The sequence below is a fragment of the Haemaphysalis longicornis genome, unplaced genomic scaffold, assembly GCF_048455015.1.
Source record: "Haemaphysalis longicornis isolate Haplotype H1 unplaced genomic scaffold, Haemaphysalis longicornis Haplotype H1 scaffold_8, whole genome shotgun sequence".
Classification (NCBI taxonomy): Eukaryota; Metazoa; Arthropoda; class Arachnida; order Ixodida; family Ixodidae; genus Haemaphysalis; species Haemaphysalis longicornis.
Window position 1 is genome coordinate 174157970 of NW_027526445.1, and position 71923 is coordinate 174229892.

A 71923-nucleotide genomic window follows, 5' to 3' on the forward strand; every position below is an offset into this window, starting at 1 on the left:
GCCACTGCTATCGCTGGTTTCGATTGCCCGAAAGGACTGCTGAAGATACCTTTTCAACTTATGACATAGTTACCTAGCTCTAAGCTCCAATAAACCGTGTTGTAGGGCTAGTTGGTACATACTTAGTGGGAGGCTTTGCGCAAAGAAGACGAGAATGGTTGCAGACGAGACAGGTGCTACTAACTGAGTTTATGTCGAAAAGGACAAGCATATATATGACAGGCATACAGTAGAAAAGAAAGAACAGATCCTTTTTAAGTCATGCTATACTGACCTAGCTCTAAGCCTCCTATAAAACGTGTTGTAGGGCTAGTTGGTACATACTTAGTAGGAGGCTTTGCGCAAAGACGAGGATGGTTGCAGACGAGACAGGCGCTACTAACTGAGTTTATGTCGAAAAGGACTAGCATATATATGACAGGCATACAGTAGAAAAGAAAGAAAAGATACACCATGGTCGTCTGGCAGAGCGCGAACATCAGAAAAGAAAAGTTTTGCTCGTTACTTTGAAATATACTCAGTTGCTAGTAGCGCCTGTCGCGTCTGCAACCGTCGTCGTCTTCTTTGCGGTAAGCCTCCCACTGAGCTCTTACAAAGCGCTGATTAGGGCATTTTAGAATAGGGGCCCCAACGCTCTTTGGTGCCCAAGCGTGCTTACCTTGGGGCCCCGTAATGCGCATGCGCTGAACCCCAGCCGTCCTTGGTGTTCTGAGTTTGCGTTTACCGCGCACGCTATTTTGCCGAAATAGCGGGAGCCCCAAAGCTCGCACCAATAGGAGCTTTTATTTCTTGCGCCGCTGTCGCAGCCAGCGAGACTGCACGTGAGCATGGCTGAAGAGAAACCTACGGCTCGTTTCCCGATCCACCCGATCAACTACTACGATCGCTGAGCTGAATTTGTAAATTCCGTGCGTCGTTCGCAACAAATCAGGGTAGCAGGCAATCGCAAAGCGTTTCGTTCCCTCGGAAACGGTCCGCGCACACGCCGGTCTCGCCTGCCCCCTCGGCCCACTTAGCGGCTCGAACTGGCGCAGACCACGGTAGTAGCAACAGCTTGTCGCTATTCTTCCAATCAATATGATAGCGAAAAAAAACGTTCTACATGCGATAAAGTAGATGTTAGTGTGGTGAAAAAAAATGGCCGCGTATCTGCTCGTTTCGTTGCAAATGTCGTCAAAAGACGATAGTCTTTATCGACTTTTGCCAAGTAAATGCCCCCCTTCACTTTCCGGCTCACCTCAAATGTTGTTCCTCTTGCGTGGCGCTCCTCCCAAGGTAAAGACGCCAAAGGTTTGCTTAAATCATTTTAAATTTCCCGCGTTCCACTGCTCCAAACCGGGTGTCTCGATGCCAACGCTGCCGTACGGCGAAGACGCGCGTGAATCGAGGCGCACTACTTCAACGTTTATAGAACCGCGTTTCCCTACTCCACGTGCGTTGCAAGCAGAACGTGGAACCAATCTAGAGGAACCTTTCGTAACTGTTACCGGTTGATTCCTTAAAATGCCGCAAGAAGCTATAGTGGCGCGGGCGACAGCAGGCGACGGCGAAGTGATTTTTTTTTCCTGGAGTTGATGTAGTATTTGATTTCGCTAAAGTCAAGCATGTATGATTTTTTATTAAGGAACACTGCAAACATCACTTCTGTATTCATTTGTTGTCTTATATTTGCGTAATGTCTTGTTCTTCTTCAACAATGTTGACATGTATAAACTTTATACCGGACTTAGACGGGTAGATTTAGCTGTGACTATATAAGACTATTGCGCAGGCATTGATTTACTTTGGCCGGTTGGCTGAATCGAGTCACAGACAGACAGACGGACAGACAGACAGACATACAGACAGACCAAAATTTCTGGGTTTAAGTAGCCCAAGAAAGACTATCGTCTTTAAAAATGTTCTAGGAACAGGGCTGCTTTTAAAAGCAGAGATCAAATATCTGCCGCGATGCTAAGCCTACGCAGACCGGCCGCGAAGGTCCGATGGTCCGATACGGCACCACGGCGCACGGTGCGGTGGGTGGCCGAAGGATGGCGCCACCTTTGTGGTAGAATCAAAACAGGCCACGGCAGATGTCTTGGTCACCGATCGTTCAAACGGCAATTATCGCGAAAATGAAGTTACACATACAAAAAAGGGGATGGTAGAGTAATAAAAAGTTGTGTTATTGATGGTCATTCGTAGTTGTACAGATAGCGGCGATCAAATAAAATATTCGTTACCATGCTAAGCCTAAAGTTCCCAACACCCGAGCCGATCCGAGCAACACAAGCCGGTGGCGGGCTGGTGGGGACGCCCCTCTTCTAAAACTCGACGCGCGCTAGTGCGTTGCATTTGGGTTCCCATAACTTCTTAAAGGCCCCCAACGCCGGCGTCCTCAATTCTAAAACTGCCTAATAGGCAGTTTCAGAACGCGGGTTTGCGTCTACCGTGGTTGTCTCAAACGCGCACTCCGCACCTGCCTGAGTCATTTTTAACCTGGCAGCAATGTGCCATCGCGGTGTACCCAGTGTTCGAGCCGCCGGCCTATGAGTCAACCTTCACGTCGTACACTGCCATTATACGCGACGTTCTTCATAGATAGGCTTGCTAAATGTCGTACCTGCTTCGCGATGCGAATGCAGGTACGTGGCGAACAAGAGTGAGTCAGTATACGAATACAACACCGTCAGGAAAAGTATTAAGGCAGCAGTGAGAAGACACATTCGGCATTTTGAAATCGATCTCCATCGCACTTTTTCGCCTGGCCTTTGCATCTTTTACTCTCTTTTACATGCTGAGTTGATCAGATTTGCATTTGAAACGCTTCAGTTTCACGTTCTTGCGTCTTTCATTGTAAAAGAAGTTAACACAGCGGCGTTTCAAGACGCGCAACATCCATTCACCAGTGATGACGTGCCTTCCACCTTGTACGGACCGTGAATTTGTTTCCGCATTGTCAGGACTTCGAGGACACTGAACACTAATTCTTCTTTTTTGCTGCCCCCTCGCCCCACAGTGACATGTGATAAGGCGGAAAATTGCCAGGACAGTTGTTCGAAGGCGAAGACCGACAAAGTCCGCGTCTGGCCCGAATGTGTCGACAGTCATTGCCTGTGTAGGCTGATTGCAAGTAAGTTCGACTTTCATGCGCCCATACGTTTCTGCAGGTAGAAGATACGCCTGGCTTCCTGAAAGAATGCAGCGCAAATGACCTCGCAACCGGGCTGCTTACGTGCAACGTCGGCTTCGTGCACTTTCTCATTTATAACGCCATCTCGCGACTCCCGCTCTTTCAGAAAACCGTACAGAGGTCGCTGACCCACAAGCAACTGGTGGGCCAGTCGATACCCTACAGTAGTGACGACCAATAAGGGACCTACACACAGGTCACCCCTACGTGTTCACCAATAGTGACGGGCGGGTGATTACCCTACTACGATAACCAACCGGTAAAATGACCGGCCGGTGACGATCCGTAGGTGAAACGACCCACCAATGCAACACGCGTGTTTTTTTTTAGTGAAAGCAAGTCAGAATTGTGTTGACATCTCAAACATATGAGTACGAACACGAAAGTTCTTCAGTCCGCACACTTCAAAAGGACTTTCAGTAGGAAACGCTTAACGTAACTGTAAAAGCGAACAAGTAAAGCCAAAAGCGTTTTAACACCAATTAATAAAAAGAACGATATTCCGTGCTATAGTTTAGCATTTGAAAACTATCGTTTGTCATATATGCGTGATAGATACATAAGTGACAGTATGTCCGCCAAACTCACAACAGCTGCAATACTATTGCAGCGATAATAACACGTAAAGGCAAGGAGCAACGTATGAGGGTAAAGGAAACCAAAGAAAAAAAAACAATAATTGCGAATGAGAAGAACCTCACTACTGTAGCTTTTTACAACAAAAATGGTGACCTAGTTAAAGGTTTTTATTGCGAATGGCATTTTAGGGTGATAGGTAGTCTATATTCCGAAAGGAAAGTACGGTGAAGCAATAAGTTTTTTGCAGTAAACATTGTACGCTCTCGCGTGGAATTTAACAGCAAAACCAGCACGTAATACTTGTCTACCCACCTTGTCTTCCCTGTCTATCTACTTGCCTGCCTTAGTGGTTTCCCCGATGTACGGTTTCATACTATTATACAATAGACGGAAATTCGTCGCTGCAGTCGGGTCTCATCGTGGGCTCCGCCGTAACAGCTGGAATCGCTTCTCTCTTACTTGGCTTGGCTTGCGACATGTCATTTTACGCCACCGACGACCGGAGGCTAAGGAGTGTAGCTGAATCCCCCCCTCCCCCCCTTGTGATATCAAAATATCAATAAAGTTAGTCTGGAGCCCCTTGATGTGCCTAAGCGTTGCGCGGCGTCATCCTCACGAGTGCGAAGTATGACAAATCATTAAAAAAATTGGCGCAGCTGGGACTACTAATGCTAGGCTGGATAAACACCGTAGCCGGCGGCCCCTCTCCTTTCGTCGGAGACGCACCAGTTGTACCTCACATGCAATTCCGACCTTGACGCTGAAAATTCTCCTAGACTGGCAGGCCCGGGTAGTTTTTCCCGCAGGCTGTCACATCTCTCCCAAAGTTGACCGCGTTAGCTCGCGCTAGAACTCGCGGCAACCGGCTTCGCCAACTCGGCGTCTCTGCTCCCCACTCCAGGTGCGAACGCAGGTGAATTAGCCAGGAAAACAGCAAGCTAGAGATCCCGCCACGAACCCGGGGCAGCGTATTCTCGAAGGGTCGAGCTGGCCGAAGCCAGGCGCTCTTCACAAGGCGCACGCAACGTGCGGTCGGTATTTTTTCTTCGTATTTTCTTTTTGCGTGCTCCTCACGCGGCGCAAGCGCACGCGCAAGCCTGGACGACTCCGTGCGCTCAGCTGGGCTGAGTTTTCTGGTTCCGCACTGCCGCCCCTGCTATTCCACCTGGCCCTCCTCCCGCAGCCAAATGTACTCAAACAGATCGACGGCGTGGACCACGCGTTCTACGCCGATGACATCACGGTGTGGACGAGTTACACGGGGTCCGAAGTGTGGACGGAGGAGGTCCTGCAAAGGGCGGAAACGATGTTCCACGAATACGCCAAGACCTACGGGTTGTGACTCCACAAATCGGAGCTCCTCATCGTGCAGCTTAGAAGATGCAAGAATGACCCCGAGCCCAAAGTGGTCGTTGCCATCGACGGCGTAGACACCACGCAACAGCTGTGCATCCTCGGTATGTTGCTACAACGAGACGGCAAGGTGGCAGCGGCCGTCGCTAAGATCAAGACTGCCTCCGAACAGGCCACCGGAATGAACCGACGCGTCGCGAATCGGAACAGAGGAATTAGAGAAGACGACGCCACCCTCCTGGACAGGGCGTTCATCTTGTCTCCCATCACCTACCCGCGGCCCCGTAGCTAACGAAGGCGAATATGAACACGCTAGACACAATCGTAAGGAAAGCCACCAAGACGGCTATGGGTCTGCCCCAGTTCTCGTCTACGCAGAAGCTGCTGAACATGGCGGAGACGAGCAATACGGCAGACAAGCTCATAGAGGCTCATCGGTCTAACCAGAGAGTGCGACTGAGCCAGACGGAGCACGGCCGAGCCGTCATCGAAAGATCGGGTGTCCCATCAAACAACAGACACCTAAGAAACCTCGACCTCCGCCATGGACGGAAGCAATCAAAACCAGGCCCCTGCTGCGCAACATGCAGGCCGGCAGGAACGGCGAGAGGCGCCCCTCGCGGGCACAGGCGCTCGCCGGGCAGATGGAAGCAGAACACCAGGGTCCTCTACGCGGGCGACTCACTTCCCCAGCACAGTAACAAAGCAGTGGCCGCCGTCACGACCATCGACAAGCTGGGAACCAGGGCGTCGGTACGGACGACGGACCCCAGACAAGCAGATGAGGTGGCCATCGCTCTCGCCCTCACGCACGGGGACGTGCAGACGATCATCTTAGGCTCCAAGACAGCTTACGGCATGTACCGCAAGGGGTTCGTCTCTCACGCGCCCCTAGCTGTTCTCGCAAAGCGCAGCCCACCGGGACGAGACGTAGAGCTTGTGTGGGTTGCGGCACACTCGACCGTGGATGGCAGCGACCTCGCCGACCACTATGCCAACGAACTAGTAGACTGGGCCGAGGATTAGTCGGAGCTACCACACCCAGTCACGAGCTACCGGGAGATGGTCCGGCTGTACAGGAGCGCCAGGTGCAGGCTGGCTTCCCGGGCCGCACCGCCAACTCTAACGCACGCAACAGATGATCGTGCGCCGCGCACAAGCGGAGTCACTGGCGCACCCATCTTTATCGCACAAGATGTTCCTAGCAGAACACGACCACATCTGCCCGTTCTGCAAAGACTGCAGGCACTCTGTTGCACATACTGGCGGAGAACACTCAGCTCAAGATCCCCTACCTTCCCTACCTTCCCTACCCTTCTCGCCTTACTAGAGCGATGGGAGATCTTGATGTCCAGCCGCCACCTGTCGACGCAGCAAGAGCTCGCTTTCACGGGCCAGGAGCTATTGGACTCATATGAGACTCGTGAATAGGATTCCACCCCGTCTGACGCCTGCGAGCGTCACCTGATATGGGCTCAAAAAAGGTTTTTTCTTCCTCTGTCTCTCTCTCAGGTAACGCTTGACTTCGAAACTAAAAACTTAGACAGCTCGGCTATTTAAAGTAATAGGAAGATTCGGCGTTCGTGTTGTCTTCACGGCCCTGAACCAACTCGCACGATTCGGCGCAGATAGGTCCTGGGAAAGGAAGCAAGTCGGGCAATTTGTTCGATGCCGGTCCCCGGTTGTGTACAGTATCTCCCTGACTTGCAACAAAAGCTACGTCGGCCAGACAGGCCGTCTGCGTGGGCATGGTAATTTGACGGCCGCGTTCCTGCGCATGGGCATAAATCAGGCCGCACGCCGTTGTTTGAGAAATGCCATATCTTAAGCAACTATTCGGAACAAAAGGCACTGCCTTTTGTTGCTAAAATGTCACGGCGTGAGATTCTCGCGGCCGTTTCCATGGCACCGCGCGGATTGTGTTAGTGTTCCTAGTGTGTCGCTTCATGAGGGATTCTTTATCGGACGATTTGACAGGTGTGTCGTTATCCTTTGCAGTGCGTCTTTAGAAAGGGTTTTTGTGGTTTCCCTCCTCCTCCTCCTCCTCCTCCTCCTCCTCCTCCTCCTCCTCCTCCTTTATTCTATGGCCGGGATTCAATGGCGTGGAATGCATGCAGGCAACCATGCGAGTGCGCCGCCATATCTGTGGCCAAGCGTCTGTTGCTAGGCGACGTTGTGCGCACGGCCCCCAGATCAGGCACCCCCCTTCTCCTCCATGCAACCACGTGAGTGCGCCCGTGGCCTCCGCGACTTGCTGCAACGGCGCGCCGCCGGTAGCCGATCGCGGAGGCCAAGGTGCGCCGTCACTCGTTACGTCTCTGCTCGAGTCCTGTATTGTAATACAGGACTCTGCTCGAGTCCTGTATTGTAACCTCGCCCGTCGGGGCATTGTTCTTTGGCTTCGGCTTAGCTCTCGCTATGAAGTAAACAGTTACGTTAGCCTACGGCTTCTGGACTTCTTCACGGCTGCAACAGCGGCTGGCCGCTCGCATCATAGACGCTACCACTCGTATGTCGGAGGCCACGTAGCTCGGATCGGGTGCCCCCACTCGGTTGCAACAGCGTCCTAACAAGGTCCACTTTGTGAGAGATATGAAAGCCTGCGGAAAACACAATCCGGACTTGCCTAGTCATTGAGAACCTTCAGCGGCAAGTTTAGAAATCCATTTGGGGTGCGACGGCCAGGAGTCCGACGAAGGAACAGATGGGGCGAAAGAAGCCGAGCATTACTCCCGAGGAAGAGAAAGCGCGGGAGACAGCCGCCGCGCCGCTACTCGAGAACGGATGTGACGACATCAGTCCCGAATATTGCGAATACCGCGTCGGTGAAGCGGCGGCAGCAATAGGGGACCGGTAAAAAGCGCAAAGGCTCATGGGCACATTGTTTACTCTCGCGGAGAGCCGCAACTTCCGGTTTGGGAGCTCTCCTGGCCTCCCCTGTGCCGCAAGCTTTCACGCGCGTGTATGCTTGTTGTTTATCTGTTTCCACTGTGGAAAAACGTCCATGCATCGGGAATTCCATACATAACAACTACTGACCCTACTAGGGGTTTATCTTACAGGTAAGCACCCTGTGACAAATAAACAACACGCACACGTGCACCTGAAAGCCGCCGGCGTAAGGGAGGGCACAAGAGATCTCGAGCCGGAAGTGACGGGAGCAGACGACGTACCCATGAGCCTTTGCGCTTTTTACCGGTCACCTATACGTTAGCGAGTTGCAGAAGATCCGGAGTTACGAGCTCCGGTACATTCTACAGGCGAGGAGTTAATATTCCGGACCAAGCGACCAAGCAATCGCCTGTGGTCAAGGACGGCGCGGCACGCATGCGCGTCCTTTTTTACACGCAGGCACGCAGATTTTCTCACTTCCTGCAGCGGTGCTGCGATGGTCACTGAAGCACCGCAAAGCGACCCCCTGGTCCCAATGGCACATTTGCGGCTTAATATGTGGCAATTGCGCCAGTTTTGGCGGAAGTGCTCCTCTCGTACTGATAAATAGTTACGCGGAATGTCTTGTTTGGTTTTTTTCTGTTTTGTGCCGGGTTAATTTTTCCGGGTTAATGTTGACCACCTGGGGGTCTTTAACGCTCATTAAGAGTAATAAACAAGAGTAAAAATAAAAGTTCGCGATCTATCTCGCTGGCATTTCGTAGTCAATAGCGCGCCACCCTGTGATTGTGCTTCAGGCACGCTTCATTTCGCCGACACCGTTCGCAAGCCGCTAGTCTCATCGGGTATATACGGTAAAGCACAAAACAAAAATATACCAAACAAAAATAGAAGCGGCATAGCACAGCTAACCTTGTGTAGTGATGCCAGCGCCGGTGGACCCCATCGGGGCGATGGCCCTCCTCCCTCGTTTCTGGCGCTGTTGTCCCCCCCATTCGACCGGGGAGTGGTAGCACTTTGGCACGGCCTTGCCGGAGACCTTCTCCGCGGCTTTTGGGAAGGCTTTCGTTTCCCCACGACCTTCGGGGGCAGTGGACAGGGGGGAGCGGGGGTCAAAACTCTAATTGGTACGTGTGTTGCTGTGCGGGGGCGGCTTCGCTTGCGACTGCATGCGCAATTTTGCTGAGTTTGTCGAGAGCTGCGACTGCGAGCGGTCGCACGAAGACTCACTTCCGTGGCGGTTTCTGAGCGCCTGAACCCCACGCACCTTTCCAGCCAACCGTGCGGCGGTTGGGCAGCTTTTTGGCCTCCGAGCCCCCACCAGGGAACGTGCCGCGATACCCCCCTTTTGCGCTGCGGCGCGTTCTAATCGTAACCCAGTTTTCATTGTATTAAGTTGTTTTCGGTTCAAGAAGTCCTTGTAAATGTCGTTGTAAATAAACTTTTCTTCATCCTCTACCTCCTGCGTCAGCGTCATCGGATACTTTCACCACTCCACGATGACACCACTCACCTTCTTCAACGAACCAAACTTTACTTCTTGGATATACAAAGCAAAAGCTTGGCTTAGTCTGGTTGAATCTTTTAAAGGAGCCATGAAGACAAAATACAAGTTGGGTTTATTAGAAAGACTGCTTAGACCCGATAACAATGATACCAATATCATCGCACTGTTCGAACAAATAACGGAGATATTAAAGAAAACGTGTGAAGCAGTCGCGACCCCCTAGCCAATTTCCCGCAACTTTTCTATGACGTCACGGAACCTTGTTTGCGCGATTGGCGGCCGCCTGACTGACCTGTCGCGACGACACATGAGTGGACGTCTGTAATGGGGCCTCTAGTTCCATTTGACCGCATCACTTGAATGCTAACGTGCAGTTAATGCACCGAAAATTATGTTTTATTGTTGGCCCGTATGACGTCATTCTTGCTCATAACACGTCACTGTGGCGCAAAATTTGAAAGTTTTTAAATAATTCTTGCTTTTTTTTTCGTTAAAAAAACATCTTTTGGGGCTGTAATGGAGCTGAGTGAGATACTGAATCCTAAGTCTTTCAAATTAAGCGAAGTTGTATTTTCTCTTCATGGCTCCTTTAACCTTTGATGTAGCTGTATCGCCGACCACGGCTCAAAGCCGTTCGTTTCCGTGCCACCTTCACACAAGGAGGCCTGGTCTCGCTTTCATTCTCGGTGGACGGGGCGCAAGATGAGAAACATAGCCCGAGACGACCGAGCGGCGCATGCGTGGGAGGCTGCGGATTTGCTCGGATGTCGATCAGCTGAGCGGCCGCTCCGTCGCTGCTGCGACGGGAGCGGCCGCGATGCGAGCAGAACGACTTAAAATAGGGCCTTGTGCACAGCGCCGATTGGCGGTGAGATGTTTGAGTGGCGCCCCTTGGCTCTGACGTCGGCTTAGGGACTCGCTCCGCTGTCGTCTGCTACACTCCGCTTGTGAGGGGCAGCAGCGCCTGTGCTAGAAATCGCCCGCTCTGATGCTTTAGTGCATCAAAAAGCGTATTTCTTGTAATTCATGTATTTTTACCAGCTTCTGGCACATATGAATAATTTCAAGCTGTATCCCCCACAAGTTTGCAACACACGAGGAGAGAGAGAACAACTTTCTTCAGAGCATCGGTCAGAAGATCGCGTGTAACTTGTCCTTTCTAGCTTATACGCAAGGTTAAGCGCTCAGAGCTTCCTGATAAGTATTCAAAACGCGTAGGCTTTCATACAGTATTTTGGGATGCTCTTATGAAGACTGAACAGTCTAATGCTACGAGCCAAGCAAAGGGCCCCTACACGCGCATTGCATAGCAGGAAACAAAGCGGCTGTCATCTATTCCTTTCGTTGTTGACTCGTATCGGGTTGATTTTTTTTTACTGTGCCCAAGGCATTAATGTTTCCGCTCGATCACAGGATTTTGGATGTTTGGGAGGATCACAAAGATCGTGTGGATATTTTCTTCAGGCTGTGTAGCATACATTCCCTTCTTCACAACTTCGCTTTCGTTATGACTGCGTGCAAGAAGATGCATATTCGCAGCGTCCGTTGTTTGTTCACATGCAAATAGAATGAGAAGGTTTGTGCTACGCCATCGCGATCGCGCTCCAGACAACGCACGTTGTCCATAGTACTCGAAGGCGGCTTTTGTGCTGCGAATTTCTACCATAACCATCGTTATCATAACGAGTTTGCTCTGAACCCAAATAATTATGATATGATTACGGTGTTGAAGGTGTGATATACTAGCTAACGAACGCAATAGATAGTATACGTTTATATATTACAAGAATCGAAACCGATGAATATTTCCAAACAGCTATTAATTGGTTGCCACCCCTTCCAGGCGTAAAGAACAAATCCTAGTCTACTCGTGATGGCGTTCTATGAATCGAAGAAAATTACTCTCTTGTCCTGTACTGAGGACCCGGCCCACTAATCAGTTCGATTTTACTGTTAAACAAAGTTTCTCCTCCTCCTGCTCCGCCTCCTCTTAAGCGCAATTTTCCTATGACGCATATCTGAATATTGGGGAGATAAGGCTGTGGGAAATGTACCAAATTTCCCTCCAGGTCTGAACAAACATAGTGTTACTGTATATTTACCGTAGACGTTACTCGTTTTGCTCAATAAACCGGATCCATACTGGTTGGAAGCCTGGTATAAAACCAACACGCGCCTATACACACAGTGGGTTATTTGGAACTGAACCTACAGTTTTTGCGGCCCATAGTGCATGTCGGCATAATTTCAAGCTATTACAACGTAAAGTGATATGATATAACGCTTTAGATCTTTCGGCGAGGTCGCAAAAACTGTTTTTTCTAACTTATGATTACCGGATATTGTAATGCCTTCTGCCAAATCCGACAGTCGGAACGAAGGCATGGTATTTGTTTTGGTCTTGCATTTTCGCTGTTGTCAGTACAGCTGCCGGATTCCTTTGCTCTAAAGATTGCTGAACACTGAAGCTGACACTTACTCCGACTCTTCGCGCTCTACACAGGGCCGGCTTCGCAAAAACTGGGGCGGCACCGGTAATGTTTCTTCCGGAGCGGTATCAAAAACTGTACTTTAAATAATGCCTTCAGCTGGTGTATACGCTTTAAAGTGTTTTGTTATGATAAAAAGTTATGCACACGCAAAATCTAGTGCGGACAACCATCACACGTCAAACTAGCGCAAAGAAACAGCAGGGAGAGCAAGCCCGAGTGAAGCAGACGACAAATGCGAGAGTCCCTAAGCTGACGTCACGGAGGCGCGCGTCGCAGCGCCGCCCGTGGTCGCGCTCACCGCCAATACCGGGCCCGGCGAATCACGCGATGCGCTTCGAGGGGTGTGCTGCCGGGGGTGTGTCTCCTGTCAACTTGCGCATCCACCGCGAAAGCGCTGGAAGAAAATAGTAAAGCCTTGCTTTAAAAAATTCCGCGTAAGTATTTATCAGGACGAGAGGAGCACTTGCGCCAAAGCTGGCGAAATCGTAAGATTAGGCCGCAAATGTTCCGTCGGGATGAAGGGAATGCTACAACGGCGTCCCTCTGTGGTGCTTCAGGGACCATTGCAGCCCCGTTGCAGTAAGCGAGAAAATCTGCGTGCCTGCGTGTTAAAAAGAACGCGCATGCGCGCCACGCCGGCCTCTACATTAGGTGCCAGGTCTCTAGAGTGCGCATCGGTGCTTTTTCCACATGCTCGCGGGGTCCGGAATATGAATATTAGGAGCACCGACAAGTGGGCAATTTTTTTTTAGACATGGTGATTTAAAGCGCAGAAAAGGCGGAACAAAGAGAAGTACCCGGGACATAAAGAAGCGCTTGTCCTGTGTAGTTCTTTTTGTCCCTCGTTTTTCTGCGCTTGTAGTCACCATGCCGTAATATGATGCCCCTGCCTGTACCTACTCCAGTGACCGAGTGTCCATTGCTCTTTGGGGGGCGAACGACTACGCCACGCAGTAAACGTGACCCAGACTCGAAGCGTGACCACGCGGAAAACTTGGTCTGGTCTCCAAGCATAGCTGCACACTGACATAGCTGAACCAAGAAAAAGTTGCAGGCGACATCTACGTTTAGGTCTTAAGATGTAAAACGCGATAGAGTTACCTCTTCATCAAGGGAGAACTTCGAACGGAGCTGCTTGGAATCGCCATTTATGCTCTCCGAGTGCTGAAGTTTAACCTAAGCAAACTAGCAACAACGGCTTTGTGTAGGAGGAGGAGCTTCACTGCGCAGACGCGGCAAGAGACGAAACCACGTATCCTTTCGGTCTCCCGCGCAGCAGCATCACTGTCGGCAAGCCTACGGGCCTGCCTTCTCGTTTCCCCACTCCAACTACGCCCGATTAAAGCTTCAGCCGCGAGCTCTCTCTTGGGTGCGCAGGCGTACTTCCCGTCTGACAGAAACACTGTCTTCCGTGGTCGCTTCATGAGCACGGCTGATAGCAGACAGCCTTTACGGAAAGCCGCCGAATGAGCCCAGCAAGGGTATCACGTCAACATTGGCTCATCGGCGCATGCACCAACGGCGGGAGGTCGTACACACTGCGCAGTTACAACGCTTAATTATTCACCACGCACCATTTCTGTCATACCATACGCCGTAGCATCACTGCGCAGCTTCCTACCGTGCAGTTAACCTTTGCATCTCGCTGCCTCAGTAGTAGTTTCCGGTTGGCAGTGGTGACCTATTTCCATGGACATTTGAGCACGGCTCATAGTGGACGGCTAGCGGACACGGCAAAGTCGAGGAATGAGCCTAATAACGCTATCGCGTTAATAAGCTAGGTGCACGGATGCCACCACCTTAGGAGCTTCCACATTTTTTCCGTAGGAAAATGCTTTAATGCGTGCATCGCGTTCTGTCACAAGTGGCCGTCAAATAGTGGAAATGCACCGAGACGCCTTCCCAGGAAGAACAGGAGGAAACTTCAACGCATGCGTAGTGGCAATGACACTCCACTGATAAGCGCGGGGCAGTAGCACGACAAACCAAACGGTCGAGGGTGATAACTGCTTTGCGGAGCTCTGGGAAGTTTCAATGCATGCCTAGTGGAGATTACGCCCCACTCACGGGGAGCGCAACGCAGAATCCCGGCAAGGTGAACGGCTGAAAGGGATATGTGCTTTGCGGAGCTCCGGGAAATTTCAATCCAGAAGCAGAGAAGATTAGGTTCCACTGAGGGGGAGCTCAAAGCAGGAGTATCCCAAGCTGAACAGCTGAAGGAAAAAAATTCCCCGCATTTCCCCGAGGGGAAGAATGTGGAAGTGCGAATGCAGGAGTTGAATTTGCGCGGTTCGGTAATGTTCGCGAAAGAGAGATCACACACACACACACAACTACAAAGAAAGAAAGATGCATTTATTCACAGACACCTATTTGTGTTGTCGTTGTACTTGATTGCTAGAGCGGATCTCAGCTTTGAAATTTCGTGTCAGTACTCCTTTAAGCAGGTGCATTAGCCCTTCTCACGCCCGATTCCTGGACAATTCCCCACGTGGGTATGTGCTATGTCAGCGGCCAGGCTGCGCGCGCCCATCTCCACGTGCGCGGACATCGCCGGTGGACGCAGGTTCAGGGTCGCTTAAGAAGTGCATTGCACTTAATAAATGCTTTGTGGAGCTCCGGGGCATTTCAATGCACGGGCAGAGGCGATTGAGCTTCACTGAGGGGGGAGTGCAATGCAGGAGCACTGCAAACTAAATGGCTGAGGGCGATATCTGCTTTGCGGTGCTCCAGCAATATTTAACGCGCGCGCAGTGTATGTTACGATAAACTAAGTGTGAGCACACTGTTCAAGCACCACAAACTTCACGGCTAAGAGAGATAATTGTTCTTTGTGAAGCTCCGTAAACTCTTCTAACGATGCGATTCTGCGCGCACGCTACAGATGAAATATTCATTGGCGTCATCATCGCGGCGGTCGTGGTGATCGTGGTCGTCATCGTGATCGTCCTCTGTTGCTGCTGGTGCTGCTGTTGCCGACAGTCCGCGCCGGTAAGTGCGGTTAGCACACACCTTCAAGCAATCGAGAGGTCAATCAGTGACTATCATACGTCTATATGCATCAGGGCATTGCGAGGATATTTAATATATATTGCATCGATGAAGAGCGGACATTTTCCCAAATCGAGCGCCACCATCTCGCATGATGGGGTATTCATACAAGAGTTTACAAGATAACAAGTTTACAAGATAACTAGATTATTTAAGATAACTAGATTAAGATTAATATAACTAGAGTAACTAGATAACTAGATTACTATTAAGATAACTAGACAAACTACAACATTACAAGTCTACAAGATAACTAGACAGGAAACTCACGCTGGTACCACCTGTGACCATGGTAATTTTGGGATGAGCATAGTTTTCCGTTTTGCTTCGTGATTGGCTTGGCTTGTAACGGTTTAGCAAATGTGAAAATGTCTATAATGCAGCAAGTTTTTTATATGGAATAAGAATTAACCCACCGTAGCAGAAATATAAGGCGTATTTTCTGCCGCTTTCTGTTTTATTTTGTTACAAGAGGTTTTGGAGAGTATTATCGGCGGGATTGTGGAATATCACTGCGCAAATCCACTTGTTACAAGACACCTTTCGCAATTGCTCTGAAAGACACATTTTACGTGTGCCATTTTTTTTAAATAAACGATTAGAACGCTACGTCAATGTTGTATGCATACGACAAAACAATGGAACCGCAGTCAACCTATAGATAACCGACGATTCCAGACGAACTGCGTTGTTGTGGTGGACCGCGCGCGGTGCATTGAATCGCCCATTGAGCGAAAAAATCGCGTCCACCGTGCGTAACAAAAACTTCAGCGCCCTTCCACTCCAAGAAGAAGGATGACCAGCGAAGCTTGGCGCAGTCCAAGGAGTGCACGAAAGAAAACACGTGTGTTTTGTAGCGTGAGCTACACTGGCCGAGGTTGAGCAGTTTTGCGTGGGTCTTGGAGAGCCGTGCTGCGCATGCGCGAGGAGCAGTGACGTTTCACGGCGTACAGCTAGCGCGCAGGAGCCGCCGCCACCGCCATCGCCATGGAGGAAAGAAAAGGTTGCCACCGCGATCGGATCGGATCGGATCGGATCGGATTGAAATGAATTGGATTGGAAAGCGTTTCACAACGGTAAACATGATAATAAAGCTAGTCATATACAACCAGGAAAGCTAAAAACGAGCTGAACCTTAGCTCACGCAACGTATATCCTGGCATAGCCGATCTAATTGATCCACTGCTAATTTTTTACTTCCGTTTGAGCATACTTACAAGTTAATTGCCCAAATTAAACTGGGAAGGAATACAGCTTCATTCTTGCGGACCAACGTGGGTCCGCTTGTTCGCATTCCTTCGAAGCCTATGTATAGACACCAGCCAGGAAATCAGAAGTATAAACAAGTTCACTGTGAACTACGCAATTATAAAAATTAGATGAAACTCCGCGTGAAACTTTGGGGTGTGTTAGCGGCGAATTCTCATATTACTTTTTATGTGTATTCTACTAGTGAAGCGGGTTTTACACAGTTATATAAACAACTGAAAATAAATTTTGCAAAGTCAGGTTGTTTGCGTATAGCCTGAACGGTTATCTTCCGGAGAGTAGGCCTAAGGCGCATAAACTAACGTCGTTGTTGAAGCATCGCAACTCACATAATGGTAATAATTTTTTTGATCTGGTGCAACACTACCACCCCAGGTGCCGTCACGTGGGCCATCACTTATGCCGTCGCGTGTGCCGTCAGGTTTGCCGCCAGGGTACCCGCCTCCAGGGCCACCGATGTACCAGGGCCAGCCGCCACCTATGGCCGGCCCCTACCCTCCGCCACAGCGTTTCTCTGGAGTGACCACTCAAAGTAGCGTTAGTACCACTGCGAGCAGGACCGGTCTGCGTTAAGCCAAACCATCAGCCATGTAGCTACTGCAGAAGCTACCGGCAACGCGCATATTTCGGCCGAGAAAAAATAACACATCACTTCGCCATACCACAGCTTTTAGATGTGTTAAGGCTAAGATCCCACAAACGTGAGATAAACAGCTGTCCTTTTGGCGATGCTTGCGTGACCTCTGCTCTCATTGAGATGGGACCAAATAAAGTGCTAATTTATAGCGTGAGCATTAGAGGTTTGCTTTCGGAATATTCCCGCGTGAACACGGTGTCGCCGTTAGCAATCCGCTGGTGGCACCAATAAGCCGTACGTTTCGCGATCGCTCATAACCGGCCGCTTCCTGTCATCATCAATCGTGCATACTCATCATCATTGTGTGCTATCTGTTCTCGGAAAGTTCGGAGTGAGCTTCTTAATAAAACTGGCGTGCTCGCGGAGCGAGGGTCAAGAACGCCTCATCGCTCGCGCCGGTAGCGCTGGTTCGCGGCTTTCTAGACTAAAAAAAGCCACCCACTTGTATGTTCAATAAATGTTTCCAATCCAACCCTTGAGCCCGGGTCTCAATAGTTATAATTTCCGAGCTTATAGCTTTGGAAGATACAAACAATACCTTTCAGCTGCTTTTGCTTTAGAACAATCTGCAATACACGAACGTGTGCAGGCTTGCTTTGCTTCGGTTCCATCTACATTTTTGGATGTATAAACAAAGCTGTCCAGTGTCATTTGATGCGGTTAGGGTACGCTCTTAGAACACATGCCAGACCAAGTGACTACGGCGGTGGTATTCTTTTCACAGAATAAATTTTTGTAGCGTAAGCTGCACTGGCCGAGGTGGAGCAGTTTCGTGTGGACCCTGAAGGGCCGTGCGGCGCAAGCGCGAGGAGCATTGGATTGGATTGGATTTGGATTGGATTGGATTGGATTGGATTAAATTGTATTGTACTGTATTGGATTGGATTGGAAATCCAATCCAATTGGAGTACGGGTGTATAGAGAATTGGGTCTGCACATTCGCCGGTCTGCGCATTCCAGAGGAGTGACGTCATAGCCGCGGCAGCTGCACTGGCGCCGGTGCGTGCCCAGCTGTGCGCCTCCGTTGCGTAGTAGCCACGTCTGACGCTGCGCCGGAGCCGCTTGATAGCCGTTTCACGTGGCTCCGGTTGCTGGCTTCGGTTTCGTGGTAATTTAAGGATTGAGCTGTAAGTATACACTGGTGCTGGCTGTATCGTTTGGACCTCTCTGGTTGGCAAAGCTCCTTCAGTATTAGAGAGTTTTAGAATAACGTAAGCAGCCGTACGCAAACAGTTAGCGAACGCAATTTTTTGCGTCGTTCCCACTGCGCATGCGCTGTACGTTAAGCCACTGCTGCGTTTAGCGGACGGAAGAATAGCGGACGCTATTTAGGCCGCTTGCGTTTCCAACATGGCGGCAAGTAGCGCGACAACCATCCACGGTTCCGCTCTTCTGTTGACAGTAATTTGCTTCCGATGAACCAAGTTCTTTGCTCCTGTGTTTTTATATACGTCGAGTGGTTAGCACGTCGCCCTCGCGCAGCTCTGTATCGTCGTAACATCGCGGACTGTCCGAACGAAGCTTGCAGCCAAGCCAGCCACCGAAGCTGTGTGCGTGTGCGTGTGCGTGTGCGTGCGTGCATGCGTGTGTGTGTGTGTGTGTGTGTGTGTGTGTGTGTATGTGCGCGTGCGCGCGCGCGCGCGCGCGTGTGTGTGTGTGTGTGTCGACCACACACACACACACACACACTTCGCGATGAAATGCGACGTTGCACTTCTGCGGGTGGATAGTGCTTTGCATGCTCTGGATTATCTTTCTCGAGCGGCGTACGACTCAACCTCGCATCGGGTATGTGCAGCGTGCGTGGTTAAAAGCGTGGTTAAAAGCGTGGTTGCGCGCCAGAGTTAAGTGACTTGCTGTTCGTCCCCACAAACCGCGCGCGAAGCGAGTGCCGAATTTTCGACTGGCGGGAGGAGGCAAACAACCGATCGCCTGTCAATCGCGGTTCACACTTGCAACGCATGTTGTGACGTTGTGTCCGTTCGAAACGCATCTCTGGGGCCGAATTCTCTAAAACGACGGGGCGTCGCTGTGAAACGACGGGGTAGCGCCATGCAAATGCATGTGTTCTGGGGTTGGGGCCGTCGCTTTTACTTTCCCTCGTGGAGGGTGAGCCGCAGAAAAGCGCTGTGGCAAGGGCGCGAAGCGACAAGTGAAACGACGGGGGGCAGTGGGCGTCGCTTCGCGCCCTTGCCACAGCGCTTTTCTGCGGCTCACCCTCCACGAGGGAAAGTAAAAGCGACGGCCCCAACCCCAGAACACATGCATTTGCATGGCGCTACCCCGTCGTTTCAAAGCGACGCCCGTTTTTTAGAGAATTTGGCCCCTGGATTGTTTTGAAGTTGAATAAAATGTATGCGTCAAACCCGGGCATTCGGTTCAGGGCGTTCTCGGCGATTGCACAAAAGAAGTGCCACGGGTCTTCAACGCTTTCTTTATGGAACGTACTCGGGTAAGAGAATATTCATGTGTTATGGCAGTGTTGCATTCAATACTAACGGGAAAGCGTTTGTTTACAATTCTCATGCCTACCGAGCGCTATGCATCCGGCGTGTTATTGTTGGCTTCACTCCTATACACTAGTGCATTGCCGGAAAATATTTGGCAGGACTTATTTTGGTGGCCTTTTATAAATATATGACGGGCTGAGGGTATTTAATCGATTTTTTATGCGGCGAAAGTGCTACGCATCAAGCGTCGAAGCAGGCCAGACGAGTGTCCTCGTTTATTGTGCATAGAAGCGCCTATGCTTTTAAAAAACCATGCACTCCTCTATCTAAAGACTGCGATGGTTGAACACGAAGCCTTCCCGCGATGAATTCGTTGGTTGGCCAATCCCACACTGCGAGTATGTGTTACTGTTTAGGTACAAACCGTTTTTCTAGAATACCCCCCGCCATTCTCGGGTGTGCACTCCGTAGGCCTAACGTTTAGGTTTGTGGTGTACAGCGCGAATCGGTACCTGCTGCTTGGAGTTCACTTCAGCCATGTAGAAATGGAGCAATCAAATAGATCCCGGATTTACAACGCGAGGGACCCCGTTGCGATTCCGGCCAGAGGAAGCGTTTTTTTGTTGCTGTTGTGGTTTGTGGTAGAAGAAAAGGAAAGGAAGTGCACTGTGGATATTTTTGAGCTCGGCAGGGAGCTCACCTGCATACAACCCAGTGCGTGGTAAGGGAAGTAGAGGGGGAGTGAAAAGATAAATTTGAGAGAGAGTATGAAGGATAAGAGTTGTATTTACTGATCTTTAGAGAGAGAGGAAGGTCCACCAGCAAGTGTGAATTGTCTCGCCTAGGGGCGGACACCAGAAAATCTGCTGGTGTAGGGGAGGTGGGATAGGGAGAAAAGAGTACATAGGAATAGGGGGATAGGCGAGAAGGTACATATATACAACACAAATGGGATGTCGACAAGGACCATATATTAAGTGGGAGAGAAAAAATGAGTTAATCAATTAAAGCAAAGAGAGGACTGCCACAAATCGTGCCGTTCGCTCGGAGCACCGCGCAGGGCGCCGCCGGGTGCCACATTCCGGAGAAACGAAACGCTGCGGCCGCGATCATGAAAACTAGCGTGCATTGACGAGACTAGAACGCGCATGCGCCCTCAGCTATCTCGACGGCATGTGCTCGGCCGGAAGGTGTCGCCCCGATAGTTATCGCGCACCGCTCCCTTGGTGCGATTTATTAAAAATGATAGTCCTTCTTGGGCTACTTAAACCGAGAAAGTTTGGTCTGTCTGTCTGCCTGTCTCTCTTTTTTTTCTTTATTTCCTGCTTGGCGACAACGCAATACGCACTGCTCAGTACACAAATTAGTAGCTCCAGCCACCAATCGGCTGAAGGGAGTGGCTTAAAACATCTTCAATTGCGCTTGAACATCCAGAATTTGTAACCAATAAGGTTCTTCCGGCATGACTCGATAAACGTCTCTTATATAAGCAACGCTTTCAATGAAGTACTCTCGCACTGTGCGAGCATCCTCTTCGGCATTTTGAGCCGCCATGCAAGCTTTCCACATAGAATGCCGACTAAGTGCCATGAACATATCATAGGGCACGCCTCCATCATTGTTTAAGGGCAAAAAGCGAATGCCATAAGGCGTTAATGGTAAGTCTTTTTTTCAGTGTTCGTTGGAGGATGTCCCAGTGAAACACCGCATCCCAACAGTCCAGAAAGATGTGCTCAATTGTTTCCAGCTTTTGGCATAAACTACAGTTAAGGGTCCATGGGTGTACATATAGTCCTTTTTCATGCAGCCAGGGAACAAGGGACTCAAGGGGCACCCCTGCCTCACCGACGACTCTGTGACTCGATTCAGCCATCCGGCCAAAGTAAACTAGATATTGCGCAATAGTCGTATATACTCGCAGCCAAATGTAAACGTCTAAGTAGGGTTTATATGTTCATACTTGTCAACTTTGTTTAACAAAAACAAAACATTACGCAAAAATAAGACAAGAAATTAGTACACAAGGGATATTTACGGTGTTCCTTTATTACAAAATTCGTGGATGCTTGGTTTTTCGATAGCAAATGATATTCTACATCTACTGCAGAAAACCGCCACTTGCTGTTTCCATTGCCACCTCCTGGCGGCATATGAAAAATCACGCGGCAACAGCAACGAAAGGTTCCACTAGCTAGGTTCCACGTTCTGCTTGGAACGCACGTGGAGCACAGCCACGCGGTTCTATAAACCTTGAAGTCGGCCGCCTCGATTCACGCGCGTCACCGCCGTACTGCAGCGCTGGCACCGAGGAACCTGGCCTGTAGCAGTGGAATGCGGTTAATTCAAATCGCATTTAGCGCGTCTACCTTGGGATGAGCGTTACGGCACAGGAACAGCATGAGAGGTGAGCGGGAAAGCAAAGGGGGCATTTTATTGGCAAATGTCTACAAAGGCTATCGTTTCTTGACATTTGCAACGAAAGGAGCAGATACGCGGCCAATTTTTTTGTGGCCGATAGTACATTACTTGTCCTGGCCAGTTTTGAGAAAATGAATGACTTAATTTGTTATATCTATATGCAGATATCTGAACGGGATATCCGAATGTAGTCGGTATTGCGACCACCTGATGTTAAAATAAAACTGCGTTATGAGGCAAATAAGGTAGCCCCGCACCTCGAGTTGCTGTCATTAACATGACAATAAATAAAAACAGGTGTTATTTATTTACAGTTCTGCAACCGAGTCTACTTTGCATAGAACATAATGTTTTTCGCAAAGGAAGAAGCCGACAACCGAGGCAGCCTTGTTTCGAAGGCGCATGTTGCTTTTCCTTTATTCGGCGTGATTGTCGTCGCTAAAGGACGAGTCCAGTGAAGAGGCGGGATCGGGGAAGTCATCGTCCTCTTCATCGGCCTGCGGCGTCGCCGCCTTGACGGCCACGTCGAGCAGCCGCTGGATGTTGAGGAACGTGCCGAGGCCTTCGTATTCTTCGTCGTCGCTCTCCACGTCGTCGCGTCGGTGCTCGTCAGTCGGTGGCACATCTGCTTTGGACGACCCCTGCGACATTCAAAGAGAAGTCGTGAAAAGCAGACGCAATATATGCCTGCTGACGGGGAGATGTGCATGCCTATATTCATATTCACATCAAGGAGAACTATGGCGATGGATTACCCGCGTGAATTGCAACCTGTAATAGTTTGATCCAGACATGAAACTATTGAAGTACAAGCTGTAATTTCTAGCATTTTACATACAAAAAAGAGCGTCTGCTGCTATACGCTTGTTTTCAATATGTGGGGCCCAGTCAACCGCCGAAGGTTTAACAAACGCCCGCGCACCCACTTGGCTTGCATGAATAGAGAGAGATGGAAAAAGAGAGAGAGCGTTTGATGAAGAGAGCTCTAGCTCAAGGTGGAGAAAAGGGCTTAGAAGGTAAACTGTGTTTCGAATCCGAGGCATGTTGAGGTTGGTTGATGCATCAGAAGCGAACGTGCTGGGCCCACTTAAGGAGCCTACTCATGACTCCAAACTACTCGTGCAAAAGCGCTGCGAACAGAACAGTGGGCCGAAAGAGGCAGCGTGTGAGTTCACTACGTCTGGTTCGGCGTATCGAGTACAGTCATTTCGCTAGAGATCGTCGGTGTAGAGAATGAGCAGTAAGGTCATCGAAATAACAGCGTACCATCCAAGGAAAGTTTCTTCGGGTATGAGTGGCGTTGGGAAAGCATTGCTTGAGAAAATTTCGGCTGAGGTTTGGAGCGCGTGAGGTGTCCATGAAAACTGAGTTGCAGTGAGAGTGTGCAGGTGGTGGTTCTGTTTTGTGCACCGTAGGAGTCACTGCGCTGTCGCCATCAAGGCAGGGGTGGGGGGAAATGAAGTGGGTGACAATGAAGCCAAACAACGTACGCTTAAGCATGCAGCCACCTGGTGACCGATTGCATGGCCACCATGTGTCAAGACGACCATGCGGTCATGCGTCAAAACCACGTGTCCATGTCATGTGTCCAGTTTTCGGGTCCACAAGACCAGCAGATGGGAAGAATAATGTTGTTCGATCTGCGGCAATGGTGTTAGAATTGTCTGAATAGCTTCCGGATGCTCCTGGAAGCTACGGTTAAAGGAGTACGGACACAAAATTTTTAAGTTTTGTTTTGTTGCTGTGAGTGCCTACCAGTCCACAAATCATAGAATGGCGCATTACACGGTCGATAGCAGCGTACATAGTTATTTACAGACTAGTCTATTCGTGTCAGACCGAGGCGGTCGCCATGACAGACCGGCCGTAATCTCCACCCTCTCCATGCGCCGGGGAGAATAACGTCATTTCCCAAACCGTCACGTGATACAAAGGGCTAAACAGAGCGCGTCAACCGCAGCCAACGCGTTGGCCACGTCACGGGAGCCCAGAGTTACTTGATATGGGAGCTGCGGAACTTCCTATAGGCCCCATGCATCAAAAAGTGGCCCAGCGATTGGTACACTGTTTCGGACTTTATCGTACAATGGCGCCATCTGTTGGTGACAAAATAAACTATACAACGTGGTTCGTGGCCTCCACGATCTGCTGCCACGTGCGGTTCGCCACTCTACGAGCTGGGCGAAAAATAGTATTTGGGTGCTACCATAACTTTTTTGTGCAGAACAAGCCCTAGGTGTTCAACCAGAGAAGTGTTTTATATGCATTCGAACCAAGAGTAGTAAAACAATGCGTCCGCGTTCAACAAGACGCGTTGTCGCCTGCGCATTGTGGCGTGCTCCGCGTCATATGGTCTTCCGGCGGCAAAAAAGAGTTAAAAATTCGCTGTGCAGGCTTGACGCAAGCTTGAAAGGATTATTTAGAGCCACTTGATCAGATACTGGATTAGTTTTCGCATACAGTGTGATGAAGGCCGAGCCGAACTTAGTACTTCAGGTCGAACCTATGTCGTGCCGGAGTGCCACACAAGTGCCAATCGGTGGAGGCAGTTGCGCAGACGTAGAAACAATTGCACAAAAAACCGCAGTTAAGGACGCAGTGAATAACGTAAGAAAGTATAAAAATAAAGAATTATGCGCCTTTAAAATAAAATTCAACGTTAAATTATCAGTTTCAATAATTAGTTTGTTTATGGGTAGAGCGTGCGGTGGCCGCAATGGCGCCACCATACGCACAATCCAAAGCAGGGGTCTCCCGGGAAGGGGGGTCAAGGTAAGCGCCGTTTTTTGAGGCGGAGTTTCGCAACTGCCTGAAACAAAGAGCTCTGACGAAAGCCCTCACGTCGGCAGTTTGGGGCCAGGAGCAGATGGCGCCATGCTGACCCACTGAGAGCTTTCTTGTGCGCGCAAAGATTAAAATGTGTTCAAAATATGTTATACTGAACAGTTACTGTTGCAACTAGCTTGGAGATATCGCCTTATACACAGGAGGCCTTTTACATAGTTACCCCAGATTTGAAATTTCGTGTCAGTACTCCTCTGAGGCCGTGCCCGGTCTGGCATACAAAAAATTCACCGCGAAAAGGGCAGCTTTATAAACCGAACCCACCTCGCAGCGGTTCTGTTTTTTCACAGCCGCCAGCAAATGCCGCACTTGATGTACAGGTAACGCAGGGTCATCTCACCGATCATTGTTGTCGATGATTGTGCACTGTGGGTACCAAATACGCGCGTCGTATTCTGCGTAATGGGCACATTCTTTTGGGCAAGTACCGAGCACATTCGTAAAATTTTGGGCACATTCGCACATTTTGGGCACATTCGTAATGGGCAAGTACCGAGTTGGGTACACACCTCCGGCTTCTGGCCGTCTCCGCACGGGTAGCGAGTCAGCTCGGGTAGAACATGCCGGCAAAACACTTGCCACCTGCAACCGAAAGTGGGAAGATAAGGTGAAATTATTGCATCAGAATATCCCCCAGAACTCCGGAACCATGCTTCAAAATAGGAAAATTATTTCTTGTCCGCCAGCCAGCCGGCCTGTATGGAAACGATAACAGCAAGCGAATGTGACTCAAAGAACAAACTGTATTAAGGTGTGATGGCGGGCTATTTGAATCCTCATAATCATCATGATCATCATCTTCTTGTTCTTCATCATAATCATCATCCTATCTACCCCCACTGGAGGTCAAAGGAGTCTCACCTAGACCTACAATTATTCCGGTGCCGTGCAACCTGCGACCAAGTTATCCCCTCAAACTTATTGATCTCATTTGGCCAGCTACTTTCTGCCGCCCCCTGCCAAGCTGGCCGTTCGGATCCGTTCGGTTACCCTTAAAGACCAACGGTTATCTTTCCCTCGTATCACGTGCCCTAAGTGTTTCGTCTTTAAGTGTTTCGTCTTTTGGGAAAGTTCACGACAATACTGCCTAGGATATTACCTCCTTGATTCATAACATTGGCGAAAAACAGCGCTAACAAACGGGACGGAAGGGCAAGGAGGAGCCCGCGTTTTTCAACTTTGTCGTCCTTCCATCCCGTCTTTCTCTCTGCATTTCCCCAAATACAGAAGAATGTATGAAGAGAAATTTTGTATGACTTTCGCTATCATTTTAGCTTTACTTACTTTTTCCTGCTTTCATCGCCATGAAACGGGTGAATATTTTGTTGCTTGTGGCCTCAAACATCCGAAAGTCTGAAGCGACATTGTGTGGAGTCGCAGTTTTCTATCTGTCCCTATTCGTGTATGGGACAGTGCTGCAAACACTTGCCACCCTTCGAGGGAAAGATGCAGGGAAGGAAATGGAGATGGAGCTTTTTAGTGGACAAGTGACAGCTTTGCCGGTGTTTACAGTCACCTACAGGATTTTTTGCTGCTTTCGGGGGATGGGAATAGATGCCGCGGAAACAGCTGCTTAGCAAAAAAGAAACAAAATAACAATACGAGGGAGACATTGGCATGTAGTAAGAATGGCAATCCTGCCTATTCTGCCTAGCCATAAGAGTTTTACAGTCTTAAAATTCATCCAATATAGACGAAACAAATTTAAGCACTTAGCCCTGCGTAGATGGACTTGTCTATGCCGTAGAATAGTATACACCATGGCGGCAGGTCCTACCCATGCGCTGACTGCCTAGAAGAAAGCGCGATCTCGGTAGAAAGCAGCGAAAACATTTCCGTCAAATCGGCTCCAATACCAGTACGCGGAAGCGCAATTGTCACAGTGATGGCTGTTAAGACAAGGGCAAGACAAAAGACGAAATACTAGTACCACTTCTGTAGATGCTCCGGGTGGTGAGGGCATCCGGGCGCAGGGTGAACTTCCCGCCTGATGCGGTTGTAGGGCTGCGTCCATGGCTTGTGGAATCCCCAGAAGTGGACGATCTTGGTCTCCGACGCCCCGTACTGGCGGTAAGCCTCGTCGTAGAAGGGCCGTCCCGCAGAGCTCTGCGTGTCACCAGAGAGTGGAAATGCGGAAATTTTATTTCAATGAAATATTTTGGTATGCTTTGCATGCAGGTGGAGGACCGATGTTGAAAAAAAATACCATCGCTGCATATGCGCAAGATTTTACCTTAGCAGACCGTAGGGCCATCATCATCCTCGCCCTTGCAACGCCCATCACCGTCATTGTCTGCGTTCCACCGCAATCCTCATCTACTGCGCTGGTCTTGGAGATAAGGCCGAGCACCACGCTCCGAATAAATCAGGTAGCCGTTGCAGCAGCAAGGCTGTTTCCGTCTTTCTTCCCTGGCATGCGCTCTACAATACAATTATTCCAAACAGAAATCAACATCAATTCCTTTTTTGAACAACGGAGTATGCCCTCATTCAAATATCGCCCTCGTGGGCATGACCAGTAATGTCTGTAGTAAACGAATAGTGTCTTGAGACCTGCCTTCCTGAAGGCTTCCTGATGCACGTAGCTATCAGGTAGTGCAAGAACGATTACTCTCAAATAAACGGCATGAAGAGTTCCATAATGAATGTCCCACCTTAGCGAATGCGGTCATTTGTCATCGCTGCGGGGGCGTCTGCTGCCAGAATTTTTGATTGATTGCGGGGTTTAACGCGCCGACGCAACGCAGGCGACGAGGTGCGCCGTAGTGGAGGGATCCGGATTAATTTTGACCACCTGGGTATCTTTAACATGCGCCGAAATATCGTACACACGGGCGTTTTTGCTTTTCGCCTCGATCAGAAAAGCGGCCGCCACGGCCGGGAATCGAACCCGCGTCCTTGTGCTCAGCAGCGCAACGCCTTAGCAGCTGAGCCACCACGGCGGGTCTGCCAGAATTTTTTTACCATGTTTAACATCCCACATACTCCGGATACAGAGAAACATGCAGATCCGAAAATGCTCCTGGAAAAAGCAAGTCCCGAAATTGCCGCTTACTGCTTTTCACTGAAAACTTTCAGTCCTTCATTACCCAACTGAACCTCGCCCAACGTAAGGTGCAATGTTTGCTCTGTCCGATGATAAAAGCCTTGCGAACACTTCATATTGTACATAGACCAATGGTGTTTGGGTGCCAAATTTGTAACGGTTGTCTTCTTGGACCCTAACGCACACCATAAAAAACGCAGGGACATAAATAATCCCATTTCGCTGCATTTTTTAAAGTAAAAATTTGATTTTATTCGGACTCGGTATCTGTTTCTTTTTCACCCGTGAGCAAAAAATGAACTGTAGGGTTTTTTCATTTATTTGAAACGTTATCAAGAGATATACAAATGAGTGCTATGGGATTATTGGCTCTAGTATGAATGCAAAATTAAACTACAGCGAGACCTTGCCTGAAGGTTGTAGAGGAAGGGCAGCTGAAGAGACAGGTCATTCTTCCATTTTGACCCGAAAACCGCGTTCAGCACGTCCCGGTCGAGACCGTGAAAGCCGGCGTTGTTTCGAGCCGCCTCTATCACCTAGGGCAGAAGTTACAAAAGCGTTTTAACCAGGAGTGAAATATATTCACCCCAATAATAAATTCATGGCTCGGCGCAACAAGCCACGACAGACGAATGATAAGAGAAGTAGTCTTCGAGAGATAAGACTGAAGCGTATTTTGTTCCGCCAAGACCCACCTACTGCTAACGCAATATTAAACACTGTGCTACATGTCTATGGGGTTTAAGGCACCGACGCCACACAGGAAATGAGGGGCGCCGGAGTGAAACTAAGCACAGGGCTCACTTGGGCGTGTGTCTTGTCGGAAGGTTCGAAGACAAAGACACCCGTGTCAAACAGGTCGGGCCACCCACGAACCGGAGCGGCCGCCAGCTCCTGGCGATCGAAGAGGTCGTCGCAGTTAGACAGAACCAGGGTGTCCGCATCCAGGAAAACGCACTTGTTAAGGTGCAGCAGGCGCCAAACGTGGAGTTTTGTGTCTGAGCAGGTGACCTCGTCTCCGGCACGTTCTGGGCCTCCCGGGGTGTCCGCACCGCTGTGCGGCGCAACGAGGCACGAAACCGCGAGTTTTAAAAAGCAGAAAACAGAAAATATCTTCACAGTGTCTAGATTGTTGTAAGACGGCATACCAGCTCAGCGCTATAGGCATGGACAGAGGGCTGCCCGACGGCATTCGTATTTTACAGCGAAGTTTGTTAGCCTCTGGTTGGTCGAGAAATTTTGTGTCGTAAACAAAAACCCAGGCAGGACTTACCAGTTCTCGCCCCCGACGTCGAGCGCTTGTGTGAGGCTAATAAGGCGTGCAGCATTGAGCTCAGTATTCGGGTAAATAAAAAAATGACAAAACAAGCATCGAAACCACATTATGATGAGACCCCGGTGAACAATGGGAACCCTCTTCACCCCCACCCCCCATACGTTCTGGTAAAGATTAGGTTTGTACCTGCTCCCAAAAGAGGAAGGGGGCTAGCGCATGCGTCAGGCTAGGCAGGACCCAGAAGTTCTCGCCCAAGACTCGGAGCGCATGCAAGACCCAGCATTGCCGCCAGAGAAGCCGCGTGCAAACGGCAAGCACACAGGGACAATGAGGAACATTATATGCCCTCCCCCATCAGAGAGAGAGAAAACGTTTATTGTGAGAGCATTTACGGTGTTCTTGTAGGAGTGGCTCCCTCTTCACAGGAATCCATGAGCTGTCTTAGCAGCGGCTGCCCTCTCGATGAGCAGGAGCTGGTCCGAGAGGCAGGGGCTGGACAGCAGTGTCTCCCACTGCTCTGGGGGATTTGAAATGCGGGGAAGGGGTGGTGGGTGCATGTTTTTTCGACACTCTAGGATGATATGTCGTAGTGTACCAGGTTCTTGGCAGTATTTGCATTCTGCTGGATACTGGGTGGGGGATATCCGGTGAAGCCTGATTGGATGCGGGAAGGTGTTGGTTTGTAAGAGTCTAAGTGTTGTTTCTTGAGATTTCATGAGGTTTGGGTGAGGTAGCGGGAAAGTCCGTCGATTAAGCTTGTAATGTTGTGTTATTTCGTGGTACGTTAGAAGAGGTACAGGTTTCTCCACATCCTCCGAGGCCTGGTCGGCATGTGTAGTGGCTTGCAACAGCTGCGCTGGACATCCGCTTTCGCAGGGCGGGATGGCGTCCATTTTTTTAAAGCAAAGCTTTCTAGCTCTACCAGCGAACGGTTCTTCTTTGGCGTGCGGCGGCGGCGGAGGACTCACAGAGCACAGTGTAGATGGTTACCCAGCATACCCCGCGCAGGTGCTTGCTCACAGCGGCGTGACAAAGTTGTCTGCTTTAGCGACGGTTGCTTTAGTTCTGGTTTTCATTCAGCGCCTGGAAAGGAGGAGGGCGATTTGAAGGCGCCACATGAAACAAGAGTTACGGGAAGCAGTGAGAGAGAAGACGCATTAGCGCAAGTGCCGCCCTCCTGCTCACCCTCTGACAGGCGTTCCTCTCCGTTTTGTTTCCGCCAACGAACGTTCGTTCGGGACGCCAACCATGCGAATCCCAGGTAACGGCTTAAATGCAACCCCTCTAGCGATGCCATCAGTTCATCGCATGCTGCCGTGGGGAGACCACGCGAACAGAAAACTGCAGAAGAACAGCAGGAACACAATGCTCGAAGAAAAAAAAGAACAGCGCCGTCTCTCTCTCGAGAGCGCTGTAAGCAGAATCCGACACAGACTGCTAGACATGCCGAGCGTATACGGCAAGCACGGTGAGAAGACGATGACCGTCGGGAAACAAACAATTCTGCGAAGCGACAAGCACTGCGAGAAGATGATGGGCACTGCGAAGCAGACAATGCTGCAAAACGAGCAAAGTACCACGCCGCCAAGGCTGCCATGTTCAAGGGAGGCACATTAAAATTCCAGCACAAGTTTCTCGACGTGCAATTTGGATTCTCCTGCGTGTACAAACAAGTCCAACTTCAGCGCCTCCAGACATCTCACCAGGGTCGGGCACTTTTTGCAAACGATTACCTACCATACTGCGTCGCTTCCTCCAATCCCCACAACTGCCCCTCCTTGGGTCACGTTCCAACGCATCCGCACAGAACCCCACCTAAGAAAATTAACTCCTCCAGGCATGCCACCCGTCGCTTTCTACGCTGTCCCGCACTAACCAAACGTGTCTCCTTCCTAGAAAAGAAGGAATCGGCAGTATATTTTACAGACGCCAGTTCTTTTTCCTCCAGGCAAACACGAACCGCAGCCTTTTTACGCCACTCGTCTCTGGTTTCCACACACACGCCTTTTTTCTGCCCGCCAGATGCCACCTCCCTAGAAGAGCACTCCATCGCTCTTGCCCTAGAGCATGCTGCTTTCCCAACCTCTACCGAACACCCCACTTACATTTTCACAGATTCGCAATCCGCCATTCCAAATTATTTACGCTATACCGTCAACCCCTTTTCTTCTAACCTAGTGACTGACACTCTCAACAGACATCCTTCTCACCTCTTTGTCCTGGTATGGGTAGCCGGGCACGCTAACATGGATGGCAACGCAAGAGTAAACGCGCTTTCCCGAGAACTATCCCCGGGTGCGTCTATGCTCTGGCCAACCTCATACCATCCTCCTTCCACTCGTCTTCACGATCGCGCAACCCGTAAATTCACTTTACTCTCATATCGCCTCGCCCGGAAAGCCCACCCTTCTCCAGACCCGCTCCTCACTCGCACCTAAACCGTTCTTCTCCGCCAGGCTCATACCCGCTCTCTCCCATCTCACCACATTCTACATCGCATACGTAAGTGCTCCCGTCCCCAACCTGCCCTTCTTGTGGCGCGTACCCCTCTATCCCACACTCCTACTGGGGCTACCACCCTCCGAAGCTTCCCCCCTCCCTCTCCGCATCACCTCATGGGACACTTGGCTGGCTTTCCCGCCTGAAACAGACGTTCGGGCCACCCAGGAAGCGCTCTGCCTTCAAATCCAGAAAATCTGCAAGAACATTCTGGACTACTATGAAGATAGTGACGCCTCAGGATCCATCGTTTAGCTGACCTGGACATATGTCGATGACTGGGCAATAAATGTTTTCTCTCTCCCTCTCTCCTGCGCCGTGTGTGATCGCCTGTGGTTTCGCAGGGAGTTTTCGCGTATTTCTGCTGTGCAGAACGTCGGAAAGAAAACTGCCATTGACGTCCTCGATCGTGCCTTCCCCGCACAAGACGCTTCTGTTTTCGAGGTGGGCGGTACATGTAAACCGTCTCTACTAGACCTGTAAATTGCTGTGGGTGTGGCTTAAATGTTTGCTTTTCAACCAACTTCACAGCGTGGATTGGAGCCATTTTTTTAGCACTAGCCTGGAATAGGACGCAGAGTTTGCCATTACGGTTTCGAGTCCTTAGCCTCTTGGTCCCAAGGGCGGGAGTTTTGACCCGCCTCTGGATAATTTTTTTATCAAGTGCAGAGCACTTTGGAGGCTCCCCTTGTCGTAGTAGCTCGTTTGCTGGATTCAAGTAGAGCCACATGGCATTCCGTCGTATCGGCTGTCTTCGCGGCGTAACCCACAGGCTTCGAAAGACAAGCGGTTTATATAGTCATAGCGTTCGGAACTTGTGAACCGCTGGCGCTTGTCATACATCTCCCCGTTGTTTAGCGCAAAGAAAACTGTAGGTACAATTGAAGCAAAATATACGTAATTAACCGGCAGCACCCTCGTTCATTCGGTTAGGAACGCTCGTTGGGTTGGTTTTTACGATAGTAAGCGAAAACAAGTGGCAGCGCATGTGGGACAATCTGCTGAACCCGCACGTGTAGCAGAGTGAAGAGGATAAAGCGCTCTTGCCACGCGCGCGTACCCGCCGCGGTGGCTCAGTGGCTAAGGCGTTGTGCTGCTGAGCACGAGGTCGCCGGTTCGATTTCCGGCCGCGGCGGCCGCTTTTCTGATGGAGGCGCAAAACAAACACGCCCGTGTGTACGACCTTTCGGTGCATGTTAAACATCCCCAGGTGGTCAAAATTATTCCAGAGTCCTCCATTCCGGCGCGCTTCATCGCCTGCATTGCGTCGGCGCGTTCAAACCCACAATAAATCAAGCAATCTTGCCATGCGCCTCCCGCCATGCACCTGACGTCATGCGCTTGCCGCTGGGCAGGCATTCCATCCAACAAGGTGTCGGAAGTGGGATGTGCTGGCCGCTGCTGTCCGCCTGAAAGACACGCCAGCACACCCAAAAACCCCTCGTCCTGAAGCCACAGCTAACCTGCTCATTCCGTCACTTCCGTCTCGTCTGTGGGCTTTATCTCGACTAGCGACCAGCCTGCGACCTCCTCGGGCGACTCATCCTCGATGGCTAACAAAACCGGCGGCGCTGACTCGTTCCAGATCGCGGCACCTCTCTCGCTCACATTCTCCTCACCATCAGACTGGCCTCAATGGAAGAGACGCTTTCTCCGCTACCGGGCTGCTTTATGGCAAGGCGATTGACCCGAAGAATGCCAGGTCGACGCGTGGTATACCTCATGGGACCCAAGGCAGAAGACATTTTTAACACATTTAGGTTGCCCATGAGGAGCAGAAAAATTTCAACGCTGTCTAAAGGGTTTCGAGGACTACTTCATACCTCGCCGAAACATAATCTACGAGCGGGCTAATTTCAACACCCGAGTCCAGATAGAAGGCGATTCCGTAGAAGCTTATGCCACAGTCCTGCACGCACTAGCCGAGACTTGTAACTATGGGGAGGTCCGCGAAGAGTTAATCGGTCACAGACTGGTCATGGGCCTCAACAACCACAAACTGTCGCTAACTCTGCAGCTTGACCCTACCTTTGACCTCATGAAGGCTTTAACCATCGCTCGTAAGAATGACGCAGTACAACAGCACGCAGAACTCCTTTCGGCCACGTCGTCACAGACCCCTTTCGGCCACAGTCCACCACGATGCTCTAAAAGCACGACGGAATAGACCCCGCATAACACCCTGCTGGAATGCCACCTCCAACAGCACACCACAAGAGAGGCCCAAAGAAAAACGTCCCATCGTGTGGCTGGCGCAGCAAAGGACGGCACGTTAGGGCCCCGTGTCCTACTAAAGACTGCATCTGCCAGATGTACAGAAAACAGGGCCATTTCTAAACCATTTTCCACTCATCAAATTATCTACGAAACATCGAGCAGGAGCCAGGTTTCGTGTGCCTCACGGCGACGACGGCTTCATCCAGGTGGGAGGTCTCTCCCTTCGTCGAGTCACAGACCGTAGTCATCAAACTCCACGCGGCAGCGGACACGACTGTTATCCCGGAGTGACAATTCGGACAGCTCTACAAGCTCGTCACTAAATCCCACTGACCGGAGGCTTCAGGGCCCGGATGGAAAGACTCTCCACATCTCGGGACTAGCAAGGCTTCATTTCAAGCTCAACGGCCGAGAAAGCGTAGAAAATGTCTTCACTTTACCTTACCTGTCTTCACCTTACCTTACCTACAATGTCTTCACCTGTTTCTCGAAAATCGACGTAACCTCGGGTTTTTTGCAGATCCCGCTGACTGAGAGAAGCAAATTGATCACCATCTTTATAACGCCTTTTGGCCGTTTCTGCTTCATCTGTCTACCATTCGGCATCTGTTCTGCGCCTGAACACTTCCGACGACGCATGAGTGACATTCTAGAAGACCTCTATATGGGGTTGCCTGTCCCATGGACGACAGTTCGTCTGGGAGGCCACACTAGAGAATGCATTCAGCAAGCCCAGTTCTAGCCGTGTACAGCAACGACAGGTAGACCAAGATCACAGCGGATGCGTCATCCTACGGGCTCGGTGCCGTCTTGCGCCAAAAACAAGTGAATGACCACTTCGCTGCAATCTCGTATGCCTCTCGATTACCGACTAAACCGGAACGTCGATACGCCCACAATAAAAAGGAAAGACTCGCTCTAGTCTGCGTAGTCTGCGCATGCGAGAAGTTCCATGACTGCGTCTTCGGGATGAGGTTTTGCCTCGAGACTGATCAGAAGCCCCTAGGTGCGCTTTTCGGCTCAAAGCCCCTCGAGGGCTTGACGCCTCCTACGTCTACAGAGGATGGGGATGCGCTTAATGCGTTACGTATAGGAGGTCGTTTACGTGCCCGGCAAAGAACTGAGCGCAGCAGAGGCCCTATCAAGATCTCCCTTAAACCACAGCAAGACGAATGAGCTCGAGACAGAGAGATCGAAGGACATGTGGATCAGCTGGTATCGACGCTCCCAGTTTCACCACACTCCTTAGAAGAATTAACACAGGAGCAACAACGCGACGAACTTTGCCGCCAAGAAGAATTAACACAGGAGCAACAACGCGACGAACTTTGCCGCCAGCTACGTGCATTCATGCAGAAGGGTTGGCCGAGCCGTCGCGACTTCCCACCAAACCTTAAAAGATTCTGGCCGCATAAATACAGCATCACCTAAGTCGACAACGCCCTGATGCATGACTTTAGGATTGTCGTGCCCAAAAAGCCACAAGAGTCAGCTCTCGGACTACTGCACGAACGCCATTTCGGCATCGACAAGTGCCGTGCTATAGCAAGAACTTCTGTCTGGTGGCCTACAATTGACACTGCCATCGAGAATTTCATAAAGTCCTGCCGGATCTGCCTGGAGCAAAAGCCTAACCGGAAGATGCCGTTGCAGCCAACAGAATTTCCGAACGGCCTTGACAGCGACTCGGCATTGACCTCTTCTTTATTGGAGCAGCATGGTGGCTAATCGTTACCGACTACTACTCGAGGTATCCCGAGTTGGCCAAACTCCGGGCCTGACTGGGAACGCATTATTAAATCACTGCAACTCAATTTTTGCAAGGCATGGTATCCCCGAAGTAGTCGTCACGGACAATGGCCCACAATTTTCTAAGGAACCTGGCTCGCCTTTTGCAGCCTTCGCCAAAGAATACGGCTTTAAACATGTCACATCGAGTCCCTGGTACCTTTAATGCAACGGGCTCGCGGAAGCAGCCGTAGTAGTATCGGGGACTACCTCGAGACGATGGGCGATGCCTACAAAACGCTGTTGGCGTACAGGACGAGCCGGCTTAAGAACGGCTACTTTCCCGCTGAACTCCTAATGGGCAGAAGACTCCTCACTATCTTTGCCAGTTTCTACGGACAGACTAGTTCTCTGCCTGCCAGACAGAGAGAAGGTGAGGACATGCGAGGCTGACAGCAGGAAGAAGCAACAGCGCCACTTCGAAATCCGGCACGGGGTGCGGGACCCCGATACTGACGTCTGGATCGTGGACGTCAGAAAATTCAGCATGGTCTAAGGGCATGCTAAGGAACCGAGGTCCTACTGGGTCGACAAGGATTATGGATTACGCAACGGAACTCATCTGGTCGCAATGCCTCAGCCGGCCAACGAGTCGCAGTAACAACAGGCAGTCCCACGGAACCCATTGTGCAAAAGCACTGACGATCCTCACAGAAAGAGCGACCGGTGGATAATTCCGCCGTCGCGGTTTGAATTGTGACATTCCTAGAAAGGGAAGGGTGTGGGACAATATGCTGCACCCGCACGTGTACCAGAGTCACGAGAATAAACCGCTCTTGCCACGCCCCTCGAACCATGCACCTGACGTCATACGCGTGTCGCTGGGCATGCATTCCATCCAACAGTGCAACGCTGGCACGTGCGGGAAGAAAAGCAAACACAAAAAGAACAGAACTCCGGCTGGCGCAGTTACAGGGAGTGTGCGCGCGAGCACTTCGAATGCGGGCAATTTGAAATGCGTTGGGAGGTAGCAGTGAGCGGATAACGGCGCTGCAGCCCATTATGGCGAATCACTGCTCTGCACTTCCTGCAGCTTTCTCATTGAGTGGAACGGCTTTATTTCTTTATTTACGTCCTTAGTTTAACTTGTTATTTCAGACTAGTTTTCGGTGCTTATTTTGCTGACTTTCTAAGTTATGTGAGGTTAGTTTACGTTCCGTTACGCTACGTTAGGGAGACCGAAGCGATGATAAATGCGCCATTGTCTGCTGTGAAACGCCGGTGTACGTCACTTTAGTGCAGTGCTTTCAGTACCGTCGGACGACACTCTAGGCAATTATTGCAGGCTGCAAAACGCAGTTCAAAATGAAATAATTGCAGAAAGACTGTATTTTTGCTTAAGATGTATACACTGATAAGATGTATACGCTGCACTTCCAGTTGCCGGGAAAAAATTTATCACCCTTTCCTAGGGCCCTATTCTCGCCTACATGAATTCACGGTGAATGCGCCATGTTCTTTGCGCAAGCAAAACGCAAGCAGTCAGTGATGAACGCACGTATAAATATGACAAAACGCAGACTGATTTGACGCTTAAGACTTAGAAAAAGTCCAAACTATTATTTCTTTCCCAAGACAACTGTTTACGTTACGTTTACAACTGTTTACATTTGCCTGTAGCAAATACACGGGAATTTCACGGGGCTGAAGATAGGTGAAATGTTTTGCCCTATTTCACGGCGACAGCAGCCGCCACTTTCAAGCTGCTACGTACCATCACGCCACTTATGTAGGCTGAAGTTTCCAATGTGTGACGTAAGCCTTCCCGCCAGCTGTTTATATTACTTCACGTCTTCTCAGCCAATCCAAGAAAGGATATGAAATACAAGCCAAGTCTAGTTTTTGTATTCCCAGCGAATACTTACGCGCTTTACGTCGAGAAAAACAAGGTAAACTTTAGAACTGGTGCCAGTAAATGTCATGAAACGTCAAAATTACGAAAGCACGCATAACGGCTTCGTCAACCGGAAGCACGGGATCGAAACTGAAAGCCAATCAGAGAAGGCTTGTGGCGAATTCGCAGTTCACGGTGAATTTACTGCGCCGAGAATAGGACGCCTAAAGAAAGCTGAGAGAAGCGTGAAAGCTAAAAGTGCGTCCACCTTGGCTGAACTTGCGTCTAATCGACCGCCAAACCTTCAGAGACCGATGTCGCAAACGGAGAACGAACCCGTGCGACTATTTCTCGCGCACTTCGTTAACGCATCTACTAACGATCCAAATGCATACCGCTACGTGGTTTACGATATAATGGTATACTGTTGTAGTGCTTGTTCATAATTGATGCATGTATTGTCTTATCTAAAACCGTTCCTTTTTTCGCGATTTTAGAGTAACGGTATTGACACACTTGAAGGGCGTTTTCACGCACGCGCCGTGTGCTCAAAGGTGTTATCAGAGCTTTTCGGTCCACCAACCGGTCTACCGGGAACTGCCTTAGTTTTTTGACACATCGCCATCGACTGCAATAAAAAAGCTTTTGCTTTAAAAAGCGCATTCTAGTAGAAAGGCTTGGGAGTACGGCATCATTCTATGAAGCTTTCTGTGATGCCGGCAAACGGTCCCCATCGTGTCGTCGCTTCCATGGTAATCTCGTCGACGAAGTCAATTAAAACGTATTCATGAAGATTCGGAGGTACGTCATGCCATTATCGCTATCTAAGGAGTACGCGCTAGCACAGACACAGATACTGGGCGACACAGACAAATCGGGACGGGTAGGCTCACCTCAGCTGTGTGAGAGGCAGAATCTCGTCGAAGACCTGGCCCAGCAGGTGACGGGTGACGTCACCGACATCCTCGTTGACCAGCACTGTAAGCTTGTGGGAGGTCTTGGCTTCGCGCAGAGAGTACCCGAGCACGACGGCCCCGATGGCGTAGATGTCGTTAGTGGCCAGCGTCACCCATGACTGCTTCAGACCCGCGACCTCCTCCTGCGACTGCATTGCCTTCTTTCTGCGGGCCGCTGCTGCCCTCTTGCTTTACTTCTATGAGTGCAGACACGATGATGATAGTAGACCTCGCGGGAACATAGTCAACGCGAAACTATTGGTGGGGTACCTTGAAAAACAGCGGGAAAAAACTCGGACGGAGAGAGGGAAACAGACACGGGCGCTGACGAGTAACTGGTGAAAATTTATTAAAGTTGGCAATAAATAGAAGAAAAGAAGTTATTCATATATACGACAGTAAAAACGAGATAAACAAAGAGCTTAAAAGCGGCGTCGGGTGTAAAAGGTGATAAAACACACACAAATTTCTATTTATCCGGCCAGATAAGCCATCTCCCGCTCAAAGACTGCCACGGAATGCGAGCTCCCGCAATCCTCCCCCTTAGTGGCTATGATTGAAGCCTCAAAGATTTCGCGGGATCGGGCGTCACGATAGGGTTTTAAAATGCGGGTTTCTTTGAGCTTGGGGTAGCAATTCTTGCAATTCTTGCAGTTTAAGGCAATATTGCTACCTGTTCCTGTGCGCATGTTATTTGCGTGCTCACGAAGACGGTCGTTGACGCACCTGCCATTCTGGCCCACGTAGACCCCCCCGCACGAGAGTGGGATCTCGTATACTATGCATTACACGCATTTAACATACTGAGCTTCGACAGCCAGGTCAGCAGACTCAATTTGGCAGGGTATCCCATGCCATTGCTGCGCAGCTCAGCGGAAACCGTTTTGAAACGGGTGAATTCCAACGGGACTATGAAAAGGTCGCAAGAGAATGCCAGGGGCCTCCTAAACGTCATCCCCTACGTACAGGGTGTGTCACACCCCCTAAAGAAGATAGGAGACAAGGCAGGAGTGCGGACCGTTTTTTCAGCGCCCAACAAACTAGCTACCTTGTGTGCCACGTTGAATGACGGAAATGATCCTGGGGCTGCTTGGAAGAAGCATGATAAACAGTATGTTAAAAGGACTTAGTCGTACAAGCCGAAGTCAGCGGAGTGACCATGCAACTCTTGGTCGATACCGGAGCATCCGTGTCGTTGATGACTGCCGAAGATTTCAAGCGTCATTTCAGTAAACAGCATGCCTTGTCGAAGGCCTCCGTCGACTTGTGGAATTTTTCCAAGCAGCGTATCGGTATCCGCGGCTCATTCCAAGCTCCTGTTCAAGTCTTGCAACGGTCTTGCTCCGTCACATTCTACGTCACAGACAAAGGGACATCGCTTTTGGGGCTCGACGCCATCCAGCAATTGGGTATTCAGATCGACGGTGCGTCTCTTACGTGCCGACTAGCATCGGTGTGTGCAGTGCAGTGTCCCGTTAACGTGCCCTCGGGTTTCGAACATCTCTTCAACGGCGAGTTGGGTCTTGTCAAGGACGTCTCGCATAAGATCCAACGGCCGCCAGGTGTGACTCCAGTTGCATCTAAGCTACGACGATTGCCTCTTGCTCTCCGTGATCCAGTGTCCAGCGAGCTGCGACGTCTGGAGGACAATGATGTCATTGAACGTGTCGACGCCTCGGAGTGGGTTTCGCCACTCGTCGTCGTCCGGAAAAAGAACGGTGACATTCGGCTGTGTGTGGACCTCCGGGAACCGAATAAGGCAATTATCATTGATGGGTATCCTTTGCCGCATGTCGAGGAGTTGTTGCAGATGTTTCATGGTGCTGTTTGTTTTTCTAAGCTTGACTTGGCGTCGGCTTATCATCAGTTGTTGCTGGAAGAGGGAAGTAGGGACTTAACAAACTTTGTGACTCACGAAGGCTTATTCAGGTTTAAGAGGGTGTGTTTTGGTCTGGCGTCGGCGCCTGCGGTCTTTCAAAAAATGATGTCCCAGATCTTGAAGAATTGCAAAAATGTCGTTTGCTATCTTGATGATATTCTTGTGTGGGGAAAGACTCAGTCTGAGCATGACGCGAGCTTGGTTGAAGTCTTAACATGTATAGCCAACAGTGGCATGAAGTTGAACGACAAATGTCTTTTTTCAGTCAAAGAACTTGATTTTTTGGGTCACAGGATTTCGGCTGAGGGCATCGCACCTTTGGAAAGCAAAGTAAAAGCTATAGTACAAGCTCCGGCTCTTACGGACATAAATTCACCGCAATCATTTTTAGGTCTTGCAGGATACTATGGCAAGTTCATAAAGAACTATGCAGAGATTGTTGAACCACTGCGCTTCATGCTCAGGAAGGGTCAGACGTTTTGTTGGTCTGATGATGCTCAGCGCAGTTTTGATCAGTTGAAAGCGTTGCTCACTTGTTCTCCTGTCGTGAAGGTCTTTAATCCTGACTTGCCTGTAGTAGCTACTACCGACGCATCTGATGTGGGAATTGGCGCGGTACTACAGCAGCGGTATGGTTCTAGGCTTGAAACCGTAGCCTTTGCTTCTAGAACTTTGTCCGAGACAGAGAGAAAATACCCTGTGGGAGAGCGCGAAGCGCTGGCTTGTTTGTTCGCGTGTGAAAAGTGGCACATTTTTCTTTGGGGTAGACGGTTCACGCTTAGAACTGACCATCAGGCTGTAGTGGCTTTGTTAGCCGCAGGTGATGCAGGTCGGAGACCTTTAAGGATTTCAAGGTGGTCGGCTCATCTGCTGTATTACAATTTTGACATCGAGTACTGCAAAGGGTCAGAAAATCTGGTGGCTGATGCTCTATCGAGATTACCCATTCAGACCGGTCAAGAACTTGTTAAGGAGGAAGAGATAGTGTCACAGGTTACATCAGTAGTCGATAAAGAAACCGTGCAGCTGGCAACGAAGGCAGATGTGACGTTGCAGAAGGTAGCAGAGTATGTGTCTAAGGGTTGACCCGATAAGAAAAAAGTACACAGTGAATTAACAGCTTATTTTCATGTGAAGGATGAACTTTCTGTGGTGGACGGTTTACTCATGCGTGATGACCGTGTAGTTATCCCTTGTGTACTTGTACCTGCCTTCCTCCAGTTGGCACATGAAAATCATCAAGGAATAGTACGTACGAAACAACTTCTCCGGGAACGTTACTGGTGGCCTCCAATGGATCGCAATGTTGAAGAACATGTAAAGCATTGTCACGTTTGTCAGCTGGCAGACAAGTCTGCTAAGCCTCATGTAGCTCCGTTGCAGCCAGTGGAAGGGCCTTGGCAAAAGTTGGGAATGGACATCGTCGGTCCGTTAGATGTGTCGTACCCCCGATTTCTTGTTACACTAGTCGATTACTACTCTAAGTGGCCTGAGGATCTGGGCACAAATTCCATTTCAACTGAGGATGTCATTAAGTTGTTGGACTGGTCTTTCAGTCGAGAAGGGCTCCCTGAGGTTTTAGTGACGGATAATGGACCCCAGTTTGTCTCCAAACAAATGCAAGAGTATCTAAAGGAGAAAGGTATCCGCCACGTGTTCTCGTCGAATTATTACCCTCAGGCTAACGGCCAGATTGAACGGTTTAACAGGGTTCTCGAAGAACATTTACAGGTAGCCAGACTTGAAGGCAAGGATGCTTCGAAAAGCATTACACAATTTCTTGGGTCGTATAGGGTCACACCACATTCAGTGACAGGTCTTTCTCCAGCTTTTTTGCTGCATGGACGTCAGCCTCGTTCCAAAGTGGATATTAGCAACTTCAGGATACGTAAAAAGGCAGCAGAATCGGACAATTTCCTGCCTCATGTTCGGAATCAGGTCTTCACGAAGCAGCATAAAGCTAAACAGTACTTTGACAAAAGGAAAGGTGCGCAGTAGACCCGCATAATGGTGGGAGATGTCATGAAAGTGAAACTCCGTAAGCAAGGATTTCTAAAGTATAGTAAGCCGTTGACAGTGCAAGCTCAGGTTGCACCTTTCACCTTTAAGTTCAGTGATGGAAAGATCTGATTTATTGATTGTGGGGTTTAACGCGCCGACGCAACGCCGGCGATGAGGCGCGCCGTAGTGGAGGGCTCCGGATTAATTTTGACCACCTGGGGATCTTTATCGTGCGCCGAAATCTCGTACACACGGGCGTTTTCGCTTTTCGCCTCCATCAGAAAAGCGGCCGCCGCGGCCGGGAATCGAACCCGCGACCTCGTGCTCAGCAGCGCAACGCCTTAGCCACTGAGCCACCGCGGCGGGTATGGAAAGATCTGGAACGCTTCAAAACTCACAGTCGTTCCGAAAGGAATTGAGGTTGGCTCGGTACCGTATTCCTTTGAAAATGTTGAACTCTCTTCGAGGCATAAAGAGTTTTTATACTCTTCGTCTAACTTAGACATTTCTGACAGTCAGTCCCCTAGTCTATCGTTGACAGATGGGGCAAGCCCCAGTGTCCAGACAGACTCTGATCTGTCAGAGCTTCCTTCCAGTGCAAGGTCTCGATCCGTTGTTCCTCAGGAAACGGTAGAATGTCAGGAAGAAAATAGTGAACACACAGATCCAAATGGCCATATAGACAACACAAGGGAAAATGAGGGGGCGTCTGGGTCGTCAGATAATTCAAGTTCATCGTCTACGCGTCCACGCCGTAAGACTAAGCAGCCTCAGTGGCTTCGCGACTATGTGCGGTAGGGGGTAGACGTAGGGTTCATGCCTTGTGTCATGTTGGACGTGTCATGTCTTGTGTTGAATCGCATATCACCATTGAAAGCGTTTTTGGACGGTTTTTTCTTAATGGGTCTTAAAAAAAATGTCTTACTCTGTTGCGTGTCGTGTGTGCAACTTACAGGAGTGTGCGCGACTCTGTTAGTCATGCCTCCACTCATATAGATAATATACTGACTCTAGAGGGAAAGCGCGCCGCTGAGCCAATGCATTGCAACCGTACGACACACAGTGGCAGACATGATGCAACGATTTGAAGGTTGCCAGCTGAGCTTTTGCTTACTAAAAACGGCAAAAGCGATGGGTTGTAATCTGGCAACGTGCTACTGTGGCGTTTCCGCGTGCGGCTAGCGAAGCATGCCGGGATTAATTGTAACATGGCGGATCGCTGGCCAGGCGGATTTTGTGTAGGCGGCGTCGACAGCATTGCGTAGTTTATCTCCTGTGGGTAGGTAACCGACGTGTTTTTGGTTTAGCGTACGTGTGACTTATACGTACTGAGACTATTTGAGCAAGATGTGGCAACGCTCGCACAACACTTGCGCGCAAGCTCGAATGCGACTGATTGCATGCGCGAGGACGCCAAGGAGTCAGCAGATCCGTACTGGGCGCACAGAAAAATGAATCTCCGTATGATCTCCGTGCATTTTCGCGCTGTGCCGCTTTTTTTTTGCCATTCTGTGACACTTTTGCGAGTCGCTCATCGCTTTTCAAACGAAGTGAAGTGAACTGTGGCTTTAGCTCAATGTAGAACCTTTATTGACACACACACACACAAAAAAAACATCGCATGGGCCAACGCTGATATTGCCGGTGAGTCGCGGCGCTTTGAAGCACAGGTAAGAAAGAGCGCGGTTGATCGCAGGCCAACGGAGTGGAAGAATGCATGCCAAGGGAGTATGCGAAATACAGTCCGCGGCGTGGCCCTTTTTCCTTTCTGCCTCTATTTGTCAAGTTCTAGCTGCTTTCCACCACTTCAAAGGGAAAGCTTGCGGGACTGAATGCGCAGTATTGAATGGGCAGTAATTTACCGCACAGAGCGCGCGAAGAGAGAACATTGCCTTGTTGATTTATTGTGACTGATTAAAAGAGAAACCGCATTTCGGAACCTATTTTATTGTTCAACGTTCACGAACGTTTGCGCAAAAGTTCGAAGCACGAAGAGCTGTAAGAAGTTCCATGAATAAAACAACTGGAACCGAACGATTATAAAAGCTCCTTTTATTTCTCTTCCAACGGGAACGATCGCTGGCTGCCACTCCGTAGCCTGTAGTGAACTTGCGGTAGTCAAGGTCAGATCGGAATCGCTGTTCCGGCGTCAGTTCAGGGGCAATAGATAGGGTGCTTAACGTGAAGAAAGAATGACAGCCTCGCAAGCGCCCGGGGAGGCACTTGCTCAGCGCGTGCATCAGAGTTGTACCCGTTGCACACATTTTGTACGCACGCAGATCTGAGCTGGAGACTGCACACACACTGCGCAAGTCAGGCGCAAGTCAGGCGCAAGGGCCTCGCCACTTTCTAGCACACTTTAAGAAAATCGTAACCAAAACTGAACTACGCACTCACTCTTTCTCCGCTAATTAGAGCTTAATTACACTAAAACTTTTTATAAAGCTAGTTTTAATTACTGAGGCAATTATTTGTAACAAGTTTGCTTCAGTTCTTTGTTTTAGTTAAATAATTGCGGAACAACCTTTTAGAAGGCTGAATACAATTGATCTGGCAACCATGCGAATTGTATCATGTCAGCGCCCACGATTCGTACGGTCTCGGAGCTCGCTTTACCCCCCTGCCTCCACTGCTCCTGTGCAACTGATGAGTGATTTTGTGGGACTATGTAGGACTGTCCTAAGCGCCTGAGTGCTTTTGTGTGGATCATGTGCAACATGCAGTCTTTTTAAGCACGGGGGAATGGTGTGGAGTATGTATTTCACAGAGTGTGCGAACTTCTTTTGCACGGGGAGATGATGTGGTGTAGTGGCGCCCTCGGTGGAGCGCCCGCGCACTGTGTGCGTTGTGTTGTATTAGGTTGTTACTAGAAGTCGTTGCGGTGGGACGCACGTGATGCGAATGATTCAATCACGTGCGTATGCGTGTCCGGTGGTGCCGTTGTGATGTGAAAAAAATCCCCCCACCTCCCAGAAGGGGATCGTGCGGAAATGCGAATGCATTGGGTGCACCGATGAGTGCGCTGCGAGTAATTATTATTAATGGCGTACTTAATGAAGAGAGACGAGAGTGTGAACGTAATCATTTATTCATTCATCAGCACCTGTTTGTGTTATCGTTGTACCTGACGGCCACAATCACCGCCTTGTGGTCGCTGAAGTGCACGGTCAAAGGGTCTTTGAGAAGCATACGCGCGGCACAGTTTCGCGTAAAGACCAGATCAATGCAACTCCCGTGAATGGTAGTGGGGCACGTGTCGGAGCCGGCATCGCGCAACACGCCCGCCCCGCGCGCGAGCTCCGCGATGCGAGCGCCCTCACACGCCGAGCGCGCTCCTCCTCTCCCCTTGCCCTCCGCTACTCCCGCCCGAGCTACCATGTGCTCCGGCTGCTAGGCGCGCCACAGCTGTTGCTAGGCGCACGCCGGCCAACGCACGACAACCCCCGACTAAGAAATGCATTCGCATTAATTAAATATTTTTTTGTCTGGGGTTGGAACAGAGAGGTCGCACTCTTTCTTGTGGGCTTGTGCGTGGGCCGGCGCGGTGCGCCTTTGCTCCCGTCGCCGCCGAGGCCGCTCGCCGTCGCCCACGACACAACATTCTGCCACCGGGATGTAAGCTCTATACTCCTGCGTTTCATTGCAAATTCCAATAGATTCACTTTATGGTTGCGATTGGTCATCCTCGCCTTGATTTTCCAGTTTTTTTCTGTCGTTTATGGAACCAAAACTATTTCCAGCTGGTCTAAATTGTCTTTTATAAGCACCTCGTAATTGGATAAGAATTCGATGTATTTTAACCGTCCTCTGTTGATTGGTTGATCCCGTGATCGGGTATGTGCCATATCTAAAGGCGCAACAACAATAAGAACCAGCGCCCGCACCCACGAGCATCTCGCACCCACCCTGCCCGGCCCGACGCCTTCATAGGTGAGCCAGCACCCGGAAGTTCGGGAACCCGAGCCTTTGCAGTGTCTCGCCGCCTACCGCTCCGGGCCCTGCGTCGCTGCCCTTCCCAGATCCGTGTCATCCTGCGAGGACGCCAGTTTCAGCTGCTCCGAGCCTCGGCGTGACGCGTCGTTCGCAACACAGGTGAGCTTGACGCTTGCCTCGCCCTTGTTGTTGCGTCTTAGGACTATTTCGGATGCTTTGGAGTATCTCCCGTTTTCTATACACAGTGTCTGGAGTGCCGTCGGGCGGCATTCGAGTATTTAGGACTAGGCTAGAACAGAACCAGGAGTCTGTCGTGTGGTGTAAAGGTACCGTTATAGCTTCTGGATGCGTAGGACGGGGGTTCGAGACCACCTCGACGAGTTTTTTCGCCATAAATTGAAATATAAGTTTGATGGCTTAGGTATTTTTTGGCGTTTTCAATAATTGCTACGTTTTCGCTAGGTCACGTTATTTTACTTTTGAATTTGAATTTGAATTTATTTCATTTTGTGTGACAGTACGAATATAGTACAGTACAAGATTTGAGAAGGAGGTCCCAGAGTCACAGACTGAAGGGGACCTGCTGTTAGTCACTCGGAAACACACGTTATGAGCAAGGCAAGGAAAAAAGAAACAAAACTAATATCACCAAGATAGAAAACGGTGTATAGGCAAGAACATCGTAAGCACGAAGCATATCAGTAATGCACGGAATAAATAAACAAAACTAAACATGGTACAAAAAAGTCGCATTATTCAGGTTGGGATAAGAACACCCGCAAATTATTTTTAAATGTATACACAGGGCGACATGTTTTAATAGAGAACAGCAGCGTCATATAAAAGTGTATGGCCGAAAAGTTGTTTGAAAACTTTCCGTAGTTCGCTGTTACTTTTGGCAATAAATAGTTCATGTTTAAAGAAAATCGAGTGGAGTTACCGCGAGGAAATTGGTCAGTACTAATTATCTGAAGGAGGAGGTTCCCATTAATAAAATTATAATCTAATAGGCCATGGGAATACTTAACAAGTTCTGAAACCGACAAGATATTAGGAGCACGAAGCAGAGAAGCAGCGTTGGCTTGGTAACTGGCTAAAGGTTATCATTCGAAGTTGGTTTTGGCAAGGTTACCCTACTTTACGTTAGGCAAGGCGTTGTAGTGCCAGGTGCGGCATTTTTTTCCGAAAGCCGCTGAACGTTAATATAGTGGAGAGCTGATACTGCCTTCGGACGGCACTGTAGACACACCTCTTTCGATAAAGCTCAAACTCTTTCAAACCGCCGCGCACGTCTGCTCCGCTATATCGGGAGCGAATGTAGTTAAAAAATACTGAAAAAAAGAAAGCGAAGGAGAGTAACCAATGCATTTGCGCCAAATTTATTACCGTCATCTCATCAACACATTCCTTGTTTTCTCAGAAAGCTCTGGGTCCAGAAACATCAATTTAGCGATGTAGCGCTTACGACGTGATTATTGAGCCTTACCGTTCGCGGGATGCCGCCCAATTTCACTGGGGTTCTTCAGTATACATAAAAAATCCATAATGGGCCTTTTTCGGAGGCGTTTCGAAGGCAAATGTTTTTTTTAAAAATCGCGTATATTGCGTGAGAACAACCCTAACGAAACTAGCGTGTTGTATACTTCGAATGCGGGAATAATAATATATCGCCTTGGTGTCACTTGACAGGGTGTCCGACGTTGTAGGGAGGGTATCGTCAACCATAAGAAAGCATCGCTGACTCTACGTTTGAAAGGTCCAGAGGCATCATTTTGCTCAACAGCAATAGCCTCTTTCAAGTACTTCCCAAGCTACAGAGTTGAGGATAAGCGTAACACCTATGATTGGTATACAGGTTTTGGAATATACTCTGCCTCAGTTTAAAATTGGCGCCACTTGCACTGGTGGCACAAGGCTGAAGAAACAGCAGAGCTGGCGACCTCACCTAGCTTACTCTTGGTTCGGCGAAGTTTTGCGTGTGGTTACGCTTCAACACTGGAACAACTTTTCTGCGTGGTTTCGTCGTTATCCCCAGAAGAGCTACGAACACTTGTCATTATAGTATGAACGCGCAATGTACGTGAACTCGCAACTCCGGATCTTCTGCAACTCGCTGACCTCTTGTCGCCGCTTCGCCGGTGCGATATTCCGGATTGGACCGAAGTCTTTGCATCAGTTCTCAGAAGCGGCGTGGCGGCTTTGGCGCCGCGATTCCTCAACTTTGGCATTGACGCTCTTCTTCTGTCGCGCCATCTCTTCTTTCGTCGGAGACCGGGCTGATGCACCTCACGCGCATTCCTAAACTTGCCGCTGAAAGTTCTCCATGACTGGCCCGTTGTGATCATTCACTATCTGTTTATTGTCTAAGGGAACGCACGGCAAAATGTAACCACACCGAAAACACGTTGTTGACGCAGGAAGCGCCTCTGTAGCTCAGAGCGTTCAAGCCTCGATGTACGACTACGGAGACTACTATGGAGGTGCGGTCACTCCCGGTAAGTACGCTACAAGGGCCCCGTGTCGTTCATTTATTTCTGTGCCTGGAACAGCCAGACCGCACGGGATCCACGAGGGAATATCAGGGGTCCACAAGTATCCCTCCAAAACTCTCCGTCCCTCCCCACCCATCGTTTCTCCTTTTTCCCAATCCTCTGCGGCAATGACCGATGTGTCTTGGGGCACGACTAGTACGTTTAACATCTCAGCATAGCACACGTGTCAAGGGTGGCTTTTTGCACGACACGCAAGCTATGCAGAAAAGGCAGACACACAAAAAGCTGCATTTACGCTTGGTGACTCTTACAATATGAGGCGTATCAGCATAAAATCCAGGAACTTTTAAAAGCCAGGCATTGAACAAAGATATTGTCGCGTCCAGCCGAGAGTTCAAATTGTTTGACGTTTTAATACAAATTATCATGACTTATCATGGCTTTCCCCATCACTCTTGCCTGCCCGAGAGATGTCATGGCATACTCATGGTTGACAACCACCGGCCTAACCAATTGGAGAATGCTTATTCTGCTACTGTGGAACATAACAACGGATTAAGCAAGGTATAAAGTATCCATTACGTTCACTGAAAATAAGAATTCCACCCTCCGACATGTGACCCTTAGGTAACATTACCTGGTCTTGTAAAAAGCGTGTGAGTGTGTGCTTCTGTTATCAAACGTATGAACAAAACAGTTATCACATTAAAAAGATAATGCACCCCTCCGTCTAATGACGATGGTTGAACGCGAAGCTTTCTCGAGATATTCTTTGGTTGGCGAATCCCAAACTGCCAGCATGTGCGACTCTGGGTGTTCGCGCCACTTTTCTAGAATACTTACAGCAACTGTAGGGTGAGCACTGTGTAGGCCTAACGTTTGGGTTTGGGCTGACGCTGAATCTGGTACCTGCTGCTTAGCGTTCAGTGAGCAATATATTTTGAGTGGGTGCGACGTTAAGCCTAACGTTAGGCTAAACCCGAAGGTGTGACGTTAGGCCTAGCGTCCTAAACCTCAATATGAGAAGTTAGGGTTAATGTCTTCGGGCTAACAGCCTTCCGTCACTCAGAGCAACGTCATTCTTCCCGTGACGGATTCTTTGGTTGTTGTCTAAATTGTCCCAATCGTTTAGACTATGTCGAAATGGAGCAATCGGAAAGACGCTGGCTACATAACGCGTGGTACCCTGGTTCGATTCCAGCCACGGGAGGCGTTTTTTTTTCTTTCACTTTACCTGGGATCATTCATCTACATCATCGTCAGAGAAAGTTGGCATTCCTGCAGATTGTATTGGCGTACAACGGCATTAGTGACAACAACTCTTCCTTTAAAATCTGACCCTATGTTTCTGCGTCATGCCAACAAGCACAGTTGTGGCCACTCATGTGTTGATGTTACGCCAGGCTAACATCTGGGCTAGTGCGGCACACGAAGTCATTTCCTGGTAGTCACACTTCGTTCCGCGCCCAAAGTAGTGCATGCGTTATTTATTTATTTATTTTGTTATTTATTTATTTCTTTATTCATTTTTTGTTTGCTTATTTGTTTGTTGGTGCACTGCGTCCCGTAAGCAAAGCATCGCAAAAGTGGGTACGCACACAAAAAAATGGCCGCGTATTTGCTCCTTTCGTTGCGAATGTCCACGAAAGACGATAGTCGACTGGCGCCCCTGCCAAGTAAACGCCTTTCTTTTCTTTCCCGCTCACATCTCATGCTGTTTCTCTTCCGTCTCGTTCCTCCCAAGATAACTCGCTAGAGGTTTTCTCAAGTCAATTAAATTTACCGCGTTCCACTGCTCCAAGTCGGGTGCGTCGATGCCAGCGCTGCCATACGGCGGAGACGCGCGTGACTCGAGGCACCTTACTACAATATTTATAGAACCCGTTGCCCTGCTCCACGTACATTCCAAGCGGAACGAGGGACCTAACTAGTGGAACCTTTCGGTACTGTTGCGGTTTGATTTTTTAGATGCAACGCATCTCATGCTCGCCCCTCTGTCCTTCCTGCGTCTGTCCGGCGTTTTCCGCACAGCGGCGCCTCTCCTCCTCTCCTCTCTCTGATAGCGAACGCTCTCTCCCAAACAGCTGTGGGTTGGCGCAGCGCGCTCTCACTCCGTTGCTAGGCGCCGGTGGGCGGCGCTGCGCACGGCGCTGCGCGCGCTGCTCATGCGCAGTACTCTCTCTCTCCGCGCTCTCCTCTACTTCGGGCCCTGTGAATGTAAAGCGGCATGCCGCGCTCCGTCGGTCTCAGTCGACGGTCGTCCGTGCTACGCTTGCACTCTCTCGCAGTACTCGACGATTGCTTGATGCGATGGTATAAGCATAATCAACATGACCGAAACGCCAATGGAACCCCCCGAGATGCGTTGCATCACACCAGCGTTCCCGGGAGGGAAGGTGGGCGTAATTTTTTAAATTCTGCCATGAGCTGTAGTAGAGCGGGCAACAGCACACGGCGATTTTAAGCAGGTAATGTAGTATTTCATTGACATCGCAAAAACCAAGTCTTAATAAAGGGACATTGCAAATATCATTGATGTATTGATTTCCTGCCTCACATCTCTGAAATCTTTTGCTGTTCAGGAGCGTTGACACGTATGAAGATTGCCACCAAACTTTGACGTTTATATTTGACTTAGGTACACAAGTATATAGCGCCGATTCAGTTTCACTTTGGCCGGGTGGCTGAATAGAGTCACAGACAGACAGGCAGACAGACCGACATACAGACCCACTTACATACAGACAGACCAAAATTTATTCGTTTAGGTAGCCCAAGAAAGACTATCGTCTTTAAGAAATAGGGAATATTGCGTTCTGCGATGGTGGATGGCGCGTGAAGCTGCACGGTACGTTTAGCACCACATCATCATGTAGGCAGGAGCCCTCGCTGATCGCGCGCAGTTTGAACGTTGCTCCGTCGGCCTTCCAGAAAATGGTAGTGAGTGACAGATCCACTGGCCGTCCGCGCTTCGCGACAACTAGAACCTTATCAATAACACTCAAATCGTCTTTGAATCCCATTATCGGTAGCACGCCACACAACTGAATCAAAACGACTGCTTCGAAAGTCCCGCCTAAATTTTGCACGCGCACCTATGTGCTCCCCCTATTATTATCTGAGCAGAGTAGCGGAATTTTCCGGTCGGCGGCGGCCGTTTTAAATGAAGGATATACCAACGTTCAAATCCAAGCAATGCTTCACAAACTGCAATGACGCCAAAGAATACTTTGAAGAGATCACTCTGCTACGAACTTCGGATTGTATTCAAAGCCTTGAAGTATGAACGTCTAATGCACTAATAAGTCACTTGGAAAACGCGATCTTATAATGTATCAGTGTGGGGGCATAGTTTAGAATTCAGGCAACCCCTGGCGTGCCGGCTTCTCGTTTCTTACATACTAATTTTGAAGCGGTGCTCAACGCGTGCATGGCTAAAAAAAAAAAAACAACAACAAATGTCTGTGCATAGGAATTACGCATTGCAATCATGACTCGCAACGATAGGATTCCCCTTATCTAAGCAGAACTAAGCCGTCGTTCTTTCTTGCGTTATTTCTTTCTTACTTTATTACTCTTTTCCTTTTTTCTTTCTTTCTTGCTTACTCTCTGTCCTTCTTCCTTTCTTTCTCTTTCTTTTTTTGTTTCATTCTTCCTTTCGTTTTTTTTATTTCTTCCCTACTGTCGCTCCTTTCTTTCTTTCTGTTTTTCTTTCTTTCTTTCTTTTTTCGCTTCTTTCTTCCTTCCTTCCTTCCTTCCTTCCTTCCTCCTACCTCTCTCCCTCCCTCCCTTCCTTCCTTCCTTCCTTCCTTCCTTCCTTCCTCCCTTCCTTCCTTTCCTTTCTTTTTCTTCCTTTCTTTCAGTGTTTCTTCCTTGAATTTTTACTCCCTTGTTCCTTCCCTTTATTCCTTTCTTTCTTCCCATCTTTCTTTCTTTCTTTTTTTGTTTTTTCTTTCGCTCTTTCTTTCTTGCGTTCTTTTTGTCTTTCTTTCTTTCTTCGTTTCTATCTTGCTCTTTCTCTCTTCTGTCTTCTTTCTTATAATCTCTCCTTTCTCTCTCTCTCTCTCTCTCTCTCTCTCTCTCTCTCTCTCTCTCTCTCTCTCTCTCTTCCTCTCTTTATCTCTCTTTATCTCTATTTCTTTTTAAGACAAAGCTTTTTTCTACCAGCCAAGGGTTCCTTCGTGGCGTGTGGGACAAGGAACTCCCAACGCGGCTGAGGAGGCGGAGGGCGCTTTTCTCTCACGGAGCACAATATAAATGGCGCGGCGAATGGGTGATATTACCCAGCGTTCCCCGTGCTCACTGCGGTGGGCGCGTCGACGAGACCATTGCGTCGTCTTTGCCCTCTGGTTTAGCGACGATTGTTTTGGGCCTGTTTAGGCGCAGCTTCGCGTCCATTGCGCGCTTCGTTCACACGGCTTGATTTACTTGTTCGACAGCACTCCCTGGGTAACCAATACCCAATGGAATTAACTGGTCGTACGGCAAATATACGGTAAGGATTGGTTTGCTGGGCAGGAAAACAAAATGTAGAGACCACATACAGACATCTGGCCGTTAGATAAACGCTACATTTTGCGCACTGCTTGCCACAAATGGGACTCCGCTTTCTAAACTGGTGAATACCAATTCGGTTACGTGTTAAGAGGTATTACAAAAGGCGAAAGGAGCGAGTAATTCTGATGAAAAGCGATGTAAAAGTTCTCTCAGCCTTTGGTAAATTCTCAAACTTGCTAAACTAGGTAGTTTAAATAGGCATAAATGAGAATCACTCAGCTCACATGCCGCATTGTGTCGGTGTCTGCGCTTGTGTTGCTTGGTGGTGCAGCCCCAAGCTATTCAGGATAACTAGGTGCCGCTGTATCAGCCTTCGAAAGACGCTCCTCCTGGTTTTCTTTCCGCCGGCGCACGGCCGTGCTACAGCGGCGGCATCCGCCGCTAAAGCCCTGCCGTGGCCGATGCTGCTGCATTCGTGACGCCGGCCCCGCGAATTTTGGGTAACGGCTGTCAGAATCTCTTGTTTCCCTCTTTGTAGAGGTGTGTGAATCCAAGTGACGTTGCAGGGGCGGTTGTTGCGGTGTCGTTTACAGCTTGCTTTCCAAGCACCTTCACAGCGTGGCTTGAAGCCAATTTTCTCCTTCTTCCTTTTCTTTTTTCCTTTCTTTCTTTGTATTTTCTTTCTTCTTTGCTTCATTCCTTTCTTCCTTTTTCTTTATTTTTTCAGTTTCTTTGCAAAACACTAAGAACTGTGTCGATTGGGATTGCAAAAGCAAAGCCATGCCTGACTGGGCGATACCACCCTACAGCTGTAGCGGCATCGATCGGTACAGTTTGTTTACTATGTTCACAAAAGAAAAGGCAAACGAAATAAGTGCGAAATGGAATAACAAACCATGTCACACCAAGCGGGCAATTAAAATATTTTTGAATAGATGACCTTTATGTAACACTCAAAATACCAGTTGCAAATATTGTGTACATGAATAACAAAAACAGGCGAATTAAAGATCAAAAATTGACAAAACACTGAATATGCGAGGTCCAAAGTGTCAAATGTAAATGAACTATGTGCTGCAATTTTTTTGGAAAGGGTTACATTTTATTATTATTTCGTATTTGTATAGAACTATATGAATGTATAGGATATTTGTATAGAACTATTAAAATGCATTTAATATTGTTTTTCATTTAGTAGGCCAAGTATTTGAGGTGGTAATTTCCGGGTTGCATATTGCGCTCGGTGTTAAGGTTCTTAGTCGTTCTTTTTAGTTCACGACTCTGTTGAGTGGTTTCGAGTGTGTACGAAGAAGTGTAACCAGATAAACGCGTGTACTTATCGCAGGAGCACAGCCCGGACTGAGGACCAGGCCCGGTTCCATTATTTACTACGCGACCCCTGAAGGAGCTGGTGTAATTACCGGTAAGCACGGTACAAAACTCTCGTGTATGGTGCTCTTAATTGTAGCGCCTAGAACGGTTGCACCTATGAGTGACGAGCGCTTTTCCACGCAGCAAAATTCAAATGTATCCGTTGATTACGCAGAACCTGCGAGTCTTCACTCAGCTCACCAGAAAAAAAATCAGAGCCGTTATCATAAGAGAGTAATGCTTAAAGTGCGAAGCGTTCTCTCATGCAACCTGAGTTGAAGTCAAAGTTCAATACACAAACAGCTTCGGTCGTGTCGAAATGGCGCAATTAGATACACGTCAGATTCCTTACGCGAGGGACCCAGTTTTTATTTTGAAGACGGGAGCGTTTTCTTTATTTTATGCTCTTGATGTGCCTTTGCTGAGACGCCTTGTGTAACTTGGCTTTCCTGGAGTCCGATTTCAGGCAACGTTGCCACCACTGAGATATAGAGCGATTCGCTTTAAAACTTCCAACCAGGCTAATCATTTCCTTGGGAGAGCAGACGTTGGCCTTAGAAGCAGCGTGTGTGCGCGTATGCCTGTTTTCAAAGAAATGATCGGGATGTTTATTACGCCTAACCACCTTAGGGCAGTCCCGTAAAGGCGACATGGACTGCTGTAATCGTACGTGGAATCGGCGACATTCCATGCTTACATCAGTTGTATTGCGGGCAAAGAAATCATCTGAGGCTTCTCGAGCGTATATTTCAGACGTAAACGAGGGAATGGATTAAGGACAAGCAATTGAGGCGATACGAGATGAACGAATAGGAAACCTAACTTGTTTGCATGGGGGGAGAAAGAGAAAAGAAGAGGCGAAAACACCGGGGCAGCCTCGCACTAGAGGCCCGCAGACTGGGCGAACAGCCAAGCTGGCGGCCCCACCTAACTTGTTCTTGGTTAGGGTAATCTGATGCTTAGTTTTGTTTGGAATTGGTGCTAAGGGGCGCAAGGCACGGGTTATCCCGATCGCCGTGGCTGCTTGCCGGATGGAGGCGAATAGCAAATACCAGTGCTTCTTTTTGAGCGCACAGCCACCCGCCTGCGGAGCCCCGCTATTTCTCTTCGTGCGCCAGTCGACCTTCTTTTATGCCTCGTGTTCCCCGAGTAGAGTTGAGCCAGGCTGCGAGGCGCTTCGAGAAGCTGGGCCCGACAAAAGTTGAGCCCTGCTTGTAGGCTATACCGGGATGGTAGGGCGTAGCCTCTGCTGTTATCTGACGCGCACAGCTTCTGCGCTCAACCTCCTCGCCAGGAGGAGGTGAAAACTTCAGTGCTAGTCCACTCACACAGCAAGATTTGGTGACATGGTGTTCACCTCGACGAGTTGCTTCGACTAGTGTGCTTTTCCGGCGACTGTCGACAATTTTGCGGTACATTTTGCCGCAAAAGTGGGAGCCCATGTGAGGATATTCCAAGATGTCGGCCCTCTTGTTGGTCAACGTTCGAACTTTGTCTCGAATTTACTTGAATTTCAGATGTACTTGTAAAATTTTGGAATGACTTGAAATCACGTGGAACCATTTAGAAGGTGTCTGAAATTACTTCTGAGACTACCTAAATTGATTTTATTGGTTGTTTTTCCTTGTAAAATTGGTCTCGAAATAACTCACGTACTTTAAAAACCATGTAGGACTCCAACACTGTAGTGAGCATGACCGCAAAGACGCACCGGAAACAGGCCTCGAGTGGCGGCGTTATTGGCTAGGTGCGAAAGTAAAGGAGTGCTTACTGTCGGCATTCGTTGCCTGGGTGCTAGTGCGAATGAGTGCGAACTGTTAGCGTTGCTGAGGGCACTCGGGGACCCAGTCATTTCATCCCTGTTTCACAAGCCCGAAAGCGTGTTTCAGTAGAGCCTGATCGAAACTTCTGCTCACTGAAAACGGCTTCCTCTCTCAGGATTTATACCTGAAGATGGAGAAGCAATGGTCTCTCTAAACAAAGAAGAAGAATGGCAGCAGGTACCAGTAGCCCAGCCGGTTGGTAAGTGCCAGGTTTTGTCAAATGCTTGTTAAAACGAAAGCTTTATATGTCTCACTAGGAAGCGACATTCCATGACTGACTCTGGCGTCGACACGAGCGGTAACAACGTTTCACCAAAGCATGCCAGCAGTGTACAAGATAATTATACTATCACCAAATTTAATTAATCATTGATTACATATTGAAAGCATTGATGAGTGTGACTGAACTGAGATGAGTTAGGGTGAATTAAGATAACCTAATATGTGTACTATTTCATCACTGATTCTAGCAATGAGGAAAAATGTGACATTAAGGCGAATTATGATAAATTAAAGGGTATTCTAAGGAATAAGGTTCGATTACGGTGGTTCAAGGTGGAGTAAGACAAAGTAAAATAGATTACGTTGAATTACAAGCCGTAAATTATCGTGGCCCTTGTGTCGACGGGTGGACGTGTGCATAAAAAGTAGATGTCGAAATTTTACGCCAGGCAATCACCTGCAAAACAAGTAAGATGTCTTAGGTGCTCAGATTAAGAGAGAGAGAGAAAAACATGTTGATTTGAGATAACGGTTGGGGTTGAGCCTTCCGTAGGTGGGGTGGTGTTGGCCCTAAGAATTTCTTTTTGAGTTCCCCACTTCAGCGCTTTTTCTGTTTTAAATCATTGCCTGACCAATCTACAGTTGAACGCATGCGTGGCCCGCAAGAGTGGGCATGTACAACCGCCCCAGAAAAGAAGCAGCAACTGTTAACTCGGTAGAGCAAGGACAGGGTTGAGCGCGAGTTCCATGCATCACTACTGTAGCGTATAAGCCATCGCTGGTTATCAGCAGTACTTTACGAGCCTCTCCGCAAGAGAAACAATTTGAGCTGTTAATTGTTCAAGGTTGTTTGGTAAAATGTAATTGGGCAATTCTCATGAAAGTAACACTTTATTGACCTTTTCGTGCCTATAAATTGTGCTCGTGTTGTCATCCACATGTTGAAAACCACATTGTTGAGGTGTGCTCACTTGTTTACCGTACAGGTATCAAGTGGTCAAGTCAGCTATCAGCTATCAAGTACAGCTATCACAGGACGTGTACACGTCCTGTGCAGCTTTAGGACACAGCAGCAAAGATAAATCTCAGAGGCGTTTTGTATTAACAAGGAAAATGACGATTGCGTGAGCATACCCTCTCTCGCTTTACACGCAAAAGAAAAAGACTACACGTATGCCTGCAGCTGCGTTCACATTTCTGTGAAGGCTGCGCCATCCGTCTCTTTTTTAGCGTTTCTGCACCTTTATATGTATGTTGCCTTTCTCGTCAATAAAGCCCCAGTTCATGTCTAGCGCTCATCCTGCGCAACTTCCTCTCAATGTGTCCCCGTCTTGTCGCGTTTTGTTACCATGTCGAATTCGTTTCACCAACTAGCCCAAATTTCTGCGCTGAAAACGAGTTTCGGTTGTTAGCCATATCTGCAAGCAATGCGGGGGCGCGTTTGTAATTTTATTTGCCTTCCGACAACCGTGTTTTGCAGCCGTGAGAAAATTTCCCGTAGCTGCTTCTTGTTATCTATCTTAATAAATGGATAATAAAAAGAGCTCTTTGATTCCTGAGAAGAATATCTGCTGAAGTGAATCAGGTAAACGACTACTTTAGGGGCCCTGCTGTTCAGTTATGGCACGAAAAACTGTTAGCATGCACCTTGAAGTCCACCTTAACCGACTAACGCAGCCGAGGATTTTTTTTGGGGAAGTTCAGCCAGTTGAAGAAACGATACGTTCGCCGTTCACCCTTGTCCACGCTGCACTCACGGCGAGCATCCGCTGAGCAGCGTCTGGACTATTGAAGCCTTCATCTGTACTTCTCAATTCTACAGATAAAAAAACTGCAGGGCTGCTGTACTGGAGCATAAAGCCTTCTGCGGGGTAAACACATTTTGAATATAGAATGAGGCAAATTTGATTGTTTATTTGCCTGCATGACAAAAAATCGCGAACCTTTATTTGAAGGGCGAATTATGTTACTATGTAATTTACAAATGGCCAAAACACTGGGTAACCCCAGTAATTCCTTTTTACCACAAATTTCAGATGCTCCATTATTCGTCCCAGACCCGTAAGTATACGCGTTGTTTCGGAAACATTACCTGCGAAGGCAAAAACGGCGACTCCCATTCGACAAATGCACGGCGGTATTTCAAGAAGGCTTGTTAGAATTTTCTCTAAACCTCACGGCGTTGGCCGAGTGATGACGGCGCTAAATATCGGCAAACGCAACGCTAAGGGAAAATGACAGGGGGAAGAAACAAACTTGTTTTTGTTCAATCATTCGGAGTGATTGATTGTAAGGTTTAACGCGGCGGCGCTACACAGGCGATGAGGCGCGCCGTAGTGGAGGTCTCCGAACAAATTTCGACTGTCCGGGTATCTTTAACGTGCGCCGAAATGTCGAACACACAGGCGTTTTCACCTTTCGCCTCTGTTCGAAAAGTGGCAGCAGCGGCCGGGCATCGACCCCGCGTTTCTGGGCTCAGCAGCGCAACGCCTTATCCACTGAGCCACAGCGTTGGGTGATCAGCCAGAGTAATTAAATTATCAAATGAGCTGAACGCAAGAGTTCCGTACAGAAAGAAAACTTTTGGTGGCACTCCATTGTGTTTTGTTTGTTGCACTAGGGCTCGTGCTGCATTGCTTTTATCTGATTGAACAATGGCGGTGGTTGTACGTACCTTTATGACTGATTATTCTGGCGTGTGGGAGTTCATCCTCTTAATGGTCTCCTTTAAAAAAATACCAGGAGTACTCCCGCGGTTTATTTGCTCCCTCGTGACGAGTAGAAAAATGTCGAAGGTCGACACCGCTCGAAATAGGATGTAGTGTCAGTGTGAAAGCAGTAGCAGTGGGTTCTGTGAGTTACTTTGGTTTGTTTCATAAGGGGTGGATACACTGCGTGTAAGGTTGCTTTTCAAGCGTGAGCAGAAGTACAAGCAAGCGATAAGGGACGGTGTTTGCAGATAATTGATTCATAATTAAAACACGCTGAGAGAGAAATATACCCCACCATCATCGTGATTGACATCCATAGACATCTAACAAACCCTATCCTGTCTATCACAATCCATTCTTTGTTCCCGAACTTTTTATCCCATCCGTCCATCGAGTTATCTCTCTTCCTTTTCTTTTAGTTCCTCTCGGTAGTCATTCCCTTACCTCTACGAGCCACCGGTTATGAACACCATTACGCCAGAGAAAGTTCAGACGTAGGACTTGAAGGAACGTATAACTATACGTTCACACTTAAGTCAGCGGTCAGTTCTATTGCTTGTCTAGTTTTCCTACGCCTTTTAACCTTTGTGGGTACGGCACGGTATTCACCACCCTACATGCTGGCATAAAGCGGCTCCTGCACAAAAATTGTCGGATTCTTCCCACAAAGCTATGGCCATAATAATGTTGTTGAATTAGTTAGTCATGTGGCACCCCTGCCTTGTCTCCGCTTAGTGGGTTAAAAGGAGAGGGATATATGAGGGATGTTTGTGATGGAGGAGGGCCCTATTAGGGAAAGATTTCGTTTGTTTTTCTTCGGTGTAAGTCCGTGAGGTGTTGGCCGGTAACTCCAAAACGGAGTTGGGGCACGAGTCCAGATCAGCGCAACTTGGGTGCCAGGGGGGTTTTGCAGGGGAAGTTTTAGGGCCTAAGGCGAGATGGTACCCGCAGCGTATTTTCTAATAGCCGTTTTTGTAATAAGAAAATGTGACAAAAGGTGGTGGCCTGCCTGCAAGGGCTGCACGAAGGATTGGCGAAAATTGGGAAAACAAACAGGACAGGAAAAGTCTACCAAGTCTGCGTCCACTATTTGTGCTGTTCTGTGCTCTGTAGCAGAGTACCCAATTGCCCAAAAACATATTCTTCTGACTCTGGGTATGAGAAGGATTAAGTTCACCTCCATGTCAAAAACGGAGGGAGAAAAAATCGCCACCGCCTTAAACACGAAAGGCGGACCCGGAAGGTCCAAACTGCAAGTGTGTTATGAAACACCTTTGCCTCACCTGGAGGCATCTCCAACCTTACAAAACTGGCTGGGCAAACGAGAAAAGCTCTTCGAACCATCGGAACGCCCTACAACCCGAGCGATGCGCTCGGGTTTGCTCGACAAATGTTCACATTAAAACGGCGAAGTGCACGTGTCTCTTGTATCCCAGTGAGAAACGGGGAGTTTGACGTTGTGTACGGTAAAAAAGTGGTTCAGGCGTCGTTTTGTGCTGAGAGCATGTGTCGGTCAGTGCTTCCCGGCTATGACTGGTGGTTGCTTGTCAGGCAGCGCTTTACGTTCCAAGAACCAAAGTGTAGTAAAAGTGCGATGTATATTGACTGATCTCCTCCCGTGAAAGATTACCCCGTTTGTTTTTTCGTTCCACCCCTTCACGGCACACCATCCCGGTTCACTTAGGCTGAAGCCCCATTCTGAAGCGGGTATGAAATACACTGTGACCCGTAGCGTGTTTACTTCTCCTGAGTGCAGGCACGACTGATTCCTAAAACTCCACGTTATTCAGTTCAATTGCCATAGAATAAATTCTTCGGAGCACCACCTACCACACTCCCGCAAAATCACGTGCCCTGTGTTACCTGCTCCCGCCAATAAATCAGAAATGTAGCCTTTGAAAAGTACGTAGTGTCGTCACGGGAACAGAAACAAAACTGCCGTAGTGAGTTGCGGTAATTCTTATGTTGTCTTACGGCCTCATTTAGGTGTTTTATATACTTTTGCCAAAGTTATTCTGTTTTCTATGCTTCTGGGTACTTGTAGCAAGATTATTCTTTCTGTGCATAGGGAAACGAAAAGATGTTTTTTTGTTGTTGTTCAAATCACGACCAATTCGGGCAGCTGTTTTTTAAACAGTTAGTGGCCAAACAGTAAAAGTACTTGGAAAAAACGATTTGGGGGAAATGAGGGCATTACCCAAAGAAATAAGGCCAGCCAGGGCGAAATGTTTCTCGGTACAGCAGCTGTGTTGTGTTCTCGTCGTTCACGTATTTCCTGTTTTCTGGTTTAATTGCCTCACAAAGTGCCTGCATTGTGTAATTCAGGTCTTAGACTTTTTCCTACAGCTAAATGCCATTTTCCTCCATGTAGATAACTCGATAGATTGTTCTGATGTCGTCCCTGCTTTGCATCACACGTATTTATTATAACATGCTATTTATTTTCTTCGTTTTTCATGTGATCAACTTGGCCTCGGGGAGAGCAGAGCCCGGGACAATACGATCGTCTACTTCGTGGTGTGCGTCGGGATGGTGCTCGTCCTGATTCTCATATTTTTTGCGGTCGCTGTTGTCTTCCGCTCAGGTGAGAACAAACTGTGGGTGACTGTCGAAAATTTTCTTCCTAATTAGTAAGTAAATTTTCACCAACACTGCCAGTACCGGTTGTAGTAAGACACACGGCTATGTTTATGGTCTTACCCCCCAAAAAATGTGCAAAGCGAAAAGTGTGTAGCGTGTTCTTGGCTTATGAGTTTACGGTTGCTCTCGTATTATGTTCAGCCTTATTAAGCAATAATTGAAATCAGAAAACAAACTTTCGCAGTGATGCCACAGTAATGTTTTACACGAATTGCCCTATAATGAACAATGATGCCGACTTGATTTTATGGCTGAGCAGCCCGAATCACATACCGTGTGCCTGGGTTTCACCGCGCCTTTACACAGTCTTCCTCTTAACTTAAGCTTCGAAGAAATGCCCCCCCCCCCAAAAAAAAAAATGGAATGCGCACTGAGCCTTCCTTATATCGGACCTCAGCAGGATATCCTGCTATTGCGTCAAAAGAAGCGTATAAAGCGAAGCAAAACGCAACCATAACACAGTGTTTCATCTAGTGAAGGCGGCAACATGTTGGACAGGTTCATGAAAAAAGACCGCGTTTTAATTTAGGCAGACGGAAATCGCAGGCAAATGAGCAAATGTTACCACCTAATTTACACTACTTACGTTGTGCAGGATATGACTGGCAGCAAAAGCTGGGTCGGCTATTTCAAACAGCACAGCCAATGTTTTTTAACCCTCGCACTTGTGTGCAATCACCACATGGAATGGCCGAGCCGGCACATGTCCGTGTGGAGGAAACTGGGAGTGTTAAGACAGCGTGGCGCACCAGCAGCCGAGACACGCGAAAGAGGGGAGAGGGGGAGGGGTGCTGGCCCGCGGCGCTGCATCATAGCCGTGGAGAGGTGGAAGAAGGCAGCGCGGCAGAACGAAGGAAGAGGCGCCAGCACTGGGCGCTGCACATGGCCCCGGAGAGGAGCCGCAGCTTGGGAAAGTGGGGAGAGGGTGCGGGGTCGAGCTCGACACGGGCCCTTTCGCCGCCAATGCTATCGACCAGGGGAAACGGCAAGACGGAACACTTATGTGCACTCGTGAGTGTGTGCAACCTAGTGAAACCGAAACTAGCTCTGTTTGGTAATGCGCCTCCGTATGAATGATTCGGCCTACCGATTCTTTTTATAATTTGAGAGGGCATATCGTCCGCCTGAAGTTTACGGGGTACACCAAGAGATGTGTCTAGATACGTCAGCATAAATCCAAAGGTTCACTAAATTCACTGCATTAGAGCTTTCGCGCTTGTTTCGTCAATCGAGTGCGGGAGCTCAACTTAGGCATTCTCGATTGTACAGCAAAGAATGACATTATTAGCGGAGTGGAAGGTTAACACACTTTGTGATTAGAAATCTCGGTTTGAGATTACCCGCTTCAAATGTGCACCGCGCTTTCCTCCTATTCTCAGTACCGCGTTCAATGCTTCTTCTGTCATGATTAACATCCTTTGGCCTCTCGGAAGTGTGCCACTCGCTTGTGCATACAATCGGCGCATAACCACTGCAGACATCTAGCCGCTGATCACAAAGATCAAGTGTTAACCCCGTGCGAATAGCTAATGGGGAGGGGCGTGCAATACTCACGCAGGAGACATCGAATTCGACCCCGGAAGCGACCAGGATGGAGGCTCTCAAGGCCCTGGCTCTCGAGGCTCTCCAATTGGAATCGAAACCAACGTGACTAATACTGGTAACAGATGTTTTGATATGACTATAAGTTTGCGTTTACATAATTACGGTGCGTATGGCTATTCAGCGCTTTCTCAGACGACACTTCTGCGTCGGAACCTCAAAGACGCGCGGTAAATGATAGGAGGGGCTTCTTTGCAGATGTGGGTTGTTGAAAGGACTCATCATCATCATCATCTTCTTCATCAACAACAATAACAACATCAACGCCGTACTAAGGTCCACTGCAGGGCGAAGCCCTCTCTCATTGTCTTCCAACCACTCGTGTTCTGCGCTGCTCGAGTGCACTGTGGGCCACCGAATTTCCCTATTTCATTATTACCCGAATGTTCCACTGGTTCTCGGTTCGTCTCAGTACAGGGACAGTCCAAGTCCATTTCTGTTTCATTATTTGAACTGTGATATCTTCTACTCCAGTTTGTTGTCTGATCCAGGTAGCTCGTTTCCTGTCCCAGAGTGCTATTCCTAACATTATTCGTTCCATAACCCATTGGGCCGACCTAAGTTTGCTTTCTAGTTGTTTACAAAGGCGCGATGCTTCAGCTACGTATGTCATCACCGGAAGTATGTACATTTTACTTTTGGTTCGTTATAGCTTAATTTTCATTACTTGGGAGTACTCACCAAGCGTTCCCCAACCCACACCTATTCGGCGCCCGGTTTACCTTTCGTGGTTGGGGTCAGCACTAACAAGTCCTTCGAAGTATATTGTTTTACTTTTCTAGCGTTTCGTTTCCTGAGGTCAAGAGGGTGTTTTTTCATGCTTATTCTTTATTAATTAACACGTATTCATAATTATTTTTCGCCCCACGGTCGTGCTTTCTGATTATAGTTCTCCAAGCATTGTTTGCATGTGGGCCGCAATCTCACTCAGCAAAACTATGGGGCCCGCAAACCTCAAATGACTCAAATATTCCCTGCTTATTTTTTATTCTATGTTTTCGCAGTCAAACTTTCTAAATTCCCCCTCTAGACAGGCTGTGAATAGGGCTGGACAGGTGGTATCTCCTGCCTTACTTCCTTTCGGATCGGAGATTTTCCATTTTGCTTGTGGAGCGTTATCCCGCCCGGGCATTCCTTTGGTTGTGGGGGGCTATCCCACCCATGCATTCCTTATACATGTCTTCTGGAAGTGCTTCCTCGATTGACTTGTCTTTTAGTGCTTCTAGAACAGCTGCGGTGAGTACGGAATGAAACGCTTTCTTATAACGTATAAATTCCATGTAAAGGGGTTTAGTGTACTCTGCGGATTTTTCTATAACTTCCTTGACATAGATTTTATCCATGGTTGAGTACGCGTTCCCAGACCCAGTCTACTCTTTGGGTTTTTAGAAATCCAGGCTGTGGCTTGTGCGGCTAACTCTATTTTTGGTAAACAGCTTGCAAACAACTTAGAGTAGGCTAATTGTTCTGGATCTCCGTGCTGATGAAACAGAATAACGTTGGCATTTTTGCAGGTTATTCGCACTTTTTCAGTCTTCAAGCATTCCAAAAATGGTACAGCAAGCTTTTACCATCTAACATCGCCTCCCTCCATCAAAAGATCAACGGTTATGCCGTTGTCACCTGCAGCTTTTCCTATTTGCATGTTTTTGAGAGCCTTTTCAACTTCCTCTGTAGTTACTAAGGAAACACCGCAAGTTGAGCTTGTACTCTCAGTAGTTTCTCCTGGTCTAGCATCGCTGGCATACAGCGTGGTGTAGAATCGTTCCGCTACCTTTGTTATGTCGTCCACGTTGTGCGTAATGTCTCCCAGTGCGTAGATCCTGTTCTTGCCGATGGCTGGCTTTCTCTTAGTTTCTTTTATGTTTCCCCCTATTTGAAGCGGTTCCTCGATTACTGCCATGCATGGGCGTTGGCAGGATTTTGTTTAGAGGAGGGCAAAACCATTGTACTGGGGGGGAGAAGAAGGGGGCGAGGGGAAAGGTCAACTGTGCTGGTTTGTCCGGGGGTTGGAGGAGGACAAGTGCCCGTTTTGCACCCCGCTGCCGACGCCCAGGCTGCCATTTTATATTTGCGAATGTCGTTTTTTAACCTTTGTTAATCACTTGCAACACCTCGGCTAAATCAATCCGATCCCCCGCACTTGACACCTTCGTGTTCTTACGTTTGGCAATTGGTACCTTTGTTTTCTTAGTTATTTTTTCAGTGTGTTCCTTACATGTTGCTTCTCTCACAGCTGCTGCTGATTCATTGAGTGCCGATGTTAGGTTGTCATTTAGCCTGTCTACACTGACCTCGTTCTGCTAGTTCAATTGCAAGAATTTGTTTTGAAGAGTTATTTCCAACCTTTTTTAGACTCCATGGGGAGTTTCTTATATTTCACGAGTTTCCTTCACTTTCCCAGTATCAGCCATAGCTTGCATCTTCTAACCATCCTACGATCACTGCTTGGAATCTTACTTTGCACCTCTACGTCTTGCACGATACCCGGGTTGTCACTTAAAAGGAAGTGGATTTCGTTTTTTCTCGTACCACCAAGACTCTTCCATGTCCATTTCCTGTTCTTTCGTTTATAGAAGAATGTGTTCATCAACATCAGGTTAGTTGCCTCTGCAAACCCGCCACTGTATCTCCTCGACTGTCGGGATTTTCTATACCGAAGTTACCCACCTACGTTTCTCCGATTGGCGTCTTACAGACCTTAGTCTCCCATTGCAATCGTGAGCGGCATTGTCGCTTCTTCATTGCTGATTTGAGGTCCTCGTAGAAGCTCTCACCGGCTTCATCATCATATTTAGTTGGCGCATAGGCCTGTACTATCATTAAGCTATATCATTTGTTTAACTTGATAACAACATCCGCGGCTCTCGTGCTAGTGCTGAAAAACTCCCCCACATCTCCAGCTATTTCTCTGTTGCATAAAAATACCATCCTGTGTTATTTTTTTCTCTTGGGGTGCCTGTAGTACAAAATATGCTCGCTAGTGAGCTCTATGAAGCCTTTTCTGCTCTAACTTCACTTTAACCCATTATATCCCACTTTCCTTCGGTAGTAGAGCTAAGCTTCCCTCACGGCACAAGGTGCGTGCGTTGAACGTCGCCAGGTTCAAGTTCCAAAGGTGGCCTGTCCGGACCCAGAAATTCTTACCGCTCTTTACTGTATCGCTCTCTGTACCGACCGCAACCTTGGATAGGTTCTCTACGGCTGCTGGGGGCTGAGGGCCGAGAGTTGAGTTTGTCAGTCATGGGAGCTGGCGGCCAACTACTACACCAGAGTGACCAGATCCTTCTCTGGTGAGGGGCCAACAACTACACCAGAGTGTCCAGATCCTTCTCTGGTGAGGGGCCAACTACTACACCAGAGTGTCCAGATCATTCTCTGGTGAGGGGCCAACAATTACACCAGAGTGGCCAGATCGTTCCCTGGTGAGGGACCAACAACAACACCAGAGCGGCCAGATCCTTCTCTCGTGAGGGAGGGCTATTCGTGTGCCTAAGTGCCTTCCAAGCATCGTTCATCCTCTTTAGTGTAGCCTCATAGGTATCTGGGATGAAGGTTACTTCTGGAGCAGGCAGCACTCCATACATGCATGGGTTTGGCACAGAGAGCCAGACAGAAAAGAGCGAGAGAGCGAGAGAAGTTTCCCGCTGACGACGTTGCCGCGCACGCCTGCAGTGCCATTCAGCCAGCGTTTTCTACACAATGGTGACGTACTCTTGGAGACGTCTTGCAAAAGCGTGAATTAGTTAGCATAGTTTTTCGATTTGACGTGGCGATGTAACTAAGAATCCTACAGCTGCGCAACGCATGCAGTGCCTACTACCTATAGGTCGGCATACGCTCATTGTATATACAGCTTTTTTACTGACCAATGCAATTGCTGAGGTACCGGTTCGAGCAAAGCGGATGGTATTCAACCGACTATATCTAGCTGACTTCACTTTACAATGCCCGTGGTTTAATTGAAGGGCTCTTCTGACGCCGCAACATAGTGTATTGGAGGGACGTGTTTTGAACTGTCGTTGCAGCAGTGATACTGCAATTTCCAAGATACTGCATTTTGAACAGTGCGATGAGAACTTGACCGAACAGATTACAACTGAACAAGAATTTGTATTCATAGTCAGTCTCTGCAAGGGGTAATCGAAGGAATTATTTCGGCAAACAGGTCTCTGAGGAATCAAACTTCGAAACTAGCGTGTGGTAAAATTTAATCTAACTTTATCAGGCTCGCACAACTCCCTGCATGCATCGCAATAAGAGTATAAAAGGACGCACCATTCCGGGGTCTTTAATTTTAGCGTGGAGCTACCTTGCGGATAATACCACGCGGAAAGCTAAACTGTCAAATTGCTACGCTACCGGTATTTTTGTGATTAAACTCTGTTAAAATGTGTGTAATGCTGGTCCCTCCGATGAGTTATGTTTTACTTCTGTAATCTTGTAATTATTTTTGCCTTCCTTCTTGTTTGTTGTTCATAAGCTGTTTACCTCGGTGAAGAGCCCCCTTATGTAATGCCCTCGGGCCTTAACGTGGAAATAAATGAAATCAATTAAATGAAATGAAGCGGAGGGGGACGGCAAAATACCCGCAATGATTCGTTGCTTTGCTGATAAGACACGGCGTTTTTTTTTTGCTGCTGAGCACGAGGTCACGGGTTCGATTCCCGGCCGCGGCGGGCGCTTTTCTGATGGAGGCGAAAACCAAAAATGCCCGTGTGTACGAGATTTCGGCGCACGATAAAGATCCCCAGGTGGTCAAAATTAATCCGGAGCCCTCCACTACGGCGCGCCTCATCGCCTGCGTTGCGTCGGCGCGTTAAACCCTACAATCAATCAATCAAGACACGGCGTTTTTCCCGTGTGCTGTTTTGACAGGCGCCGTCTAGTTTTGAATCTGTTGTTTTGGTGCCTTGGTCCTTGTCGAGTGGTTCTCTGTTATGGACCCTGTCCAAACAGCCCAGGTTGCGTCAGTCTACTTCCTCGAACTCGGGAACGATACTTTATACAACGTGCTTTGAAAGAAACACGCCAGGGTTTTCTCGTTTGTCGTTTCACGTTGGTAATTTAGATCATATCTAAATCTGTGATATTGTTCATTCGCAGATGTTCGCCCACCGACAAAGCCCAATAACGGTAGCACTAACCTAAGAGGCGGGCCGCCGACGACTCAAAGCTCAACCACGCTTCCGCCGGACCCAATTCGTCTACCACCCGGTACGCCATCACCTTGCACTTTCAAAATGGTTATCATGGACGACCTTCCGACATCAATAAAAAATTTGAATCTCCCGCCCTGAGGCCGCTTCTACGAGTCTCGCGGAGAAGCATGCAGATGGCGCCACGCGGCCGCCTAGAGGCAGAAATGCTTCCAACTCGTTCGCGCCTCTCCAAACACACAGAAACATCCCCCTCGCGAGGGGCACGGTCAAATGCAGAGCATTTCCGGGGGCGCACGGCGTTAAGTAGTTTGCGTTAAGTTAATGTTGTTGCACTTGTGGCAACTACTGACAATAAAGCGCTCGTCAGCAGTAATGCGAATGAGTCAACGATATAAGGCACGTCCGTAGCGTCGTATTATGTGTCGGCTTTGTGGCGCAGTCGGTAGAGTACCGTGTACCTTGCGTTCCGCCCGCAGGGTCGAGGGATCGAAACCTGGCGCCGGGTAGTATTTTTTTTATATAGTAGGGAGGGGTGCGGTGCGGACTACGGACGCCAACGCGGGTGACATCGTGAGTTACCGAAATGCTCTGCATTTAAAAGCGATGCCTTGCAGTAAATGTTAGTTGATGGACGTGAGCGTGGCCGAGGAAATGCGCAGCGCATATAATTACCAAGTCTCGCAACGGCACAAGCCGAGGGCGAGCGTTCTCCCGTTTGAAACAATGAGTTTGAGTGATGGGATTAGCTCAAGCAGATTTGTACTGGAGTGAACTTACAACGAGATATGTCTTATTTACGCTGATGAAGACACACGCGCACGTTGAGACGCGTGACTCTATCGGAGGGATCGAGCGACAGAAACCGCCCAATACCGCACCACAGATATGGCTGGCTGTTCCGTGGAAAAGCAATGAACATAGTGGCATTATAGAGGTGCAACTCGTTCAATAGACGGGTATCCGCATATTTATATTTGTTTAAAGCGAAGCGATTAGGGACGTTCCTCGCCGCCGCCTTTCGTGGCTTTTTCGCGTACCGAACAGGAATTCAAGCGAGAACTTGCGTCTGAAATTCCGCTGATAGTAAAAAAAGTTGTAATTCATTAAAAATGGTCACTATTGATTCTTTCGGGTTTAATGGCGCGAAGGTGACAACGGCAAAGAGCGAAAAAAAAATACAGCATCTTCCCGTGGGGAACCCTGATGAGGATGCGAAGCATCGTGGCCGTTCCGTGTGGTTCCATTGTGTTGCCGTTATGTTGAGTGATCTGGTTTTTACTTCCACGTCCGGAATTCCGCGGGGAATGCCGGACGCGGGAATTCCGCATCCGGGTCCACACCGGTGGCAAAGGCACGCAAGTGCTGTTGTGTTACGGTGAGTAGGCGGTGGTTCTCGAGGCGCCGAAACTCGTCCATCATGTTCTTGTCGATGTTGTCTCTGTGGTAGAACCGGTAGTCTCCGTCAGCTTTCGTGAGGTAAAGGTTGTTGACATTGGTGCACCGGCTGAGAGTAATGTACAAGCCCTCCTCTTCGCAGCTTTGTCTTCTCGTTCTTCTTCTTCTTCGGCGGTTCCCCTACGGGAAGATGACGACGGTAGTTGAACGCGAACCTATCTCGTGATGGATTCTTTGGTTGGCCAATCCCTAGGGGCATCCTGCCACGCTCAGCATCAGAGGCGCTGCGGACGGGGCTGGTTGAGCTGCAAGGCGCGTGGCGCTTCCCGCCACAGCTTTCCCACGGGAAATTCAGCATCCCCCTCTAAAGTTTTCAGTTCGTCGTTTCCGTTGACGTTCAGCTTCGCGTGCCTTCGTTGTATCAGTAGCTTCTTGACGTAGTTTGAATGAGTCAAGGACATAAGGCGCGTTCGTAGCGCTTGCTCCTGTCCCGGATTTGTAGCGTAGTGGGAAGAGCACCGCGTACCTCCCGTTGCGGCCAGAGAGTCGTGGGATCGGAACCGGGCGCCGCTAACTATTTTTTTTATAGTGTACTATCGCGGAGCTGTGGGTGTAAGGAGGAGATTTGCGCATGCGCAGTGAGCGTGTGGACGGCGCCGCCATCAACGACGGAGGACCAGGCGAGCCTAAGAAATACTCCGCATTTAAAACCGCTTCAATCATATTCCCAACCCTCTATTAAAGGGTAGCGTAAGCGTCGATCCACGTGATGGCTAAGAGGGAGTTTCGGATGACCGGGAGCTCAGTAGAATGGTGAAGCGACTTCTATAGAGAGAGTGAGAAACAAACTTTAAAACCACATAAACTGGTCCTTGGGTGGCCTGGTGGCCAGTGGCGTCTGTTGGCCGGTGGCCTTGAGTGCTCTCGCCTTGACACTTCGTTAAACCGTAAGGACTGAGCGGCCCAGTGCTCACCGTGGGGTATTTGGAGGAACGATTCTTTGGGGCACTACCACATGGTGTTTTCTAGATTGGTTGCATTTACGCGCGCTGGACGCCTGTCCCGCCGCCATGTACAAGTGGCAGACGTGGTATTATCTAATGATCGCAAGATGACTATGGGTATTCGTGCAAAACGTTATGCTCTCGTGCACATAAAGAATGCACATAATCTACCCCGCTCTTTCTTCTTAACCTGCCTGCCCAGCGTGCGAAGAAACAGAAACCTTGGACTTGACTACACACTTGAGGGTCGCGTGAGAAAAAGTTCACAGAATAAAGCCCCCGACAGAATCTATGATATAGGGACATTTCAGTGACTTGATGAATGCTTTTTTTGCCACTTCGGATGTTAATCGGGCGAACAGTTGTCAGCAAATACAGCGACAGCAATATACACTGCAGGGATATGAAGGAAGTAAAAAACGCATGCAAGAGAACCTCTTAACGAGTGCTGCCCACTGTCTCGTCAGCTATGCCTTCTTTGATCAGTGCCAAAGAACAACCTCATGATCCAATTTGGGCTAGATAATAAAATGGCTAAGGAGCTTATGATCCCATTCGAGGTAATAAACAATTGTCTAAGGTTTATTACACAGACAGCGCCGTAGGTTTAGGACCCGGAAAAGGGGTGTACCGGGGATGAATGTAGAACTATAGCCTCACAGAAATATGGTAACATCGGTAGATGATAGAGGCTCATTTGAACATTCCCAAAAATACAAGGTGGGCCAATGGTTAACGCGCTGAAGAGACATTGTTCAAGCACTTAGATGCCACACGCAGTTACGCAAGAATTTGCACTTCACATCTGAAACTGGCGATTCTTGCGGGGCTACTAGTATGCTTGAACACGAATACTTTACCCCTCGTAATAGAGGCGCTCTCGTGCAAAATTAAACCCCTACATTATC

General features: G+C 48.9%; 1 protein-coding gene across 1 annotated transcript; it reads right to left on the minus strand.

The window, feature by feature from the left end:
• Positions 1-22239: 22239 nt before the first annotated feature.
• Positions 22240-38534, minus strand: LOC144148593 (glycogenin-1-like). The gene is made up of 6 exons (XM_077680107.1): positions 38221-38534; positions 28518-28767; positions 28124-28249; positions 26598-26773; positions 25177-25249; positions 22240-22464 (listed from the first exon to the last, which is right to left on the minus strand). The coding sequence occupies exons 1-6, from the start codon at positions 38436-38438 to the stop codon at positions 22240-22242; spliced, it is 1068 nt and encodes a 355-aa protein (XP_077536233.1). The 5' UTR covers positions 38439-38534.
• Positions 38535-71923: the final 33389 nt, after the last annotated feature.

Coding starts and splice junctions, on each gene's coding strand:
- LOC144148593 (XM_077680107.1), bottom strand. CDS start 38,438: ATGCAGTCGCAGGAGGAGGTCGCGGGTCTGAAGCAGTCATGGGTGACG. Junction 28,250..28,517: donor CCGACAAGACACACGCCCAA/GTGAGCCCTGTG, acceptor CTTCTGCCCTAG/GTGATAGAGGCGGCTCGAAA. Junction 25,250..26,597: donor CCGGAGCATCTACAGAAGTG/GTACTAGTATTT, acceptor TTTCGGTTGCAG/GTGGCAAGTGTTTTGCCGGC.